Below are 72,089 nucleotides of genomic sequence, written 5' to 3'. Positions count from 1 at the left end.
TGTGTGAAAACCAGGAAACCAAGATCCCACAGAAACAAGGCACACAATCTTCATAACCGCAATCTGGCCATTTTCAGTCCAGTCCAGGAAGAGCAACTGAAGAATGGACTGCTTAGCTCCTTGCTACGAAATCAGTGATGGGGTTCAAGAGGCCCCAATATTCCTGAGAAATAGCATGATGCCTTGAACTTTGGGAGCATCTTTTCCTTAAGGGGCTGAGCATCCTTCTCATCTTTTAACAACTCTGTGCTCCTCGAGAGAAGGGACTATGTCTAACAAATGCTGAAAGACCCACCCTCCTGTCCTCAGCTTTTCCATGAAGGCATAAATTGGGCATTGAGATTATTCTCCCCATAATATAGATGGGGACACTAAGGCCACCTGAAAAGGTCAGGACTTCATTTGCCCACAACCCTATTTCCTCTCCCTCATGCAGCACAGTCCCATTGTCCCACAGGATCCAGCATCATAAAAGGTAGGGCAACCTAAACTTTATACTGTGACCTCATTGTGGGCAGGGAATGTGTCTGTTAATTGTTATATCGTATTCTCCCAAGCACTTAGTACAGTGCTTTGCATTCAGTAGATGCTCAGTAAATATGATTGACTGACCTAGAGATTTCTGCAGGTTGGAACTGTACGTACCACCCACAAGCTTTCAATCTTGAGGCCCACCAATAAATTGTTGGGGGTCCTGACTAGCATCAGACATAGGTGCAGAGGGAGCAGCATGGCATAGTGGCCAGAGCACAGGCCTGGGAGTCAGATGGTCATGGGTTCTAAACCCAGCTCCACCACCCATCTGCTGCGTGACCCTGGGCGAGTCATTTCACTTCTCTGTGACTCAGTTACCTCATTTGTAAAATACAGATTGAGACTGTGAGCCCCACATGGGACGGGGCAGTGTCCAACTTGATTTGTTTGAGAAGCAGTGTGGCTCAGTGGAAGGAGCACGGGCTTGGGAGTCAGAGGTCATGGGTTCGAATCCCAGCTCTGCCACTTGTCAGCTGTGTGACTGTGGGCAAGTCACTTAACTTCTCTGTGCCTCAGTTCCCTCATCTGTAAAATGGGGATTGAGAGTGTGAGCCTCACTTGGGACAACCTGATTACCCTGTATCTACCCCAGCTCTTAGAACAGTGCTCTGCACATAGTAAGCACTTAACAAATACCAGCATTATTATTATTAAGCGGTTGTTGGGGAAGCAGACCCCCACAAGCTCACCTCTCCTCAGAGAAGGAGAAAGAAGGCAGTCACTTTCGTGTGATAGGAATTGATTTCCCATCACGGTCCCCACTAAGTGATGTTCAGCACAGTCTCGCTCACGTGTTCCATGTCCCACCTGCAGCTGCCCGAGGAGGGACAGTTTTGACCCCAGGATCCGGACAGGCCCCAGTGCCAAGGCTGGAACAGCTGTTGGGCCCGGGGCCCTGTGGTTTGGCCGGGGAGCCTCCAACGCTCTGGACACTGACTGGGCCAGAGAACCGAAGGAAAAGCGTGCAGAACAGGGGCTGGATTGGGGTTCCCGTCTAATTTCTGAAGGCCAAATCCAGGGCAGACTGGACCATTTTCCTCTTTAGGTCAATCCGGTTGGACAGAACGGCCGCTAGATGGCGATGTCAGAGTCGGAACAAGACAAGGTCTGGGCGTCGGGGAAGGAGAGAAGCTCCAGAGCTCCAAGGAACAACAAACCTCAACCCCAGGGACATCCAGGCTTTTCGCCCTCCAAAGGTCTGAATGACATGGTGGGGTCATTGTGGGTGGGGGGGACTTTAGGAGGCGAGGAGGGTAAACCCATGGCTCAGTGGAAAGAGCCCGGGCTTGGGAGTCAGAGGTCATTAGTTCGAATCCCGGCTCTGCCACCTGTCAGCTGGGTGACTGCGGGCAAGTCACTTCACTTCTCTGGGCCTCAGTTACCTCATCTGGAAAATGGGGATTAACTGTGAGCCTCACGTGGGACAACCTGATGACCCTGTATCTACCCCAGCGCTTAGAACAGTGCTCTGCACATAGTAAGAGTTTAACAAATACCAACATTATTATTATTATCCCCGCTCTGCCACTTGGCAGCTGTGTGACTGTGGGCAAGTCGCTTCCCTTCTGTGTGCTGCAGTTACCTCATCTGTAAAATGGGGATTAAGACTGTGAGCCTCACGTGGGACAACCTGATGACCCTGTATCTACCCCAATGCTTAGAACAGTGCTCTGCATCTAGTAAGCGCTTAACAAATACCAACATTATTATTATTATTCCCTTCTGTGTGCCTCAGTTACCTCATCTGTAAAATGGGGATTAAGACTGTGATCCTCATGAGGGACAACCTGATTACCCCGTGTCTACCCCAGCGCTTAGAACAGTACTCTGCACATAGTAAGCGCTTAACAAATGCCAACATTATTATTATTAAACCCACTTTGGGAGAGGAAGAAGGGGAGAGAACAGTCTAGGAATGCACCCTCAAGTGGCACGGTAAAAACTGGGGAGGGGGTGAGGTTCCAGGCCCTTGTTTTTGACTCTGAAAAGGTTCATATTCTTTTTCCAAGTGGGAGGACACCAAATAGAGAGTAATAATAATAATGATGATGGCATTTGTTAAGTGCTTATTATGTGTCCAGCACTGTTGTAAGCGCTGGGGGGGATGCAAGGTCATCACGTTGTCCGCCGTGGGGCTCACAGTCTTCATCCCCATTTTACAGATGAGGTAACTGGGGCACAGAGAAGTGAAGTGACTTGGCACATAGTAAGCGCTTAACAAATACAATTCTCAGCACTTAGAACAGTGCTTGGCATATAGTAAATGTCATACAGCTGACAAGTGGCAGAGCCTGAATTAGAACCCATGACCTCCGACTCCCAAGCCCAGGCTGTTTCCACTGAGCCTCTCTGCTTCTCTAAGAATAAGAACTGGAGGGACTCATTAAGAACCCAGTAGTTCATTATGGAATTTGTTAAGCACTTACTCTTTGCCAATCTATCAATCGTATTTATTAAGCACTTACTGTATGCAGACCACTGTACTTAGCACTTGAAACAGGACGACACCACAGTATAATAATGATGATGATGATGGTATTTGTTAAGCATTTACTATGTGCCAAGCATGGTGCTAAATGATAGTGGGAGGGTGTAAAAGGCAAGCTGATCAGACCCAGTCCCTGTCCTATGTAGGGCTACAGTCCAGGAGGGAGGGAAAACAGGTACTCTATCTCTATTTTACAAATTAGGAAACTGAGACAGAAAGAAATTAAGTGGCTTGCCCAAAGTCATACAGCAGGACACTAAATAGAGAGTTAGAACTGGAGGGACTCATTACGATGCCAGTAGTTCATGCTTATCATTATGGAATTTAAGCGCTTACTCCATGCCAGTCGATCAGTCGTATTTATTGAGCACTTACTGTATGCAGACCACTGTACTTAGCACTTGAAAGAGTACGACGCAAAAATATAATAATAATAATGCTGGGCATTTACTATTTGCCAAGCACTGTTCTAAGTGCCGATAACTGTATTTGTTAAGCGCTTACTATGTGCCAAGCATTGTTCAAAGCACTGGGGTAGATACAAGCAATCAGGTTGTCTCACTGGGAGCTCACAGACTTAATCCCCATTTTACAGATGAGGGAATTGATGCATAGAGGAGTGAAGTGACTTACCCAAAGTCACACAGCTGACAGGTGGCAGAGCCAGGATTAGAACCCACAACCTCTGACTCCCAAGCCCAGGCCACTAGGCCATGCTGATAACCAGCACATTCCCTGCCCATAACAAGATTACGGTCTGGAGGATGAGTTTCCAGTCTAGAGGAACTGCTGTTCTAAGCACTAGACACTAAGTACTGAGCACTGTTCTAAGCACTGAGCACTGTTCCAATGTCTTTCTGCTGAAACAGATGCCTGATGGCCATAGAAATCAGAGGGGTTTAAGAGGAGGAACAGCTCAGGCAGCCCAGCATGCCAACAAGTTTAAACCTGGGACCTCTATGGGTTGCTCCATCAGCAGGAGTGGGGCAGAAACCTGGCTTCCTTGGGTCTCTGCGTTCCTTTGCGGGCAGCGTGGGGTCTCTTGGGGAGGCTGTGCTTTCAATCTCATCCACTCCCTCCCTCATACCCTAAACAATTTCCAGATCTCTAACCCCGAATGACTAAGGGGCGCCAACCTCCTCACTCCCATACAGGGCTGCGTGCTCTGTAGCCTGAGCCTAGTCAAAAGGTTTACAGCCTGGCTCCGTATTACCACCTCAGGCTGTGGGGTCTGGAGGGGGTGTGGAGAGGGTAGTCCCCACTTACTATCTAGGAATGGAGGGGAGGGAAACATTTGAAGAGTAAATGAATTTGCTTGGTCCCCAAATGGACCTGTCTGCCATTTTTCCCATGGGGAAAAATGCCCACAGCCCCTATAGTGATATTTAAACAGTCATTCATAGAAACTCTGAATCTCTGGGGATGTGAAGATCGGGTTCTCAGCAGAGGCCCAGCTGTAGTGTCCACCACCCTCCTACCGGCAAACAGCATCCCACCAACACTGATTTCCTGGGTGGCTGTGTAAATCCGAAGGATAGCTTAAGGGAAAACTGGGAAGGGAGATCATATGCTTGCTATGGGCAAAGGATCCAAACATTTGGATGACTTATTTGAGGAAGAAAACTCACCAGAGTGCTCAAAGGTTACCATTTTAGAAACTGTTGAAGAATTGATCGTCATGGGGAACTACAATTATTATTGTTATTTTAACACTGGTACTTAATAAGTGCTTGCTTTGTGCCAAGCATGGTGCTAAATGGTAGGGGGAGGTGAAAGGCAAGGTGATCGGATCCAGTTCCTGTCCTAGGTAGGGCTACAGTCCAGGAGGAAGGGAAACAGGTACTCTATCTCCATTTTACAAATGAGGAAACTAAGACACAAAGAAGTTAATGACTTGCCCAAGGTCATACAGCAGGCAAGTGACAGAGCCAGGGCTATAATCAAGGTCACCTGCCTCCCAGGCCTGTGCTCTTTCTGCTAGACCACACTGCCTCCTTCTCTCCCTCCTTTCAACCATCTTATGCTTCTATTTAAACCTTTGAGAAATGAGAATGCTGGGCCTGCAGAACGCCATGGTCAGGATATTTCTGTGACTGTTGATAACCTGCACATCTGGAGGTGCAAGAATCGTTGTACTATCCCAACTGGCTAAATGTCCATCCTTTCAAACCCTACTGTCCCATTTTAACTGCCCTTCCCACACCATGACCCCAGAAGCTCTCTCAAAGGCAGACAGGGGGATGGCCATTCACTCTTGAGCCACCCATCTCTTCCTGTTGGAACCGAAGTGCTCTAGCAACAACCGGAATATACTGGGAGGAGAATCTTATGGCAAGTGGCCAAGCTGATGGCTTTCCCCTACTAATGCCAGCAACCTAACAGGGAGACTCAGGCTCCAAGTTAGAGAGCTAGCTAAAAAGGCTATGTGCTTCAGGTATTTATTGCTATTGTTCTTGTCTGTCCGTCTCCCCCGATTAGACTGTAAGCCCGTCAAAGGGCAGGGACCGTCTCTGTTACCGATTTGTACATTCCAAGCGCTTAGTATAGTGCTCTGCACATAGTAAGCGCTCAATAAATACTATTAAATGAATGAATGAGAAAGAATTACATCCAAAGCAGATATCTGAGTGCAGGATTGAAGCAAAGCCGGGGGTCCAAGGGGTTTATGGGAGAGTCGTGTTCATGCTAGAAGAGCCTTTGAATGAAATACTTCCCAAACAAGTGGGAATAGGCAGGACCATTGGGGATGTGCCCCTGGTCATGAACAAAATGGCAATATCAGATCAAGTTTTTTTTTCCTTCTTAAGGGATGTGGAGACCCTCCCGGGTTTTCGTACAGTAGTACAATTTGTCACTCCTAATCAGCTTCAGCCGGGAAACTTGGGAAGCTCCAGCAAGCCAGAGCAGTGTGAAAAAGCTGTACAGAAAACTTTCCTTTATGGGTCCTCTGGTCAGGACCTGGCATGATGCCCTGGGTCTGGGAGGTCTCTCTGACTGATGATGTGGGGAGGCAGGGAAGAGTCATCTCTCCGCAGGGCAGACAGGCTGGATTCTATACAGTCATGATCTTGGGCTTCATGGGAAATGTCCTACTGAAAGGGCAATGAAGATGAAACTATTTTCTTCTTTTAATGTTGGGAGAAAGATTTTATGTTTTAGAATTTCAGATTTCCTGTAGTCACTGGCAAACTCTGTAGCCTGTAAAACGAAAACTCCTTGGAGGAACCTTTGTCTCCAAAGTCGGCTAAGCTTGGTACCCTTTTGTTATCCTACAATAAAATCAGACCAGAAGCAGTACCAGTATTTGGTTGGACCAACTGTCAACTCAGCCTGAAGCTTGATCACCTATCGTGGCAATCAGATGCTTGGAAGAATAAGATGGAAGCAGCATGGCCTAGTGGCAAGACCAAGGCTTGGGAGTCAGAGGACATGGATTCTAATACCAGCTCTGCCGTTTGATTGCTTTGTGAACTTGGGCAAGTCACATCACTTCTCTTGGTCCTCAGTCACCTCATCTGTAAAATGGGAATTAAGACTACGAGTCCCATGTGGGGACAGGTACTGTGTCCAACCTGATTAGCTTGTATTTATCCCAGCACTTTGTACAGTGGCTGACACATAATAAACTCTTAACAAATACCACAATTATTATTATTATTATTATAGATTCTTTGGCATCTGTCCTGAAGTTAATAACCCTAACATTCCCTCTGGCAGCCTATCACAGATTTCTCATCTAAGAATCTAACCAAGCCTCCCCTGAACCTCCTGATACTTTTAGCGGGCGTAACTTCCTGTGGTAACGAATTCCATATGTTACCACCCGCTGGGTGAAGAAGTGTTTCCTTTTCCTTGTTTTGAAACAACTACTTTCTAGCTTCGATGCCTTCTCCCGTCATGGTGGTACGGGATTAAGGAAACAACAATTCCACGCTTGCTGTGTCCCCACCCTGAGGAGACTGTAAGCGCTGATCACTTTCTTTCACAGCCTTCGTCTTTTCAGACTAGAATCCCGATCTTTTTACTCTCTTCTCATATAAAAGCTTCTCCTTCCCCCTTATCATCTTGGTTGTTTTTCTTTGCTCTTGCTCCAGGTAGCTCTACTCCATCCTCCCAAAGATGCAGTGGCCAGAATTGCACACAGGATAACAGGTATGGATTCTTTCAGTCATTCAAATAGTATTTACTGAGAGCCTACTGTGTGCAAAACACCAAGAAGCAGCAGCATGGCCTAGTGGAAAGAGCACAGGCCTGGGAGTTGAAGGACCTGGGTTCTAATCCTGGCTCTGCCAATTGCGTGCTATGTGACCTTGGGCAAGTCACTTAACTTCTCTGTGCCCCAGTTTCCTCATCTGTAAAATGTGGATTAAATATCTGTTCTCCCTCCTACTTAGACTGTGAGCCCCAAGTGGGATAGGGACTGTGTTCAATATGATTAACTTGAATCTACCTCAGTATATAGAATAGTTCTTGATGCATAATAATAATATTAATAGTATTTAAGCGCTTACTATAAGCTAAGCACTGTTGTAAGCACTGGGGTAGATACAAGGTAATCAGGTTGTCCCCCGTGGGGCTTACAGTCTTAATCCCCATTTTACAGATGAGGTAACTGAGGCACAGAGAAGTTAAGTTGGCTTGCCCACAGTCACACAGCAGACAAGTAGCAGAGCTGGGATTAGAACTCACTTCCTCTGACTTCCAAGCCCATGCTCTTTCCACTAAACCGTGCTGCACTGCTTAATGAACAAATATTATAATAATAGTTACTATTGTAAAACTAGACTAAGTTCTGGGGAAGAAGACAATAAAAGAAAAACAAGATTTGGTCTCTGGCCCTTAGTAGGACTCAAAATCTAAAGTTGAGGGGCACGTAAGGAAAGATTGACTACACAAAGGCACACACACAAAAAAAAAGAACAGAAGGACAAGGATGAACACAATAAGAGCACTGGGGCACTGCAGTTGAAGGAGCTGTTTTCAGGCTTCTCAAACTCAGACAAGATCCTGCAGAGTCTGAGAGCCAGAACGGCCCCAGGTCCAGACCTTCTCCTCCTCTCCCCCATCCCCCCAGCTCAGGCCAAGCCATTCAGGAGCAGAGCTCTGGGACCGTGCAGGGGGAGGAAGCCCCACACAGGTCACAAGCACCACAGCTCATTGGTCTAGTGCGGTGGGAAGGGCAAGGCCAAATGCTCCCACCGCCTGACAGTGTTCAAAACTAAGATTTTATAAGGACAAAATTCTATCTTTTGTCTTATCAGGGTCCACCTGATTCTCAGTCATCTGCTGAGAACCATTTTTATGAACAGTATGAATAAAAGTTACCAACTTTTAGACTTTTCTACAAATCATTGAAAGCTGCAGAGGACGGGGAGGCAGTGGTTGTTCCCATGGACGCAGCCGGACAGATGCACGGCAAGCTGTTTGGTGACCTCCAAATGCAATGGTGATGGCAGAGGCATGGAACACAGGAGTTGGGGTGACGGAGGTAATTTATTCTCTATTATTTCCTGAGTGCTTGCTTTGTGCAGAGCACTGTACTAAGCACTAGGAAGAGTATAATGTAACAATAGACAGACACATTCCCTGCCCACGACAAGCTTACAGCCTAGAGAGACGAGCTTACATGACCCCCAGGCGGCTCCTGTCCTGGGAAATCACTCAGCATCATTTAGGAGCAAGAGCCTGGGCTTAAGAGTCAAAGGACGTGGGTTCTAATCCCGCCTCCAATACTTGTATGCTGGGTGACCTTAGACCTTCACTTCTCTGGGCTTCAGTGACCTTATCTGTCAAATGGGGATGAAGACTGTGAGCCCCACATTGGACAACTCAATGACTTTGTATCCACCCCAGCGCTTAGAACAGGGCTTGGCACATAGTAAGCACCATAGTAAGTAACAAATACCTTCATTATTATTATTACACCTGGGCGGAAGGCACCTGCACTTACTAACACCCAAATATTTCTTATAGACTTTTCAGACACGGCCAATTTTAGCACATTTTTACAGACGGCGAATGAATTTACCACCATTGTCAGCCCTATCCCTAATGTCCCCACATTTCTTGTTCTCTGGGCAGAAGATGGATGTGGCATTCCCCTCCAGGAGACCTGAGGCACTCTGTTCCTCAGATATGATTGTTTGATACTGACCCAATATGTCCAAGGCATGCAATGTCCTAGGCAGAGCTCAGATGGGACACTGTCCCTCTTCTCCTGAAGCCAAGTGCCTTGTCCCCTAACTTCTCCTCCTCCTTCCCTTTGCCTACGGGCTTTTCTGGCAGGATGCAGAGAACTGAACTGGGTTCTAGGAAAGTCTGGTTGTTCCCCAGGAAATCACCCTAGAGCCCTTCACCTACCAAGAGACTCTCACTCTAAATAATTGTGGTATTTATTAAGCACTTACTATGTGTCCAGGCATTGTACTAAGCACTGGGGTAGATATAAACAAATTGGGCCAGGCACAGTCCCTGTCCAGCATGGGGCTCAGTCTTAATCCCCATTTTACAGATGAGGTAACTGAAGCACAGAGAAGTTAATTGACTTGCCCAAAGCCACCCAAAAGACAGATGGCAGAGCTAGGATTGAAACCCATGACCTTCTGACTCCCAGGCCTGTGCTATATCCACTATGCTATGAAATCTACTGAATGCTGGTTTCTGCAGTCAGCTGGGACTCCCAGAGGAGGGAGAAAGGGCCGAGGAGCATTCATTACTCCTATTCTGGCTAAGAAATGGGCAGATTGGAAAATGCCCGCTGACTCAAGACATTTATGACAGGGTCCAGGGGATGGATAAAGATTGATTTTTCAGCTACCCACCTCAGGAAGATATGGAGAGGACTATCTGTCCAGGAGAGAAGGCTTGCTGAGGACAGGCCTGACACTCTGAGCCCCCAAACCTATCCAAGAGAGTGCTGGGAAGCGGTAGGGGCAGGGAGGTACAGGAAGTGAATCACGTGTGCTGGTAGAAACATTTGAATCAACGGGAGGCCGGTGCTGGCTCTCCCTTGGGAATGGCATTCTATAAACACCCATGATGGACAGACAAACAGGGCTACTGACTGCGGACCTGAGGATGATGAAGGTTTCTGGTGAAGCTGACGAAACTGCTGGAGGCGTGGGCTCTCTAGCTTTGGAGAAGGGCTGAGGGCCCTGCTCTTTATTAGATAAGCCTGGGAGCCAGGCATCACAATGGACCTATCTCTTCCCCCTTCCTGTGTTCCCTGAGGAACCTGAGCTCAACAGCTTCAGCTCCATCCAGGTCCATCCTGGAGGCCTGCCTGAAAGGGATGGAAGGGTTCAGATCTGGTCTGCCCTAACCCTGAGATTTGTAAAGATTTTTGTACAGCAGCATCAGTGAAAAAGAGCCATGACCCTTTAAGGAGTGGACAGACCCCAGCTACATTTGGTCCAGGCCCGGGATCCAGCAGCAGCAGCAGCAGCAGCAGCAAGAAGGTAAGTCTCTTCAATTTATTTCTTCTTTGAGGGATAAAATTCAAGCAAAGAATTTAACTGTAAATTCTCCAGTCCCAGTTTGGCAAGGGTTAAGTAGCAGAGGTTAGGGTTTGGGGAGAGCTTTCTTCAGTATTGTAGTCTTTCCCTCTGCCCCCAGAAAAACATACCGGTTACAACCCAATATGGAGAACTAAATCAGAAACTCCAAGAAGTAGAAAGCTTTAATGGTAAAACACCCCTCTGCATTTGTGTCCTCCTTCTCCTTCTTAGGAAAGTTAAACTCTGCATCCAACAAGTGATTGGCATTATTATCATAATCATTACCATACTTAAGTACTTATTTTATACCAAACACTGCACTAGGTAAAATGCAAGATAATCAGACTGTGTCCACTCTCTGTCCTACAAAGGGCTCATAATCTAGCAGGAGAATAAGCAATGAGTCTTCATTTTATAGATGAGGGAACTAAGGCACAGAGAAGTTAAGTGACTTGCCCAAGGTCACATAGCAGTCAAGTGGCAGATGGAGGATTAGAATCCAGGTCCTCTGACTCCTAGGCCTGTGCTCTTTCCACAAGTTCATCCTGCTAAAAAAAGTGATTGGTTGAGTACCACCACTCATGGTCCTAGTAGTCCCTTGGTCCAATAACCCTTCATCAGACCCTCCAGAGTTGAAAGAAATGGGATTAAATCAGCAGCATTTGCTAATTTCTTCCTCTCCCCAGCCCACTGTCTCTCCAGGTCCTTCTAAAAGAATGCCATTTTAATGCAGGTGAACAGAGCCTCCAGGTTTATATCTCTCACCCATATTTGGCTAAATTGGGAGGTGGAAAGGTCCTCAATTACCTTGAACCCCTGCTTCCCATCCAGCCTGATAGATAGCCTGGTAGTAAAAAGACCACAGACCTGGGAGCCAGAAGATCTGACCTCCAACTCTTACCTACTGTGTGACTTTGGGCAAGTCATTTAACTGCTCTGTGCCTCGGTTTTTTTATTTTTAAAATAGGGATAAGGTTCTTGTTCTGCCTCCTCCTTAGACTGTAAATCCTGTGGGATGGTGTCTGATCTGGAACATGCAAAATAATAATTATAATAATTACAGAATTCATTAAGCATCTATTTGCCAACCGCTGTACTAAGCGCTGGGATAGATACAAGATAATTAGGATGGACACATGGGGCTTAGATTCTAAGTAAGAGAGAGAACAGGTATTAAGTTGCCATTTTATATAAGAGGAAATAGAGGCACAGAGAAGTTAAGTGACATGCCCAAGATCATACAGTAAACAAGCAGCAGGGTCAGGATTAGAATCCAGGTCCTCTGACTTCCAGATCTGTGATCTTTCCATGAGGCCATGCTGCTTCTCTAGTAAAGGGTGTGATCTCTGACTTTCAGGAGTTTACAATCTAGAGAGGAAAATTTTGCCACAGCTGGTGACAGAGCTTGTCCCAGTGTTGCCTGATTTTTCTCCTGTCTGCCTGCCCTCCCCCATTTTAGTCTGTGAATTCTTGAGGGTCAGGGACAGTGTCTGAATCAATGTCCATGAATTCCTCCTTGCATTTAATACTGTGCTTCGCATGTTGTAAGTGCTTAGTAAGACTATTAATTGGAAGGCAGGCAAATAAAAGGGACAGAAGAAGGAAATGCAACCCCTTTTCTGAGAGGAACATTTCTGAATTGTTCTATTTCCTCCGTTCAAAGCTGCCACCGTGGGCAGCACTTCCCAGCTGGGGACTTGGCTGGGGGCAGGGGGGAAGAAGGGAAAGGAAGGCCAAAGGATGTTTGGAATACATTCCCCAGTTTTAGTTTACTTTCTCACACCTCCCACTTTGTAATAGGCCGATCACTCAACTGAAACAAAAAATCAATCTCTTTAAACTCTAGTGTAATTGAAGTCTGGGCCAGGAGAACCCCTTGGGACCCAACTCATGTGCTGGAGAAATGTAGTTTTGAATGGGCATGAAGAACAGGAGGCAAATGCCACTTGAGTCAAAAATGTGGTTCCTCCTCTTTCCCCCCACCGTCTTTCTGCTTCCAGGCCAGATTCCTTAGCATCTCAGCCCCACAAGCCCCTTGGTCTCTGGTTTACTATCAGTCATTCGATCAGTGGTGAGCACTTCCTGTGTGCAGAGCAACATATTAAGCGCTCGGGAGAGAATACAGTATAAAAGATTTTCCAGACATGTTCCCTGCCCACAACTGACTTACAGTCTGGAGGGAGACAGATATTAATACAAATAAATAATTTATATTATACAATATAAAAATATGCACATAAGTGCTGTGAGGATGAAGTTGGGGCCAATATCAAATGCCCAAAGGTCACAGATCCAAGTACATAGATGACACAGGAGAGAGAGGGAGCCGGGAGAAAGAGGGCTTAATTGGGGAAGGTCTCTTGGAGGAGATGTGGCCTAAAGAGTGCTTTGAAGGTTGGGAGAGTGGTGGTCTGGTGTATACACTCCACTGCTTTTGCCCTTCTGGAGTTTCTGGGTCTTGTTGGGGTTCCTTGTGCCAGAAACTGCCAGAAACGGCTTTCCTCCAGCAGTTCCCTAGCTCTGAGATGTCTTTCCCTGAAGACACCACCTGGGGTTCAGGCGGGAGTCAATTCCTAGCCTAGACCCCAAGTCTCAGACTTAGATACTTGCTCATTTGTTGGCACTTGGTAAGTTTCACAACTTGTTTTTAGGTGTATAAGGAAAGTATATTTGAAAAGAAAGTGAGTTGTGATACTCCAGGTTGTACATCAGACAGTTTCCAAGGGATTTCAGGAGGATTTTTTCATGTATCTTATTCTTTTTAATTACAGCTAAGGGCCTAGAAAGTCAGAAGTGGTGTTGGCCTGCCTGAGCCTCCGAGAGGCTGGAAATGCCTCTCGCCAACAGGGGTTCTGGGGAGAGGGAGGATGAGGCCATCTTAGGCAGTTATGAAGAGTTGGATTGGTTCATATCTAACTCTCCCTAAATCCTACAGGAGCTTCTTTCTCAAATGTGCCCTCAGACCCAGGACAGCATAGGGAACAAGGTGAGTTGTCCAGAGACGATGGGGTGGGAGTGGGAAGAAGAGCATCATCTCTATCCCCTGCTGAGGGCAATTCTCCACCTTCAGAGAACATGTTGGCTGGGAAGAGAAAGGTTCTTGGGCCCTTCTGGGTCAGCATTAGCACCAAGAGAGCCAGGGCTTGGGGAAGACAGGACAAGGATGCAGACTGCATCCCAACCCCATGACTGCTATTTCCCTTCTACAGCAGATCTCAGAGAGGAAAACCCAGAGAATCCTGGTCAATCAGTCATATTCACTGAGCACTTACTATGTGCAGAGCACTGTACCAAACATTTGGTAAACATCATGATCTGTTATGCGTGGGTAAGACCAAGGCCATACCTGGGGAAGCCGGGTGTTGGAAGCGAGTGCTGGTGGTTGTCATCTCTTACCAACTTCCAGAGAAGGACAAGAGAGCAGAAGTCAAAGGTTAGAGCAGAAGTCAAAGGTTACAGGACTGGGACTGTGCAGCCAGAGCAGGTCCTGGCAACTCAAAATCCCAGGTTCATTGGCTGCTGCAGCAGCAGTGAGGAATTAGTCACCAGATAGATATGGGCAGAGAGTTGTCAGAGACAGAAAGACACAGAAACAGGGAAAGACAGAAAGACGGAGCCGGAGAAGAACAGAGTCAGAGAGTCAGACCGACAAAGGTATTACCTTTTCCTAGAATAGTTATTTTTGCTCACTGACTAAAGCTTCTGCTAATGAAAAAAGTTCAAAATCTAAATCCAAGGGACAGCTTTTGCTAATGTTGATGTGGTTTCTGAAAGCTCTTCTTCCACTGAAACATTTAGAAGGGCTTTCTCCTAGTTAGCTGGGGCACATCAGTCGCTTGGAACAATGGTGCTCTCTCGGAGATGGAAATTTTAATCCCTGGAATTCTCCTTCCGTCCACTTTTCCCCCACTGACTAATGGATGCACTAGGCTTCATTCTGTTCCATGAGTGTATATTTCCCCACCCAGCAAGCATTACTGGAGCCTGAGAGCTGACCTCTGTGTCCCCATCTCTCAGCGAGCCACTAGGATGGGACCCTGGATTGCAACCAATTCTTGTGGAGAGCAAAGGAAACCACTAAGTGTTGAAATGGTGATGCTGGGTAATGGGAAACAGCTGATCAGCTACCAAGAGGAGGACAGGGAAAATTGTGTGTGTGTGATTGCATATGTGTGAGAAAGAGAGTTGGGAGTAGGGTGGGTAGCTTGTGTGCACCTGGCGATTTGATTTTCTCTTGGCTGACAACTCCCAAGAGAAGAAGAGTGGCCTAGTGGATACAGCATGGGTCCGGGAGTCAGAAGATCATGGGTTCTAATCCTGGCTCTGCCACTTGACCTTGGACAAGTCTCTTCACTTCTCTGGGCCTCAGTTCCCTCATCTGTACAATGGGGATTAAGACTGTGAGCCATAGGAGGGATAGGGACTTTGTCCAACCCAATTATCTTGTACCTACCCCAGCACTTAGAACAGAGCCTGACACATAGTAAGCACTTAAATACCATAATTATTATTCTTGAAGCAGGAGCAAGGGTCAGTCAAGGAGGTCATGCCAGGTACTGTAGGATCCAAAGGAAAATCCAATCAAGGAGAAATGCTGGAGGAGTGAAACTTCCATCTCCAGCTCTGTGAGTGCCTGACCAGGAGCGATTGTAACTCTAGCCCCAGGAACTACACCCTCAAGCAACCATAGCATCTCCCCATCAGTGGCTTGTGGTGGTCCATCAGTGGTTTCTAAAAAAAAGGGAGGGTTAGTTGTCTGGAAGCTTAGGGATGATGTTCATGGGAAACACTATTTCACCAATATTTCTGTTTTGCCAGGAAAGGGAAAACAGGATCAGGGGGATGAGCTAGAGACCTGTGTGGACTCTCTTCTACCTTAACATTCTGGATTTTCAAATGTCAAACCAGTTGTTGTTGTGGGTTCTGGAACCGGATGCTGAAAGAAAAGGCTCCCAGAGATATGGCCATTCTGACTCCTACTCCTTCTAGAGAGTTTTTCTACTATTTCCCCTATCCCTAATTCATTTTAATGTCTATAAGCCTATAAATTTATAGATTACAGCTCCTTGTAGGCAGTGGTTTCATCTACCAATTCTGTTGTATTGTATTTCCCCAAGCGCTTAGCTAAATAATCTACACACAATAAGCACTCAATATATACCATCAATTGATTGTTCCTCCCAGCTCTTACTTCATTCTCCTCAAGGTTTATCCCATTCCCAACCTCATCACTCAATTCGAGGAGTTCAGCTCTATTTTCTGTCCCTTCTCCAAGCCCCACAGAGAGCAATCCCTAGGAGTGGAGAGACAACCACTAGCCTGCCCTGCCAAACGACCAGACAGACCCCAACCCAAGGACCAAAGGGAAGAACTGGAATCCACAGTCCAACTAAGGGTGGCTGAGACCTATTTCCCATGGGCTCTGAGCCCTAGAATGAAATACACAGAACCCAACTCACAGGCATATTTATCACAATACAGCATCTGCATAATTTAAAGCTAGTGTTAAAAAAATATTCCAATGTGTTATGTGATTTTACATATTTTACATTCCAGTGTGAAGAAAAATTGCTGTGAGAAGGTGGTTAATTATTTCAAAAAACAAATTTCATAAAATAAAATAAAAATAGCCTTCATCCCAAAAAGGGGAGGAAGGTAGTAGCTGGGAGGACAGAGGAAAGAGTTGCGGAGAGACACTCAGAGAGCCACAAAGAGACAAATAAATGAGATCTGGGACCTCTAGACTGTAAGCTCATTGTGGTCAGAGAAGCTGTCTACCAACTCTGTTATACTCTCCCAAGCACTTTGTACAGTGTTCTGCAGACTGTGAGCCTGTCATTGGGCCAGGATTGTCTCTATCTGTTGCCGAATTGCATATTCCAAGTGCTTAGTACATTGCTCTGCACATAGTAAGCGCTCAATAAATACTATTGAATGAATGAAGCGCTCAATAAATACGACTGATGGATCGAGTGACTTGAGGCAAGCATTACTTCCAAAACTCCATTGGATAAGTTGAGCATCAAACATGGTGAAGAGAGCGAGTGATGGAGAGAGCCCTGCATGGTGGGGTTAAAAGTGATCGAAACCACAATTCATCCCCTTAATTGTCATTCCTGTCAGTCCCATTGCCTGCATTGCCAATGAGGAGCCAAGGGTAGAAAGTAGAGAATCATCCACCTTGGATTTTCTTATTTGAGCTTTCTTCCCTGCAAAGTCTAGAAGTAATGACTCTGCCCAGTTGACCTCTAGATAGTCCATGCAGTAGTTGGGGCCCATTGGCTCTGAGGTCCAGATGTACCTCTCCATCCATTTCAGGCAAGAAAGAGGCCATGATTTCTGACCAGGAACATTTAGGGTCTCAGCCAATCTAGAAAGACAATTTGTTAAGTCCAGGACACCTGCTATACTAAACCACTTTCAAGATGTAACTTCTGCATATCAAACTTCCCAAGAGAGACAAGTCTAGGGCTTTTCTTTCCTAACTAGGGGAGCAGGGCAGGACTGAGGAATGCCCAGGCCCCATACATAGATGAGATAGTGTACCCTCTCTCAGGTCCTGCTGTTCCCTCATAAGAAGCAGCATGGCATAGTGCATAGACCATGGGCCTGGGAGCCAGAACGACCTGAGTTCTAATCCCAACTCTGCCACTTGTGTGTGTGTGTCCTTCAGCAAGTCAATTCACTTACCAAGGCCTCAGTTACCTTATCTGTAATATGGGGATTAGGACCATGAACCCACTAGGGACAGTGTCCAACCTGCTAAGATTGTGAGACCCAGGTGGGAAATGGAATGTGGGTCCAACCAGATAAGCTTATATTCACCCCAGCACTTTGAACAGTTCTTGGCACAAAATGAGCGCTTAACAAATCCATTATCATAATAATCTGGTTTCTGCTTTTGGAGTGATGCAGAAGACTCAAGGAGCTTCCAGGGGGAGATTGGTGAGCAGTTGAGATCAGTGCACAATTTCGTCCGTGATGGGTCCGTTTTTTCCAGTTCAGGATTGAGGCCCAGAGAGGTGAAGTGACTTTTCAGAGGCAGTGCCACTCCCATGAGGTGAGTTGTACCCTTGCGAGTTGATTTGACAGTTTGTGGAGCGAGCCAAGATCATCTCTTACACTGGCATCCTGGGACCTTCCCTGCTGGGCAATGGTTGGCAACCCAGCTCCCTTTCAATCCCAACGAAACTCTCAGGGGATTTCACAGCATCTGTGAATCCTTGGCCTGGGAAAGATGGCAAGCCGCCATCACCTCCGGCCAAAAAGCCCCCTAACCCAACTTGAACAGATGTGAGCTTCTCTCCTGCATACTAGGCTGTGGCCAAACTTTATAAAAAGATGATTCCCAGCAGCCCATTTCTTGGGCCTCATTTACATGTAATGGCATGCCGGGGTTTTCAGCCATAGCAGCGCCATCTGTTGGCCAGATCCAGCTCTTCATGTCTCATCCTTCATTCCTGCAAGAAGCATAATAATAATAACAATAATAATGTTGGTATTTATTAAGCGCTTACTAGGTGCAGAGCACTGTTCTAAGCACTGGGGTAGATATAGGGTAATCGGGTTGTCCCACGTGGGGCTCACAGTCTTCATCCCCATTTTACAGATGAGGTAACTGAGGCCCAGAGAAGTTGACTTGCCCACAGTCACCCAGCTGCCAAGTGGCAGAGCTGGGATTCGAACCCATGACCTCTGACTCCCAAGCCCGTGCTCCTTCCACTGAGCCACACTGCTTCTCTAATAACAATAATGTTGGTATTTGTTAAGCACTTACTATGTGCAGAGCACTGTTCTAAGCACTGGGGTAGATACAGGGTAATCAGGTTGTCCCACGTGAGGCTCACAGTCAATCCCCATTTTACAGATGAGGTAAAAGAGAAGTGAAGTGACTTGCCCATAGTCACCCAGCTGCCAAGTGGCAGAGTGGGGATTCAAACACATGACCTCTGACTCCCAAGCCCGTGCTCTTTCCACTGCACTACGCTGTTTCTCTAATCCCAACTCCATATCGGTAGGTGTCACCCTCATCAGTTTTCTTTAATAAGTGATGTTCCAATCCCTCCCCTCATCCATCAAGAGATCCCTCCAATAGCCCAAGGAGTCCCCAGATCCTATGTTACCCAGATAACTCTGCCACTTGTCGGCTGTGTGACTGTGGGCAAGTCACTTAACTTCTCTGTGCCTCAGTTCCCTCATCTGTAAAATGGGGATTAAGACTGTGAGCCCCACGTGGGACAACCTAATTCCCCTGTGTCTACCCCAGCGCTTAGAACAGTGCTCGGCACATAGTAAGCGCTTAACAAATACCAACATTATTATTAAATAGAGCCAAATCTCAATCAATTGAATTCATCGATCACCTACTAGGTGCAGGCACACAGTAGAGTATGATATTGTGGCTCAGGGGAAAGAGCCCAGGCTTGGGAGTCAGAAGTCATGGGTTCGAATCCCAGCTCTGCCACTTGTCAACTATGTGACTGTGGGCAAGTCACTTAATTTCTCTGTGCCTCAGTTACCTCATTTGTAAAATGGGGATTGACTGTGAGCCTCTCATGGGACAACCCAATTACCCTGCATCTACCCCAGCGCTTAGAACAGTGCTCTGCACATAGTAAGTGCTTAACAAATACCAACATTATTATTTTTATTATTAATATTAGCATATTAGCATGGCTTAGTGGGAAGAGTACAGGCCTATGGAGTCAGAGTGTGGGCTATAATTCCAGCTCTGCTTTCTTCCTGCTGTGTGACCTTGGACAAGTCATTTAACTTCTCAGTGCTTCCATTTCTTCATCTGTAAAATGGGAATTCAATACCTGTTCTCCCTCCCACTTAGACTGGCAGCCCCATGTGGGACAGGGATTGTGTCTGACCTATTTATCTTGTATTTACTTCACCACTTAGTACAAGTGCTTTCCACACAGTAAGTTAATAATCACAATAGTACTTGCTAAGTGCATACTATGTGTCATGCACTGTTCTAAGTGCTGGTGTAGATACAAGCTAATCAGATTGGACACAGCCCTGTCTCACATGGGATTCACATTCTTATCTCCCTTTTACAGATGAGGCAACTGAGGCACAGAAAAGATAAGTGGCATGTCCAAGGTCACACAACAGACATATGGCAGAACCAGGATTAGAACCCAGGACCTAATTCCCAGGGCTGTCCTCTATACACTAAGTCTTGCTGCTTTTCAGATGCTTTGTTAAGTTCTTAACAAAGACCGTAATTATTATTATTAGGCATAGTCCCTGTCTTTGAGGAGCTTAAAATGTAGAAAGGGAAACATGAAAATATAATGTAGATGGGAGGAAGGAAAATGGGTATTTAGATGAGCGCTTAAGCAATAGCACATGTTCAAAAGTGAGAACATAAGGACACAGTTGGCACAAAGTGCCAGGGAGGTAATTGGCAGGGATAAAACCTGTGAAGAGGAAAAATTAATCAGGAAAGATCTCAGGAAGAGATGTGATCTTAAAATAATAATGGTATTTGTTAAGCACTACTATGTGCCGAGCACTGTTTGAAGCACTGATGAGAGCTTTGAAGATGGGGGGAGCTGTGGTCCAGCAGATATGAAGAGGAGGGAATGCAAGGCTGGAGAAGGGTGTGATCAAGGGGTTAGAAGTGGAAGAGATGAGAGCAAGGTACAGTGAGTAGGTTAGTCAAAAGTTTAGAGTAACAAAGAGAACAAACAGGGGCACAGTGGGATTAGAGTGAGACAAGTGGGTTAAGATTGAGAAGCAGCATAGTCTAATGAGAAGCAGTGTGGCCTATTAAGAAGATCACAGGCCTGGGAGTCAGAGGACCTGGGTTCTAATCCCAGCTCTGCCACTTGTCTACTGTGTGATTTGGGGCAAGCCAGATAACTTCTCTGTGCCTCAGTTACCTCTTCTGTAAAATGGGGATTAAGTCTGTGAGCCCTGTGTATCAGTCAGTTGTATTTATTGAGCACTTACTGGGTGCAAAACACTGTACTAAGTGCTTGGGAGAATACAATAAAACAATAAACAGACATACCCAGCCCACAGTGGATTTACAATCTAGAGGAGGAGACAGACATTAACATAAATAAAGAAGTTACAGATAAGAACATGAGTTCTGTGGGGCTGGGAGGGGGGATGAATAAAGGGGACAAGGACCATGTGGGACAAGGACTGTGTCCAACCCAATTAACTTCTATGTACCCAGGTGCTTAGTATAGTGCCTGGCAATATTAAGCACTTAAATACCATAAGAAAGGAGTGTGAAAGAAAAGAAAAAGTGGGAAAGAACGGAGTGAGTGCCTTAAAGCCAATGGTCAGGAGTTTTTGCTTGTTGCAGAGAAGAATAAGTAACCACTGAAGGCCTTCAGGAATGCGAAGACATGCAGAAAAAGATTTTGGGAAAATTATCCAGCAGCAGAGAAGAATAGTCTGGAGAGGGGAAAGACTGGAGTCAGGATGACCCGTGAGGAAGCTAATGCAGTAGTCAATCCAGGCTAGGCAAAGTATCTGAACCAGGATGGTGGCCTTTTGGGCAGAAAGAAAAGGACAGAGCCAGAAAACGTTGTCTTTCCCACTGCTAAAGCTTTGTCCCTCAGGCTCCCTAAGACTGGAACTCCCTCCCGCTTCATTCTGATAGAGCACCACTCTATCCCTCTTCAAAGTCCTTCTAAAATCACAAATCCTTCAAGAATCTTCTCTGATTAAGTCCTAGTTTCTCCCCTATTCACCCTCTCTTCTGCATCACCTATGCACTTGGCTCTGCACTCTTTTAAGTGCCTGATATTCACCCCACAAAAGCACTTTTGTACGTATCCTTAGACTGTGCCATCTCTCTTTCTGCAATTTATTTAATGTCTTTCTCTCCTGCTAGACACTAAGTTCCCTGAGGACAAAGATCATGTCTACCAGCTGAATTGCAATGCACTCTCCCAAGGGCTCAGTACAGTGCTCTGCACAGAGTAGGTTTCAATCAATATCAGGGACTGATTGGCTGCAGAGGAAAAAATGTCAAAATTTTGCAGCAGACTGAATAAGGTGATTGAAAAAAAATACCAAGTTTGCAGAGTTCAAAGATGGGAAGGATGGTGTTGTTTTCAACTGTGATGGGAAAGTTAGGTAGAGAACTGGATTTGGGAGAGAAGATGAGGAGTTCGATTTTAGACATATTGAGTTTGAGGTGCTAGTGGGACAATTCCTGTAAAGATGTCCTGGAGGCATGAGGAAATGTGAGGTTGCAGAGAAGAGAGGTCAGGGCTAGTGAGGAAGATTTGGGAATCATCTGCCTAGAGGTGATAATTAAAGCTGTGGGAGTGGATGAGTTCTCTAGGGAGTAGGTGTAAAGCGAGAAGACACAGGGACCCAAAAGAGAGCCTGGAGGGGATACCCACAGTTAGGAGTTGAGAAGTGGAGGAAGACCAGGCAAGTAGCATGAGTTAGTGAAAAGAACAGGGGCCTGGGAGTCAGAGGACCTAGGTTCTAATCCTGACTCCACCATTTGTCTGCTGTGTGATCTCGGGCAAATCACATAACTTTCCTGTACCTCAGTTACCTCATCTGGAAAATGGGGATTAAGACACCCCACACATCCAATCCGTCACCAAAACCTGCCAGTCTCACCTTCACAACATCGCCAAAATCTGCCCTTTCCTCTCCATCCAAACTGCTACCTTGCCGGTACAAGCTCTCATCCGGTACAAGCTCTCATAATAGCCTAACTTAATTATTGCATCATACTCCTGTCTAATCTCCCATCCTCCTGTCTCTCCTCGCTCTAGTCTATTCTTCATTCCGCTGCCCGGATTATCTTTCTACAGAAATGCTCTGGGCATGTCACTCCCCTCCTCAAAAACCTTCAGTGGTTGCCTATAGACCTTCACATGAAACAAAAACTCCTCACTTTTGGGTTCAAAACTCTCCATTACCTGGCCCCCTCCTACCTCACCTCCCTTCTCTCCTTCTACAGCCACCCCCTACACTCTGCTCCTCTGCTGCTAACTTCCTCTGCTGCTAATTTCCGCTGTCAACCCCTAGCCCACATCCTACCATTGACCCGGAATGCCCTCTCTCCTCACCTCTACCAAACTAACTCTTTTTCCCTCTTCAAAGCCCTACTGAGAGCTCACTTCTTCCAGGAGGCCTTCCCAGACTGAGTCCTTTTCCCTCTGCTCCTCCTCCCCTCCCCATTCCCCCTACTCTTTCCCTCTGTTCTTCCCCCTTCTCCTCTCCACAGCAATTGTGCATAATAATATATATTACTTATTACTCCATTTTATTAATGATGTGCATATATCTGATTCTATGGTATTGATTCCTGACCCCTTGCTTTGTTTTGTTGTCTGTCTCCCCCATTTAGACTGTGAGCCCGTTGTTGGGCAGGGATTGTCTCTATCTGTTGCTGAATTGTACATTCCAAGCGCTTAGTACAGTGCTCTGCACATAGTAAGAGCTCAATAAATACAATTGAATGAATGAATGAACATAGACTGTGTCTGACCTCATATATACACCCCAGGGCTCAATACAGTGCTTGGCATATAAGTTCTTAAAAAAGACTATTAGGAAAAGACAACTGAGCATGTTTGAAGGCAGAGGAGAAAGAGCCATCCAGAAAGTGTCCAATTAAAGATGGCAGTCAGGGAAGATAGAAGGGTAGGAGCAAATGATTTTAGAAAGTGAGAAGGGATGAAATCAGAGGCACCAGTAGGGGCTACGTTTTGAAAGCAGGCAGAAGTTCTCCTCTTGAGATATGGCTAAGAAAGATGAGAGAGTTTGAGAGGGTGACTTTGCAGAGTCCTATCTAAGCTTCAACTTAGGCAGTTTCCCCGCCATTGAAATTTCTAGCACCCTCAAGTCCCTGAAACCCAAAGGCACTTGGGTTTGAATCTTGTATAGGTTCCTTTGGTATCTCTATTATCGGTCTTGGGGATTGGGGTTGGACAGTGTGCTGTTGGAGCTGGTCAACTTGTAGATTGGTCCCAGAAGAGCTCAGGACCTTAGGGCTTTTCTGAAGCGGGGAGACCCTTCCAGTGCTGTTACCAGTGACTGCCTGAAAGCAGTTCCTCAAACATCTGGAGAGGATGCTGCTGAGCCAAGAGAACCATGTGTCGCTTCATGCTGGGCCCCTGAGCAGTTATTCCCCCCACTCATCCTCCACTTTTCCTGGCAACTGGGAAGGGATTACCATATGAAGAGTGAAAGATTCAGAGTCTTCTTGCTGGGAGCTGAAACCAAGTCACCCGCTCAGCTTTCCTGCATGGTGTCTCCATGGGAACTCCAAACCATTTCCCCTGTACACCTTTACTTAAAAAGTCCATGAGAGACTCTCATCCAGAAACAGTGAATTGGCTACAGATGTGCACCGCCTCCACTCATTCTCCCTCCCATTTCCCTAGCCCACAAGTGAGTTCCAGCCTCCTTTCAACTAGCCTCACTTGACCAGGCCTGGCCCTTCTTGTCCACCCTCCTCAGCTACTAAAATAATAATAATCTGTGGTATTTATTAAGCACTTATGTGCCAATCACTGTTCTAAGCACTGGGGTAGATACAAAGTAATCTATAGTCCCTGTCCCACACATCTCTCACAGTTTTAATCTACATTTTACAGATAAGGTAACTGAAGCACAGAGAAGTTAAGTGACTAGCCCAAGGCCACACAGCAGACATGTGGCAGAGTTGAGATTAGAACTCTCAACCTCTGACTTCCAGGCCCATGCTCTTTCCACGATTAGACTGTGAGCCCATCAAAGGGCAGGGACTGTCTCTATCTGTTACCGATTTGTACATTCCAAGCGCTTAGTACAGTGCTCTGCACATAGTAAGCACTCAATAAATACTATTGAATGAACTAGGTCATGCTGCATCTCCCTCCCTCCCCTCATTTGTTTCCTTCTTCTCCCCCTACTGCCTCTCCACTCACACTCAGACTTGGGCAGAGAAACCTGAAAAAGGTAGGTGGAGCAGGATGGACAGGGAAATCTTTCTCAGTCTGGAGTCCCCCTTAGCTATATTCCCTTAGGGAAGCAGTGTAGCCTGGTGAAAAGAGCACAGACCTGGTAGTTAAAGAACCTGGGTTCTAACCCCAGCTCTTTTTACCTTGTTGTGTGACTTCTCTATACTCTCTGTAGAAGCAGCTTCTCTATAGAAGCAGCGTGGTTCAGTGGAAAGAGCCTGAGCTTTGGAGTCAGAGCTCATGGGTTCGACTCCCCGGCTCTGCCACTTGTCAGCTGTGTTACTGTGGGCAAGTCACTTAATTTCTCTGTGCCTCAGTTACCTCACCTGTAAAATGGGGATTAACTATGAGCCTCACATGGGACAACCTGATTACCCTGTATCTACCCCGGTGCTTAGAACAGTGCTCTGCACATAGTAAGCGCTTAACAAATACCAACATTATTATTATACTCAGTTCCCCCACCAGCAAAATGGATATTCAATGGCTGTTCTCTCTCCTAAGCCTGATTATCTTGCATTATTATATAACATAAAATAATAATTGTGGTACTTGTTAAGCACTTACTATGTGCCTAGCACCATTCTAAGACCTGGGGAAGATACAAGTTAAGCAGGTTGGAAACAGTCCCTGCCCGACATGGGGCTCACACTCAATCCCCCTTTTACAGATAACTGAGGCCCAGAGAAATAAAGTGACTTACCTAAGGTCACACAGCATACATGTAGTGGTGTCAGAATTAGAACCCAGCTCCTTCTGACTCCCAGGCCCATGCTCTATCCACTAAGCCATGCTGTTTCATCCCCCCATTTCCTCCCCCACCTTTCTTAGGCCTCCCCAACTCTAATTTGACCCTGGACTAAGGAACTCACCTCGCCTTCAGCTGATGTCGAAATGTCCACCAGGGCGAAGAGAAGTGATGCTTCTCTGGAGCAGACCACCTACGTCTTCTGAAAATTCCTCAAACCACCATACTGGCATTATCCAACTGGCTGTCCTAGCAGGGGGTCAGTCCCTTCCCCGTGTCCATCCCAGGGGGATGGGCTGGGCTTGGTCTGAGAATCAGACTGCAAATTTCCACCCCCAACTCAGGTCAGCAGGGGTCAGTTCCCTCCTCCTCCTCCCTGGGACCTCAGCCCTTCACATGATCCCATATGTTAAAAAAGGGACCAAGATGTTCCTGAAACTCCTTAAAGGGTAGGATATGACAATGAGAGACCAAAGAGAGACAGCCAATCAAAGCAATAAATCCCCTCTCACTCCCCAACAGCTGTAGCCCAATTAAACTCAACAGTTCACAGGTGTTCACGGTAATGACGTTCACACAAAAAGCGCAGTTCCTTTAGGGCTCTTTAAAAAAAAATTTAGAGCTCTTTAAATTTTATACACCAACAACATCAAACCCAGCGAGGAAATAATAAAGAACGGAAAGGAGATGTGGTAGGCGAAAGGCACGTGCGTGGGCGTACTCCCACACTCACACAACAAACATCCTCCCCTCCTGGCCCCCACTGGGGGAGACCACCATCATCCTCCCAAAGGATCTCCTGTCCACATATTTGGGACCCCCCCGGTTCAGCCATCCAGACCTGATGACAACCCTGGATGTGAGTCTGGGCGTTTCCTGATCGTCCCCTTGCCAGGCCCCTTTGGTGTTTCCTGGATGAGCTCTGAGACCAGCATTCAGTAAAGTTATTCCATAGCATAGATACCGGGTGGAGGCGATCCCTGCCCAAACCCACTGATCTGAAATTTAGAGAGAACTGTAAATGAATTTATTGAGCACCTACTAAGCACTTGGGAAAATACAACAGAAGCCTAAGATACATTCCTTGTTGACAAGATGCTTATCACTTAATGGATTGATGAGCAGGGTTTGAAAGCAAGTCTGTGGGGATTAATTCCTCCCTACCCCCATCCCCCAACACCCTTATCAAGCCATGTGTATATATTTTTATATATTTAAACACATATACACACATATTTACACATATATAATATATACATATTTACAGAGTTGTACTTTCTATTTGAAGACACTACTGATGGTGAAGTTCACTTTTGAGAGCATCTGTGGCCAAAGAAGCCAAATGCGGATCCACACTCCCAGCCACAGAGCTGCTCAGAGAACTCTAAGGAGGAAGTGATGATAAATCTCTCACAAGGAACAATAGATGATCCTCGGTCCTGAGACTTCAGGACCAAGAATCTGGACAAAGGGATTGATCTTAGTGAATTCTGCAGCACATTCCTTCACTGACAAATGCAACGAGCAAGCAGAAAGGCAGGGGTGCAGGAAAGTGCACTGGTAGTTTCCACCCAGCTACAGGAAAGCCTAGAACTGGTATCCTGGTCTCCTTTTCTCAGAGCAGGACACGTTCCACTGAACTAACAGCAGGGCATGGGAGGAAAGGTATCCTTGGGGACAATGCTCTGAGCTAGGAATCCAGGCACTACAACTGACTTTCCGTGTGATCATAAGCAAATCACTAATCACTCTGATTCTAGGTTTGCTCAGTATTATTATTATATTTGTTAAGCACTTGTGATGTGTTGTGCACTGTTCTAAGCACTGGGATAGATACAACTTAATCAAGTCCGATACAGTCCCTCTCCCATGTGGGGCTCACAGTTTAGGTACATTGGTTATAAAAGTCTGGTCCCTTCTCTGTCCCACAGATCTGTTGTCAAACCTGGATTATTCAAAGCTTGATTATCCAGCGTATAGATATCAAGCCTCTTCCTGTTGAACTCTTTAAGCAGGTAAAGGAAGAGAAAGTGAAACTCAAACCAGGCATTTTGATCCTTGTTAGCAGTTCTGATGAGGGAAGAGATTGAAACTACCAACTAAACTGAGGATTTTAAAATTATCAGAGAATGACCCCCACCACCCCAGAAAATTGAGAATTGGCTTTAATACCTGGAAGCTCTCTAGAATAAAGGCATCACCTTCAGATTCTGTTTACTAAAGTTTACTGCTTTAGCTGGAGCTCCAGGTTGGGACTGCACTGAAGCTAGAGTGGTGCCCGGTAAGGATGGGGGAAAGGACTCAGCCTGCCCAGCAGAGAGAGATGGACTGGAATCCCCTCTCCCAGCCCCACAGCACTTATGTACATATCTGTAACTTATTTATTTATATTAATGTCTGTCTCCCACTCTAGACTGTAAGCTTTTTGGGGGCAGGGAATGTGCATGTTATACTGTACTCTCCCATGTACTTAGTTCAGCGCTCTGCACAAGGTAAGTGCTCAGTAAATGCCATTGACTAACTCTGCACACAGTAAGAGCCCAATCTGTCTCCCTCTCCCATCCTTCTAGACTGTCAGCTATTAGCAAGGCACATATCTACCAACTCTGATATGTTGTACTCTGTCAAGCACTCAATACAGTGCTCTGCATCCATCCAAACTGCTATCCCATTAATCCAATCACTTATCCTATCCTGCCTTATCATAGTCTCTTGCTGACCTCCCATCCTTTTGTCTTTCCTAACTCCAGTCCACATTTCACTCTGCTGCCTTGATCATCTTTCTACAAAAATGTTCAGGACATATCACCCCCCTCCTCAAAAATCTCCAGTGGTTGCCTATCCACCTCTGTATCCAACAAAAACTCCTCACCATCAGCTTTAAAGCACTCAATCACCTCGACCCATTCTGCCTCACCTTCCTACTCTCCTACTACAACCCAGCCCAAACACTTCACTCCTCTAATGCTAACCTTTTTGCTGCACCTCAATCTAATCTATCTCACCACCAACCTCTTGAAAACATCCTGCCTGTGGTCTGGAATGCTCTCCCTCCTCATATCAGACAGACAATTACTTTTCCCCCACCCGCACTTCATGTACTTATTGAAAGCACATCTCCTCCAAGAGGCCTTCCCTAAACCCTCTTTTCCTTTTCTTCAACTCCCTTCTGTGTCTCCCTAACTTGCTTCCTTTATTCTTGCCCTCTCCAATCCCCACAGCACTTATGTGTGTATGTGTAACATTTATTTATATTAATGTCTGTCTCCCACTCTAGCCTGTAAGCTTGTCATGGGCAGGGAATGTGTATTTATATTGTACTCTTCCACATACTCAGTACAGTGCTTAGCACACAGTAAGTGCTCAATAAGTACAATTGACTGACTGACTCTGGACACAATAAGAGCTCAATAAATATGACTGTTTGAATCCCCACAGCAGGGGAAGAAATCAAGCATGAGCTCCTGGTGAGAGACGGTAGCCTACTGCCAGGATCTTGGAGATTTAGTAGGAAAAAAAAAAAGCAGGAGCAATTCAAAAGTCCCAAGCCTCAGTTTCTGCAGAGGGCCGAAGATGGGGAGGGAAGGAGCAGTTAAAACCACTGATTCACCTCAAAGTGCAAGATGTTGGTTGGAGGGGAGGTTGAGGAGGAGAGAAGGTACCAGGGCTCTCATAGGGTTCTGTCCTTATCTATATACTCAAGACAGATTGCTAAATGACCTTAGCATCCCACAAATCAAAGAGACTTCAAGAGACCATCTAATTCAGCCCACTGTCTCCAAGAAGATGCATGCATGTCCTTTTCTCCCACTCCCTTCTGTGTCGCCCTGACTTGATCCCTTTGTTCATCACCCCTCCCAGCCCCACTTATATACATAGCTGTAATTTATTTATTTATATTAATGTATGTCTTCCCCTCTAGACTGTAAGCTTGTTGTGGGCAGGGAATGTCTCCATTTATTGTTATACTGTACTCTCCCAAGAGCTTAGTACAGTGCTCTGCATAGAGTAAGTGCTCAATAAATTTGATTGAATGAATGAATTTCCCCCAAGAAAAATCCTAAAGATTCAGGTCCTCAGATTGACCAGATTCCTCAGCTCAGGGTTCCCTTATTAACCATTTAAGGGATTTTGCTCTGGCATAAAGATTCTCCATATCAGACTCTGGGGCCCAGGAAGCTGAGCCACCGCATAAATCTCTCACAGATCCTAGATGACCGACTACAGAGAGCAGAATGCCCAGTGCCCAGCAGGCAATTCCTGATGTCTGAGATTGACTGAGTAGAGTGACTGGCTATGAGCATGTCTATGACCTGCAAAGCTATGAAAGGGGCCTATACAATATCAGAGCAAAAAAAGATCCCCTTTTACTCCAGGCTATCTCCGGTACCTCCAGTCAGCAACCCATTTCCATTGCTTCACACTTGTCCCTGGCTTCTGAACATCCTGTCATCACCACATTTATTAAATACGAACTATGTGTTAAGGACTGGACTAAGTCCTGGGGTGGATCCGTGGCGACCAGACACAGTCACTGATCCACCCAGGGCCCACAATCTAAAAAGCATAAAATTAAATACATGCCTAAAACCCCTGGTTCTCTATGTTTCTCTGAGCCGGAATCAATAATGTTAAACCATTCTCGGTTACTTAGTCATCCAGGGAGACCTTAGCTGGGCTTCTGTTTCCTCTCCTGCTGCATAATAACAATAATAACGTTTAAGTGCTCACTGCACTAAGTGCTCGGGTCCACACGGGCAAATCAGATTGGACACAATCTCTGTCTCACATGGGGTTTACAGTCTTAATCCACATTTTACAACTGAAGTAACTGAGGCAAAGAGAAATGAAGTGACTTGCTAAGGTCAAAGAGCAGACAAGTGGCAGAGATTACAGTCCAGATCCTTCTGACTCCCAAGCCCATGCTCTATCTACTAGACCACACTGCTTCACTCTGAAAAATGAATCTTAAAGGATTGGGTCCGTGGGCTGGGCCAGATTCATGCGGAGGCTTCAGCGACTGCAGCCCAGAGCCTTAGGCTAAGGAGTGGAGACTCTCCAAAACTGGATTACAGTACTCGTTGGGGGTTTCTCAGCACTGAAAACCCAAAGGAAATTCATCCAGCAACTGTTCTGAGGTAAGCAGGCTATTCTGAATTAAAGCTATATTATATCTGTTGAAGAATGAAAATAACTACAGAATGGCTTTATATTAATTAAAAGGTAAGTTTAATATAGGGATAATAGCCCCGATGCCAGAATTGTGATCATTTTGTCTTAAATTAGGAAAAATATTGTGTATACTGGGGCTCCACAAAATCTAATAGCTTCAGGCTTATGGGGGAGTTAATCTAGCCTTGGGACTGGGGAGGGAGCACCCTGCTTTCCCGTTTTTCAGTAGATTCTTGCTTGCCTTTAGCCTGATCTATTTTAACCACCATTTACTATCTCTCAAGGCCCTGCTCATTTACATGCCTGCTTTGGGTTGAGACAAACTGCTTATGCAGGCAGAGTAGGTCTGTGAAGTCAGCCTCTCTCTAGCCCTGTGAACTCGTCGGCCTATTCCGGCTCATTACCGAACCCCGCAGAGCCGAGCTCCCAAAGCAGCTACGACTTTGTCACCCCCTCCCCCTCCAAACCTGGGAGAGCTTTCCGCGAAGTGAGCCTGGCTTGGAGCACGAGGCCTGTTGGCTCCCAAAAATCCCAGGCGGAACTCCAGCAAAACCACCGGGCTTTGTTCCCCAACCCCAGCATTGGGCAACAGAGTCTGGCCCCCCATCCCCCTCCCCACCATCCACGTCCCCGAGGGGGTTGGAGGGAGAGGATGAGAGCAGTTTGGTAGCTGCCTCTGCTGTTCTTCCTGCAATCCAGAACAAGCTCTGGAGGTTCAGCAGAAATACAGAGACTCACAAGCCAACACCCAGTTTTTCCCTCGCTAACTGTGCCCACCCCATCTCCCAGGGAAGCACAGAGAAGGGCCAGGTGTCTTATGAGGGATGAAGAGATGATGTGAAGGTTGCCCAAGAGACTTCAAAGAGCCGCTCAAACCAGAAATGTCCTCCACTAACATCATCTGAACACCATAGTTGGTGTGGGAGAAGGCAGAGCAAGGATGGAGGGGGAGGAAGAGGAAAGATTGCAGTAGGAGATGGGGATGGTGAGCCTAGAATGGGAGAACACTCAGGAATCCTTGAGGCTGTAGCATTGCCCAGGAGCAGGAGCCTGGAACAGATGATTCCCTTGGGATTCATTCCAGCTCTCTGATATTGGTAACTAGACCAAATAGCTTGGGTTAAAGCCCCTTTTTGCCTGGCAACCTATATTACGCATGCTGTGAAATGACAGTCTGTGGAAAAAAGTGTTTTTTCAGCCAAATTTTTCAGGTAGCACATAAAAGAAGAAATGCCCACATCTGAACCACAAAGCAGCTTCATCTCGAAGGTAGTGAAACCGCTCATTCTTAGTATCTTAAATATAGGTCATTACGCATAAATGGGTTTTAAGCACAACTCTTACCTTGAAGGAGTTTGCAATCATCATTAGTAGTATTTATGAGGAGGAGAAATAATAATTAAAATTATGGTATTTTTTCAGCACTTACTATGGGTCAAGCACTGTTCTAAGTACTGGGGTAGATACAGGTTAATCAGGTCAGATACAGTTCCTGTCCCACACGGGGGTCACCATTTTTGTAGGAGGGAGAACAGGTATTGAATCCACATTTTACGAGATGTTCTTCCCCTTGACTCTATTTATTGCCATTGTTCTTGTCTGTCCGTCTCCCCCGATTAGACTGTAAGCCCGTCAAACGGCAGGGACTGTCTCTATCTGTTGCCGACTTGTTCATCCCAAGCGCTTAGTACAGTGCTCTGCACAGAGTAAGTGCTCAATAAATACTATTGAATAAATAAATAAATACTATTGAATTTTACAGTTGAGGAAACTGAAACACAGAGAAGTTAAGTGACTTGCCCAAAGTCATACAACAAGCACAGGGCAGAGCTGGGATTAGATCCTAAATCCTCTGACTCCCAGGCCCGTGCTCTTTCCCCTAAACCACACTCCTTCCCATAGTAGACATATGCATTGAATAGGACAGTACTTGACCATCAAGAAATCAACCAATAAAGCACCTATTAACATATGGATCCAGAAATGAGGGACCTTTGGGTCTCAGAGGAGCACAGTTATGCTAGGAAGGGGCTGGCTTCGTCGGGGAAATCTTCCTGGTAGAGGTGGATTTTTGAGGTAAGTTCTAAAAGTGGGACTGACCTCAGGCAAGGCACCAGAGGACTGCAAAAGCAGCAGACGCACTGGTAAGGAATTGGGATTTAAGTGGCAACTCTCGATGTTAGTCCCTGCTTAGCAGTCAGGGTTGAGTCCCTGCAAAAACACCACTCCCTACAGGGGTTAGGAACTCAAGGTGATGCATGTGCTAAACTAGAGACATTTGGAAGAGGCCAACCAGTGGCTCCCTTAAAAATCTTCCCCTGCCTTCTTCAGAAGCATTTCCAGGAAAGCAACAGGACAGAACACTTGAAATGGAAAGTCACTGTAAACAAGGCCTGAAACTCAGCACCATCTAAAAGAATTATTAATTTTTTTTTAAATCACACACTCTCCTTTTCTTAGTTTCGTTTATAGTTAACACAAATAGCTTAAACACGTAGATTTGAGATCAAAACAGAATTGCGGGCTAAAGAGCATCTGTTCTATAGGAGTGTGCAGTACGCACAGAGATAATTTTAGATGAATGTGTTATAAACAAGATCTGTAGAACCTCACAATGTGTTGAGTTTTGAAAACTTACAATTTAAAATGTATAAATTGTTTAGAATATTTAACATCTAGTTGTGAAGCAATCACCCAAGTAACCTTAGTTTTCAGGGAGAAGGTGGTTTGCATTCAAATCAACTGCATGGAGACATTCTTCCCCCTTGAATTTATTAAATATAAATATAATCCTGTGAAACACACACCAGCTGCTCTTGACCATTTATTGTGATGAAGGAACGGCATCTAGGAAAAACATTTGGTAACCACTGTGCAACAAATAACATTTTTCAGCTACTATGGGTTTTTAATTTTTCCCCCTCTAGTTCCAAGGAGCAGAATGATTAGTGGAGCCCATTCCAGCCATGGAAATTAGCATGGGACCAGGGCCTAAAGAAACTAGACTAAGCCTAAAAGAAAACCAGGCTAACAGTAAATTAGGCTGCTAATAAAAATTAGAACTAAAGGATAAAAGATGTCCTTTTTTAGACTCCTGGGACTTGCATCTCTCTGTCCATCAGCCCAAAGTATATTTAGGAGTGGAAAGGGCTGGGTGAACCCTGAAAGCTGTCTATTTTCACATGTAGACAATCCCTCCTTGAACATCCTCCCATTTTGTGCCACTTCACACAGATGCTTATGCTGCCCTGGTGCACCGGGGAGAAGCACATGGCGGTGGAGAGAAGATACAATCCCTACCCTTCGGAGGGCTGATAGTAGGAGTGGAAAGACAGACTAGCACACACTAAGTACAAGGGACAAAGAAAGCAGAGAATAAAACAGACCTTGTTCACACAAGTACAAACAGCAGAGACCCACACTCACAATTTCATAAACAGGCAGGTTTAAGAAACAGGAAAGTTGGAGTGATCAGAGGGCGAGAAAGGGTATAATCTGGGAAAATTTCCTGGAGGAGAGGACTGTGGAAGGGAGATTGGAGCCTCCCACCTCCACTCTACCCCAGCTTCTTTTCCTCTGTTTGGCTCATGGATGGCAGGCCATCTGCCCAACACTTTTTCCCACATGGTATTTTTTTCCCATCATCATCCTCAGGGGTATTTATTGAGTGCTTACTGTGTGCAGAGAACTATTCTAAGTGCTTGGGAAAGTACAGTGGCATTCTCTGCCCCCATCCAGGAGACAGTTATCTTGAAAGTTTTCCCCCATTGGGATATGCCTAAACTTTGGCTTCATAGGACATCTGTATTCTCCAGCTGCATGCATATTTAAACGCACCTACATAAACACAGACACCACACCCCCCATCAGTAAAAAGAGAAGCAGCATGGCCTAGTAGATAGAACACAGGCCTGGGAATCAGAAGGTTCTAATCGTGGCTCTGCCACTTGACTGCTGGTGACCTTGGTCAACTCACTTAACTTCTCTGGGCCTCAGTTACCTCAGCTGTTAAAATGGGGATTAAGACTGAGAGCTGCAAGTGAGACATGGATTGTGTCCAACATAATTAGCTTGTATCTAACGCCAGCACTTAGAACAGTGCCTGGAACATAGTAAGTGTTTAACAAATACCTTTCTTTAAAAAAAAAACTTATGCTCTCGGTGATGCAGAGGTCTCACGTTTATTCCACAAGAATAGGTGGTAGTTGGAAAGTGACCTATTTACTCTGCCTGCCCCAAGGGGCTTCTCCCACATTAGCTATAGGTAGGTTACACATAGCCCATTGATTGTACTCACCACATTTCTTTTTCAAACAGCCCTATGTCAAACCTTAATGAAATACAAATGCCACAGAGCTAATCCTGAGAGGGACAGGAGGATGAGAGGGTGAAAGCAAGAGAGAACAGTGAATACCGGGATTTAAGTTCTGAGACTCTAATAAGACTCTTCTATTGGAGCATTTCAACTCCACTGCTAGATTAGTACACAAAGCCCCAACCCTAGGGAGGATGAGATGGTTGAGAAGTCAAATCTCTTTCCCAAGGGGATTGTTCTCTCTCTAGTTTTCTTCCTTGAACTTCTTGCCAGTTTTTTGAGAAAAGATTAAAACTTCCCCAAATCAAACATCGTAATAATACTATTTCCCCTATCTGTATGAATTCTATGTCTGTCTCCACCTCTAGACTGTGAGTTTGCTCTGGGCAGAGATTGGGTCTATGAACTCTGTTGCTTTTTATGCTTCCAAGTGCTTATTACAATGCTCTGCACACAATACACAAATAGATTAACTGATTTAAAGCATAGATACCCACTCATCAATTAATGGTATTTTCTGAATGCCTATTGTGTACAGAGCACTGTGTGAGCACTTAGAAGAGAACAATACTGTTGCCAGGTATGTTCTCTGCCCACAGTCATGCCACTGTCATCTATCTACCACTACTGACAGAGGGAGAAACCGAGGCCCAGAGAAGTACAGTAATTTGGCCAAAGTGACCCAGTGGAGCAGGTCCTTGCCACAAAAGAGACTCCTTCCTCCCACTCCCAGTCCAGCCCCATTACTGACAATCTTGGAAGGCACAAGAAGAGAGGGGGAAGGTCAGGGTGGCTGCAATGAAGCAAAGTTGAGAAAAAAGTTACTTGGGTTTGGAGTTGAGGGAAGTCGGGGTTGTGGAGGTTTGAGAGGGAGTCACAGGGAGGGTGGAGGAGGTTCACGTGGTCAACTGTCAGGGCAACAGAAAAAGGGAATCCAACATCCTTTGGTAAGTGTGAAGCCCCCTCTATCAGGGAACCTAAGAGACTTTGGCACCACAAACGCACAAGTAGTTGGTAGGCTGCCATTTTAGAGGACCTTGTGGCAGTTGCTTCCTGTACAGCAAGATGGGAGAGACCTCATTCTGGCCCTGGCTCAGCATAAAGGTAATAGCCACCTAGAGCAAGAGCATGAGCAGGGCTTTCCTGGTTAAGCGATTCCAGACTGGGGTCTTCCTGATGAAGCCTCCTTTCCCCATATTTGTCACTCCACTCAATCCATTAGGCCCTTGAAAGTAAGCTAAACTAAACTGATAGTAAGCTAAGGCTGGTCTTGGAATAAAGTGAGACTTCAGGCATGTAAAGGCACAATTAACAGCTCTTGAACTAAAGGTGCAAAGGCCTGAAGCAGAAGTTGATTGGGATCAGACTATAAGCTAGACTGTAAACTACTTTAAGGGAAGGATCATGTCTTTTTTCTGTTGTACTCTTCCCAAGTGCTTAGTGGTGCTCTGCATACAAGTGCTCCATAAATATGATGGATTGTTTGGGGGAGCCATTCATTCAGTAGTATTTATTGAGCACTTACTATGTGCAGAGCACTGTACTAAGCGCTTGGAATGCACAATTTGGCAACAGATAGAGACAATCCCTGCCCAATGACGGGCTGACAGTCTAATCAGGGGAGACAGACGGACAAAAACAAGACAACATAATCACGATAAATAGAATCAAGGGGATGTACACCTCATTAACAAAATATTCATTCAATTCATTCAATAGTATTTATTGAGCGCTTACTATGTGCAGAGCACTGTACTAAGCGCTTGGGATGAACAAGTCGGCAACAGATAGAGACAGTCCCTGCCATTTGACGGGCTTACAGTCTAATCGGGGGAAACGGACAGACAAGAAAAATGGCAATAAATAGAGTCAAGGGGAAGAACATCTCATAAAAACAATGGCAACTAAATAGAATCAAGGCGATGTACAATTCATTAACAAAATAAATAGGGTAACGAAAATATATACAGTTGAGCGGACGAGTACAGTGCTGTGGGGATGGGAAGGGAGAGGTGGAGGAGCAGAGGGAAAAGGGGAAAAAGAGGGTTAAGCTGCGGAGAGGTAAAGGGGGGATGGCAGAGGGAGTAGAGGGAGAAGAGGAGCTCAGTCTGGGAAGGCCTCTTGGAGGAGGTGAGTTTTAAGTAGGGTTTTGAAGAGGGAAAGAGAATCAGTTTGGCGGAGGTGAGGAGGGAGGGCGTTCCAGGACCGCGGGAGGACGTGACCCAGGGGTCGACGGCGGGATAGGCGAGACCGAGGGACGGTGAGGAGGTGGGCGGCAGAGGAGCGGAGCGTGCGGGGTGGGCGGTAGAAAGAGAGAAGGGAGGAGAGGTAGGAAGGGGCAAGGTGATGGAGAGCCTTGAAGCCTAGAGTGAGGAGTTTTTGTTTGGAGCAGAGGTTGATAGGCAACCACTGGAGTTGTTTAAGAAGGGGAGTGACATGCCCAGATCGTTTCTGCAGGAAGATGAGCCGGGCAGCGGAGTGAAGAATAGACTGGAGCGGGGCGAGAGAGGAGGAAGGGAGGTCAGAGAGAAGGCTGACACAGTAGTCTAGCCGGGATATAACAAGAGCCCGTAACAGTAAGGTAGCCGTTTGGGTGGAGAGGAAAGGGCGGATCTTGGCGATATTGTAGAGGTGAAACCGGCAGGTCTTGGTAACGGATAGGATGTGTGGGGTGAACGAGAGGGACGAGTCAAGGATGACACCGAGATTGCGGGCCCGAGAGACGGGAAGGATGGTCGTGCCATCCACGGTGATAGAGAAGTCTGGGAGAGGACCGGGTTTGGGAGGGAAGTTGAGGAGCTCAGTCTTGTTCATGTTGAGTTTTAGGTGGCGGGCCGACATCCAGGTGGAGACGTCCTGGAGGCAGGAGGAGATGCGAGCCTGAAGGGAGGGGGAGAGGACGGGGCGGAGATGTAGATCTGCGTGTCATCTGCGTAGAGATGGTAGTCAAAGCCGTGAGAGCGAATGAGTTCACCGAGGGAGTGAGTGTAAATGGAGAACAGAAGAGGGCCAAGAACTGACCCTTGAGGAACTCCAACAGTTAAACGATGGGAGGGGGAGGAGGCTCCAGCGAAGGAGACCGAGAATGACCGGCCAGAGAGGTAAGAGGAGAACCAGGAGAGGACAGAGTCCGTGAAGCCAAGGTGAGATAAGGTATGGAGGGGGAGGGGATGGTCGACAGTGTCAAAGGCAGCAGAGAGGTCAAGGAGGATTAGAATGGAGTAGGAGCCATTGGATTTGGCAAGAAGGAGGTCATGGGTGACCTTAGAGAGAGCAGTCTCCATAGAGTGGAGGAGACGGAAGCCAGATTGGAGGGGGTCTAGGAGAGAATGGGAGTTAAGGAATTCTAGGCATCGATTGTAGACGACTCGTTCTAGGATTTTGGAAAGGAAGGGTAGTAGGGAGATAGGGCGATAACTGGAGGGGGAAGTGGGGTCAAGAGCGGGTTTTTTTAGGATGGGGGAGACGTGGGCATGTTTGAAGGCAGAGGGGAAGGAGCCCTTGGAGATTGAGTGGTTAAAAATAGAAGTTAAGGAAGGTAGGAGGGCAGGGGCGATGGTTTTAATAAGGTGAGAGGGAATGGGGTCCGAGGCGCAGGTGGAGGGGGTGGCACTTGCGAGGAGGGAGGAGATCTCCTCTGAGGATACTGCAGGGAAGGATGGGAAAGTAGGGGAGGGGGTTGGTGGGGGGGAGGGGAGAGGCGGAGGGGTGACTTTGGGGAGCTCAGACCTGATCGTGTTGATTTTTGTGAGGAAATAGGTGGCCAGATCATTGGGGGTGAGAGATGGGGGAGGGGGAGGAACAGGGGGCCTAAGGAGAGAGTTAAAGGTCCAGAACAGTCGGCGGGGGTGACGGGCATGGGTGTCGATGAGGGAGGAGAAGCAGCTTTGCCTGGCGGAGGAGAGGGCAGAGTTAAGATAAATAGGGTAATAAAAATATATACAAATGAGCACAGTGCTGAGGGGAGAACTCCATCTCTTAGCTCCAGATGCACAGGCTACAACCAAAATCTGGGCTCTGAGGTCCCAGGCAATAAATATCTGAGGCCAGGCAGGCAGGAACAAGGTTGCCCCAAGGTTACTGGGTCTGGAAGAAGGAGGAAGATGGTGAGGTTAAGCCCTTTGCTAAGAAACGAAGGCAGGGCCCTAGTGGTCCCTCACTGCCCAGGGCTGGCAGTTGGGCTATCACTCAACCAGCACTAACCATCAGTCCCAAGGCCTCACCTCTGCTGCTTTCATCCAGGACAGACACAGTACCCTTTCCAGTCCAGATTTCCTGCCCACTCAGTGGCTTTGGAATACCCATTTTCTGTTTGACCATTTCTCTCTGACTGCTACACAACCCGTTTCCACTCAACTAAGTGCTTCCTGGATATTTCCCACCCCAAGGGATGGAGGTTGAGATAGGGCTGGGGCTGCCTCACCTACATTCCAGCAATAAATTTGCCAATCAATGGCATTTTTTGAACTCTTACTCTATGCAGAGCACTGTACTAAGAGCTTTGAAGAATAAAACCAGGGTTGGAAGACTCAATCCCTGCCCACAAGGAGTTTACGGTCTACAGGGAAAGAAAAACATTAAATTATGGATAAGGGAAATAAGGATATTTACACAAGTGCTGTGGGGCTGGGGTGAATAGCAAAGTGCTTTAAGGAGTTCACTGCCAATTGCATACATAGACAACACAGAAAGGAGAGTGGATAGGGGAAATAAGGGCTTAAACAAATAAGGCCTCTTGAAGGAGATGTGATTTTAGGAGGATTTTGAAGATGTGGAGAGGAGTGGACTGTAGATGTGAAGGGAAAGGGGATATAGGACAGAGGCAAGGAGCTGGTGGTGGGAAAGATGAGATCAAAGCAGAGGGAATAGAGGAACAGAGTGTGTGGGTTGGGTGGGAGGTCAGCAAAGTATAGTATGAGGGAGAGAGTTGATTGATTGCCTTGAAACCCAGAGGAAGGAGTTTCTGTTTAATGCAGAGGTGGAAGAACAACCATTGGGGGTTTTTGAGGAGTGAAGTGGAGAGTTACAGACTGAACAATTTTTCAGAAAAGTGAGGTATGGACTGGAGAGGGAAGAAACAGGAGGCAGGGAGGTCAGCAAGGAATCTGATGCAATAGTCCAGGACTTAGAACAGTGTCTGGCTCATAGCAGTGAACAAATAACTATTTAAATTAAAAAGAGAGATGGCAGGTAGCAAAGCCAGCTGATGGGGTTTTCCTTCCAATTGTCTACATCTCTCCAGCCTAACTGAGGAGTGGAGGGGGGGAGCGGATGTGGAAAGAAATCACTTGCTCATTGCTGACCCCCAGCAATTTTCAACTCCATGTGGCCTGTCAGGGGAGATGGGATGAGGTAGGGAGCTCATTGAGGACAAGGAATGTGTCTTTTTACTGTTATATTGTACTCTTCCAAGTATTTAATACACTGATTTGCACTTAGTAAGTGCTCAATAAATACATTTGAATGAATGAATGAGGGTAAAATAGCTTGGGTGGGAATGGGGGTGGAGGGTTTCCTTCAGGGAGAGGCCGAGCTTATTTTGCTGTCTCCAGAACATGAGGTATTGCAGGGGGCGGGGGGCTGAGGGCGGAGGGGAGAGAAGGATGCAGGGAGTCAGCCTTGTCCCACTCCCATTGTTGCTTTTCCCCTTCAATTATTTTTTGTGTTGTGTACTCCGCCAAAAGGATAAATCAGGGGACATTTCAGGAAGTGTTTTCCCCTTCTCAAACCTATCAGAATATTGCTGACACTGATCCAGAGCTGGGAATGTCATTCCTGAATAAACATGATGTCATTTTCATTCCGTTCATACCCCTCCTGGACAGCTGCTGTCAGCATCAGTGAAGAAAAATGCCACCTCACCGGTGACAGCTGCCACTTGACGTACTTTGTATATCAGCTCCTCTAGAAAAAAGCAGCCAGTCATGCAGATGCTATTTAAAGTATGTTGCATCTTGATGAGAAATGCAGAAACTAATAGGCTAGGGAAGGCCCCTTTCCCCAGATCCGGAATCTGGAGGACTCAGGGAAAGTTTCTGGGATCTTCTTTTGGGTTGTTTTGGGGTTTGGGGCCTTGTTTGAAGTGGGAGGAAGAGTGTTTCATGTGGTGTCATCATGTACCAAGAAAGACAACTTGCTCCTTCTGCACTGTCGGCCTGCACCCCCCAGAGGGAGAAGCTGTTTCCTATTTGCTTGGGAAACATCCTCAGCGAGTCAGCAGTGAGCCCAGAAGGCCATCCCTGACTGAGTTTTCTAGACTGACCAAGGCCAGAACTAACTGGGAGCCCAAAGAGCTCTTTTTTTTAAAAAAAAAGGTATTTGTTAAGCTCTTACTACGTGCCAGGCTCTGAACTAAGCACTGGGGTAGTTACAAGCTAATCAGGTTGGACACAGTCCATGTTCCACTATTAACCCCATTTTACAAATGAGGTTAACTGAGGCAAAAAGAAGTTAAGTGACTTGCCCAAGGTCACACAACAGATACAAGGCGGAGCTGGGATTAGAACCCAGGTCCTCCTAACTCCCAGGCCCGTGGTCTATTCATTAGGCCAAGCTGCTTCGGATCTACAAGAGCCACCCAGCAATCCCCTGAGATGGCTCACTGCTTCAGTAGCCCATGTAGAACTCAGCTGACAACCCTTTCAGACCAGTAAGACCAATGTCCTGGGCAGGGCATCATACCTGGATTGCATTCCAAAGGAAGACACTCCAAAGCTAAAATTGCTAAACAATTCCAGGAAGGAACACTCTTCCCCTATAGGGCCTGGAGATGAGTCCAAGGATGGGGAAGGCTGGCAGGAAGGGGTATAATGGGGTATTGAAGGAGGAAGTGGGAGAAGCCCCTGGGATCTTTAGGGTCCCTCTGCCAGCCCCCAGGGCGAAGGATCGGAGAGTGCTTGTTTCTGGGGCTCTAAATTTCTTGACATAATTATTTTCCTTTATCCAGAATGCAGTGTGATTATAGCACTCCAGTCCATTAAACTGCTTTGTTGGAGTGTGCTATTTCTACAGACATATCTCCATCACAACCTTGGGTGGGGTAAATTGTCAGAGAAAATGAGTAGTTAGAATTGTGGAAAGGGCCAGGGAGTCAGAGAACCTGGGTTCTAATCCCAGCACTGCCATTTGTCTGCTAGATGATTTTAGAGAAGTCACTCAACTTCTCTGCTTCAATTACCTCATCTGCAAATTGGGGATTAAGACTGTGAGCCCCACACAGGACAGGGACTGTGTCCAACCCCATTAGCTTGCATTTATCCCAGCATATAGTACAGTGCCTGGCACATAGTAAACACTTAAATACCATTTTAGTGGAGAAAGTCTTTCTCTCTCTCTTCCTCCCTCCCTCTACTGTCTGCTTTGTGGACCTTTCCATTCTCCTGATTACTGCCCCCAGGGAATTAATTTTTTTATTTGTTAAGTGTTAAGCTACTTTGTCAGACACAGTCCAACGTGGGGCTTACAGCCTTGATCCCCATTTTACAGATGAAATAACTGAGGAATAAAGAAGTTAAGAAACTTGCCCAAGGTCTTACAGCAGACAAATGGTAGAGTCAGAATTAGAACCCAGGTCCTCTGATTCCCAGGTCCAGACTCCTTCCACGAGAAGCAGCGTGGCTTACTGGAAAGAGCCTGGGTTTGGGAGTCAGAGGGCATGGGTTCTAATCCCAGCTCCGCCACTTGTCTGCTGTGTGACCTTGGGCAAGTCACTTCACTTCTCTGTGCCTCAGTTCCCTCATCTGCAAAAATCGGGGTTAAAAAATGTGAGCCCAAATGGGACAACCTGATTAGCCTGTATCTACCCCAGCGCTTAGAACAGTGCTCTGCACATAGTAAGTGCTTAACAAATACCATAATTAATTAATTATTAGTCCACACTGCATCTCAACCCCAAAACCCAAAGCCCACCCCAAGATCTCCCTGTCCTTCCATGGAACATTCCCTTCCCACCAGTTCTCACAGGTTCACAGTCTCACAGCCTAAGAACCTTCTCAGCAGATGACTAGGGCACAGGAATGAATTTTTCCCCAGGAAAGCCCACATTCACACTCTGCACATAGAATCCAGCTTAATCACTCAGTCAATCAATGGCATCTAGAGGGTCACTGATGATACTGTGCTTCCCTAGTGTCTTCCACCTGAAGAGCTCAGGGTATTCCATTTATGATTCAGTTTTCCCTTCCTCCTCATAACATTCCTCAGAGAATAGGGAACATGCATGGCTCTCCAAACCCACTCTGCAAAAAAAAAAAGAAAAAAAAAAGGCCCAGAGAGGTTAAGTGTCTCACCAGCACCAAGTCACATCATGGCTAGATCTGAGCTTCCTGTTCCTCAACCCACACTACCTCTCACAGACTCCACTTTTTGCCAAGGTAGACTGGGTGACTTGAATCTATTATTCCAAAGTAATAGATTAATAATCAATTATCCCAAAGTGCTTCTGGATAGAAACAGAAGCAGCATAACCTAGTGGAAAGATCACAGGCCTGGGAGTCGGATAACCTGGGATTTGAACCAGAAGCTCTGCCACTTCTCTGCTGTGTGACCCTGGGCAAGTCACTTAACTTCTCTGTCCCTCAGTTACCCCATTTGTAAAATGGGGATTAAGACTGTGAGCCCCATGTGGGACAGGGACTGTGCCCAACCCGATTATCTCGTGTCTACCTCAGTGTTTAGTACAGTCCCTGGCACAAAGTAAGCACGTAATAATAATAATAATGTTGGTATTTGTTAAGCGCTTACTATGTGCAGAGCACTGTTCTAAGCGCTGGGGTAGACACAGGGGAATCAGGTTGTCCCACGTGGGGCTCACAGTCTTAATCCCCATTTTACAGATGAGGGAACTGAGGCACAGAGAAGTTAAGTGACTTGCCCACAGTCACACAGCTGACAAGTGGCAGAGCTGGGATTCGAACTCATGAGCCCTGACTCCATTAAAAAGCCATCCACTCCCCCCTTATGCTGTTCTAGGCATTTACCAAGGGACATCAGAACATCAGATCTCTAAAAGGAGCCAAGAACCAGGGTTCTGTTTCCCGGGCAGAACTTGAGCAGCCAAGAGACAAGTGATGGATGCATCTTTGGGCTATCCTGAACACACTGCAGTGATGGGAAGGTTGGGGCAAAAAAGAGTCTTCCATGCCAGCAGTGGATGAGATGACAAACAATGATGAACAGGTGTGCCTCTTTAGAAAATGTAGGAAAACCAAAAGCTGAAGATACTGTCTTGACCTCCAAGGGTGTCCAGTGTACTGAAACATTATTACTTGCTGCCTGGTGCTGGTCTCTTCTCTTGCCCTATGCAAGAACCGGTCATCGCACGTTCTGTAAACTGCATCTTTTTTCTTCTGTTCAGAGAATACATATCGCATCAAGCTATTTGGGGCACAAGTCAATTCAACATAAAACTAATTAACTAATTGTGAGTCTCTCTGGCACTGGTGCCAATAGTGGGAGTCAGTGAATACACCATTAGGCAATTTACAACACTAGAGTTGTTATTAGAGGCAAGCTGTGTTTGAAATGTTCTCTGTCCATGAGCCTGATATGAAACGGTCCCCTTTCAGGGTGCTCCAGGAGACTACAGGCCTGGGGATTGGGTCTTTTCTTGAGAAAGGAGTAAGAGATTGGTCCATTGGAAATACCGATCCTGGGACTTGAGAGCCAGAACTATTTTTTGAAAATAAGCTCTTTCAGAGTTAGGATTGAAAGAGTAAGGGTGCGGTCTTGAATAATACTGATATCTGGGCATGTTTACATCACCTCCACTTCTAAGACCCAAAGCACTTTAACTTCTATCCTAAATGAAGCCCGGTTAGAAAGGGGAAAGGTATAGGATCCCCATGTTACAAATAGAAAACAGAGACCCAGAGAGGTTTGGTGATTTACCTGAGGTCTTACAGTGAATCAGTAGTAAAGTCAGGTTTAAAACCTAGGTGTCTTGGGTCTCAGCCCCATTCCCCTTCCCTCTAGACCAGGCTTTACAGTGGCCAGGACCCTGGTGAGAGTGGGGAGATTCAGAGTAAAGTAATGATAATTATCCATATGATTATTGTTATTATTATTACCAAGAATAGCTTAAATTCCCTAAACACTCTCAAATGATTTTATTTTATCCTCATTAAATCCTTAAGAGATGGGGGGGAGTCAGGAATTATTATCCCTGTTGTACATTTGAGAACATTAAGGCCCAAAGCAGTTCTTCTGTGACTTCTCCAAGGTCACAGCCCGCCAAGTGACCAGACTGAGACTAGAATCCAAGTCTCTTACTTCTCACACACAACGCAGTGCTCTTTCTACTAGACTGTGCTGCCTGTCACAAATTACGCTGATGTTGGCTCCAGGCCCAATCTGCTCCTACCTCCTCTCCCCTGAAAGGGACCTGTAATAATAATGACGGCATTTGTTAAGTGCTTACTATATGCCAGGCACTGTACTAAGCAAGCTCCCTGCAGGTTACTACTGTTTGGGCTGTTGCCTGCCAGGCTGATAGACCTTCCTGCCCCCATCCCTCCGGGAAAGATCCCCACCCCACCCCTACCTCCACCTTGCTGACTGCATCAAGAGTTTGCTTTTTCCCCTTAGCCGATGTCAAAGGGGCAGATGTCTCATCTGGGAAGCTTTCCAGCGACAGCCCGGTGAGCAGAACAAGGAAGCCCTTTGCGTCGTCAGGAAGAAGCCAGGCGCTCCAATCTGCCAGGGTGTCCCTGAAGATTGCCAACCCTACGGGCATGGGGCACCCAGGTCGGCTGGTCCGAGAGCAGAGAAAGACTGGAGCACTGGACACCAACCAGACTTTCAAGCCAAAGAAGGTTTCAGCCGGAGGGACCCAACGGGGAGCTCTGCTTCGAAATGCCTCTCCGCTCCAGGTGACAGTGCCAACGTCTGCTCTGCTGGGCCACACTGGTGGGCACAGAAACATCTCTGGGCTGCTCGGCCCGCCACTGTCCCACAGCCATCTCCGCTCCCGCTGCTCCCCAGTGGCTATCAAGAGCTGTGCTCCTGAGCGCTGGTGCAGACACCAATTCGGGTGATGAAGAGGAGCAGAGGAGTGGTGGCGGCGGCATGGCCTCGGGCTCTGCTTCTCTGACAACAGCTTCCCTGTCATCTCTCCCCACACCCCCTGGAACTGCTCTAGTGTCTCTCCCACTCTGAAAGTGCAGCTCAGGCAATGTTGCCAACACAGATTCTCTCCTGTCAAACGGTTTCCCTGATCCTAGAGGGTGAGCCACCTGACAGCTCTCTCCTGTGCCAGGAAATCCTGCTGCCCACCTCCTCACCCCCATGGGCTCCAACCCCAAGCTTCTCTGGGGCTCTGGATGGGGCTCTGATAAACAGCAGAGCCTCATACTGTTAAAACTTTACTGCACCACCCCTAATGCCCCCTGACCACCCACCCTCCTCTCCCATACTGTATTGCTCAGCTTGGCCTGGGGAAAGAACATGGGCCTTGAAGTCAGAGGACCTGAATTCTAATCCTGGCTCTGCCACTTGCTCACGATGTGCTCTGGGGCAAGACACAACTTCTCTGGACCTCTCTGACCTCATCTGTAAAATAGGGATTAAGATTGTGAGCTCCATGTGGACTGTGTCCAACCTGATTAGCTTGTATCTCCCTCAGCGTTTACTGCAGTGCCTGGCACATAATAATAATAATGATAAGAGTGGTATTTTTAAAGCACTTTCTATGTGCCAATCACTGTACTAAGCATTGAAGTGCATATAAACAAATTGTATTGGACACACTCCCTATCCCACATGGGGCTCACAGTCTTAATCCCCAATTTACAGATGAGATAACTGAGGCACAGAGAAATGAAGCAAGTTGCCCAAGACCACACAGCAGCCAGATAGAGCCCAAATTCTTCTGACTCCCAGATCCATACTCTATCCACTAAGCCACACTGCTTCAGCACTCAACAAATGCCATAAGCACTCTGAGAGGGAGTCCCAAATGGGACAGGAACTGCATCTGACCAGATTATCTTATACCTATCCCCGCACTTGGCACATAGTAAGAACTCAATAAATACCATTTTTTTCCTAAATAGACAAAGCATAATGATCAAGAGGGCTTGAACTCTAGATCCTTTCCATGTGCTTTCCAACCTCCACAAACTCCATTTCCCCCAGCCTTAATCTTTGTGCTGAATGGAGCTGCAGGCATATTGGATAATGATAATAATAGTTCTTATTATGGCACTGAGGTAGAAACAACCCTGAGATCAAATATGGTTTCTGTCTTTCATGGGATTGACCTATTCCCATTTTGCAGACAAGGAAACCAAGGACTTGAGGAGTGACCTGCCAAATGTCCCCAGGTATTAGAACCCAGGTCATCTAACCCCGTCCTGTTCCATGTTTTCCTTCCTCTGGTCAATCAATCATATTTACTGAGTGCTCACTGTGTGCAGAGCACTGTACTAAGCACTTGGGAGAGTACAATATAACAATAAACAGACACATTCCCTGCCCACAATGAGCTTACTGTCAGGATCCTCCAGTTGTTGGGTTTCGTTAGAACTTGAAACCTCTGCAAGCCATTACTTCCTGCTAGTCAATAGTCTGAAGACTTTGCTGCTGAGGCATAGCAATCAGTCTCACTCCCCACGCTTTTCCATACCCAAGAGGAGAGGGCCATGTAGTAGCACAAAAAACTGTCTTCTCCAGAAGCACCCTGGGTTGGCAATGGCTTTCAGTCGATCTAGCAAGTGATTTCCAGGTCCCTGTTCTGAGGTTGGCCAGAGACAGACAATCCTAAGGGTTCTCTTCACCCAATAGGGCTGGGGCTCAGTAGAGCTTTTTGCCCCTACTCTCAGTCAGCTTTGCAGGGGAGATTTTCCTCCATCCAGTTTCCATTGGGGCCCCTGCATAGGAGCTCCTCATACAAGAGGAAGCAGGCACCCTAAAACCTTCATCTGATCTGGGGTGTCTGATGGGGGTGGAAGGCCTGAATTTGGACATAAATAGCATTTTGGATATGGACAGAGAATTTTTTTTAAATGTTAAGTGCTTTCTAAGTGCCAAGCACTATACTAAGTGCTGGGGTAGATACAATAATGATATTGGGCACAGTCCCTGTCCTACATGAGGCTCACAGTTTTAATTCCCATTTTACAGATGAGGTAACCGAAGCATAGTGAAGTAACTTGCCCAAAGTCATACGAAAACAAATGGTGGAACCGAGATTAGAACGCAGGTCCATTGACTCCCAGGTCCACCTACACCACTTGACTGATGGGTGAGTTTGGTCAAGTCACTTAACTTCTCTGTGCCTCAGTTTCCTCACCTGTTCTCCCTCTCCCTTAGGCTGTGAGCCCCACAAGGGACAGGGATTCTGTCCAACCTGATTACCTTCTATCTATCCCAGGGCTAAATAGAGTACCTTGGCACTTTGTAAGTGCCTAGAAATAGAAAAATAATAATAACTAATAATAATAATAATGGACTCTTCCCAGGAAAGGTTATATCTATGTAAAGCTGCACCTCAGCTCCTTCCTAGACCATCAAGGCTCACAGCAATTTTCTTCTAACAACTGCATTAAAATTCTGGTTTGGACGTACATGTCTACACCAGGGCCAGCCTTCTGCTAGAATGGAAATGCGCCACATTCCAACTTGGTCTCCGCAGGGATTGGTCCTAGTCACTCTCTGAAATAAGCTCACCCATATAGCCTCCCTGTAAAGTCAGCAAGAGGGATTGGTCTCCACAGAGACCCAGCCCATAATACCTTCTTCATTAGGGTCAAGGGATACTGGGCCACTCTCAACTCCATCTTGTCAGTATTAGGCATCTATTAACCATTGAGTTGCAGCACTGACAGAGGAGGAGATTGTGTGATCTCTCCTAAGAACAAATCCTGGCCCCTCCACATACTCATGATCCAGGAATTATCTCCAAGACTGTACTGAATCTTGCCTTCAGCCAAGTAACTCTGTTTCCCTTCCTCTTGATTCTTGATGAAAACCAAGAAAAATGATGCCTTATCTTTGGAGGAAAATTCCCCAGACTTGACTATTCTCAGCCTCATTTAAGACACTCAGGGATCAACTGCCGAAGGTTCCTTGTGGCTGAGAAGGACAAGATGAAGTACAGGGCCACTCTATTGCAGTGAGGATAGTGGACACCTGCACCCAGCAGCTCTGAGGTCATGGATAACCAGGGGAAGACTTGCTGTCACTTCAAATAAAAGAGCCTCCCATTGACAGTCTGAAACCAGAAATTGCTGGGCTCTAGCATAATAAATAATAATAATGCTATTGGTTAAGCATTTACTGTGTACCAAGCACTATAACCAAGTGCTGTGGTAGATAGAAGATAAACATGTTAACCACAGTCCCTGTCTCACATGGGGCAAACAATCTAAGAAGGAGGAAGCAAAAATATCTAATCCCCAGTTTACCGATGAGGCACCTCAGACACAGAGAAGTTAAGTGATTAGCCCAAAATCACAAAAAGGCAAGGGACAGAGCCAGGATTAGAATGCAGGTCCTCTGACCCCTGGGCCTAAGTGCTTTCCACAGGGTAATGCTGCTTTCCTGCAAGTGTCTGATATAAATATCTGTGTTTCTATGTTCAATTTCATCCTTCTGAACCCTTTGCTTAAGGAAGGTAGCTCCTCTCATGCCTGCCTACTACCAGGTTGGTCTGCCCGCTGCCAAGTCTCCTAGCAATGCACTGCTTTCCCATATTGTTTGAGACGGCACTTCACTGTGTCTTAAAAACATTGGTCTTGCCTTCCCCGCTTGCCTGTGTTCCTTTCAGTTTTCTGTACAGCCCTTGCTGGGGGATCCTGTGATTTACTGTCTATTCTCCTCAAGTGTGCCATCCAGTGAAGCTGCACTGTGATGAACACTGCCTCAGTGCTGGCGAGCTGACCACATTCCAGTTCTCCATTATTAGAAATACTGTCTTGAATGTGATGATGAGAATGGCTTGTGGGTGCCACTAATGATACTGCGTGGGAAGCCAGTGTGTCCTCTGTGAAAGTCCAGGTAGCTGAACACCATGAGAGTCCTCCTCCAGACTTTCCCCTCACTGTAGACAACATTACCAACCTCCCTGTTTCACAAGCCCATAATAATAATGTTGGTATTTGTTAAGCGCTTACTATCTGCAGAGTACTGTTCTAAGCGCTGAGGCAAATACAGGGTAATCAGGTTGTCCCACTTGGGGCTCACAGTCTTAATCCCCATTTTACAGATGAGGTAACTGAAGCACAGAGAAGTTAAGTGACTTGCCCACAGTCACACAGCTGACAAGTGGCAGAGCTGGGATAGCCTTGACATCATCCTCAACTCATCTCTCTTTCAACTCATATATTCAGACTGTCACCAAAATCTATTATTTTTATGTTCTCAGCTTCTCCACCCCTTCCTCTCCAAACAGCTACCACACTAATACATCTCGATTACTACATCATCCTCGTCGCTTACCTTCCTGCCTCTTGTCTCTCTCCAATCCAGGCCATCCATTACCCTGCTGCCCAGATCATTTTCCTAAAGAAACATTTAGCCCGTGTCTCCCCGATCCTCAAAAACCTTTAGCGGTTGCCCATCCACGGCCACATTAAACAGTAATTCCTTACCATCGGCTTTCGGGCACTCAATCAGCTCTCTCCCTCCTACCTTACCTCACTGATCTCTTACTACTACTACTACTAACTGATATTTGTTAAGCGCTTAATATGTGCCAGGCACTGTTCTAAGCACTGAAGTGGATACAAGCAAATCAGGTTGGACACAGTCTCAATCCACATTTTACAGATGAAACTAAAGCACAGAGAAGTGAAGTGATTTGCCCAAGGTCACACAGCAGAAAAGTGGTGGAGGCAGGATTAAAACCCATGACCCTCTGACACCCAGGCCTGTGCTGTATTCATTAAACTACCACCACTCTGTGCTACACTAACACCACCTACTCCCTATACTTCGATTTCATCTATCCCAATCAATCATATTTATTGAGAGCTTACTCTGTGCAGAGCACCGTAGTAAGCACTTGGGAGAGTACAATATAAACTACCCCACCAGAAACCTCTTGTCCTTGTCCTCCTCCGTCTGGCCTGGAACTCCCATCCCCTTCATATATGACATACCTCCACTCTCCAAAGCCATACCAAAATTATAACATAGTGTTTTGCACAAAGTAATCACTCAATAAATACCATTGATTGGTACCAAAAAACAAATTTTACATTATTAGCAACCTCCAAGCTCTCTCATCCCATGTCAGCCTCAGACAAATCCTGCCCCAAAATTGTAATAATGCAGGTGCAGGCCATAGTCCTCCCTCTCCTCCTTTTCCCCCTCCCCAACCCCCCTTCCCTCCTTTCCCCAGTCAGACCCTGCAGGTCAATGCCTCTCCCACCCTCAACTCTGTTCTCGGGCCTGAGCCTCTGGCCCTCAGCAGTGGAACAGGAAACTGAGCCTGCAAACCCTCTGCACATCTGCCTCACCCATTTTCTTTTTAATGATATTTAAGTCTTACTGTGTGGCAGGCACCATACTAGGCTCTAGAGCAGATAAAAGTTAATCAGGTTGGACACAGCCCGTGTCCCACATGGGCCTCAAAATGTTAATCCCCATTTTACAGATGAGAAAACTGAGGCACAGAGAAGTGAAATGACTTTGCTCAAGACCACACAGCACACAAATGGAGGATCCAGGATTACAACCCATGCTCTTCTGACTCTCAGGTCTGTGCTCTGCTCACTAGTCTATGCTGCTTCTCATTTTCTGAGAAAGTACATTCTGAACAGAATCTCTGTGGGAGATCAGCGCTAAAGCACCGTGATAGCTAATCGCCGAACGTGCGTCCAGAGAGTCAGCGTCGGCTTCTTTAGGCACATCCTTCCACTGCAGCCTCAAATTCTGCATGTGGATGCCACACAAACCACTTCCCCTCTCCCTCCCCTAGATTGCCTGTTGGCAAATATGAATAATTCTGCACTTGTTCTGGCAGAGCAAAGCTAGCGGCAGTTTGGCTGCCCAGGGCGAGCCGGTGCTCAGTAGGGGAAGGGGCTCAGGGATGAGAGAAAGAGAGAGAGGAGGGGTTTGCAGGGAGCAGTTTTATTTGCTACTGTAGCAGCTCCACTCCTTGAATCTCCCCAGCCCAGGCAAAGCTGGCCAATCGTGATCTCAGAGTGAAATGCCACCCCGAGCTGGGCCAGGGGCACCGGTAGAAGGAGCGGCAGGTATGTGCCGTGTTAAATGCCGGCTGGCCTGAGGCCACCGAATTCCCACACCATCTGGGCCAGGAAGAGAGGTGGGCGGTGGGAGGGAGACTCTTGGAGGGTTCGCTCTCGGCAGCTCCGCTTGCAGACCAGGCATGGGAATTGGCAGCCTTGGGTGACCTCCGGAGTCGTCTGCCCCTAAAGCCAACTCTGTGATTGCACTCTCCAAAATGCCACCTCTTGGGAGAAAATGGCTTCAGTTCAGCATTTTAGAACATTTTGGGGTTAGTGGCACTTATCCAGCAGACCCAGAGAAATCACCCCTGCTGCCAGCAGCAGAGACAGGCACAGGCAAACCTCTGGACACCAATGGGGGACGGTGGAGAGAAGTCAGTGGGAAGAATATTTCCCTGGCTGGAAAACTCTTGTGCCGCAGCCCCGTTTAGCGAGAAAAGTTTAGAATCGTTCATCCCCGGTGGCTCCCCACTGTGAGCGACTGTCTCCCATTTCTTGTCCTGTCTGAACAACGGAGAGAGAAACAGCCTTTTGCACAGCAGGATGGCACTTCCACCCTCCTTAGCACCCCCCAGCAATAACAATACCCAAATACCAGGCGAGCCCACGGCATCGGACAGATGGATGAACCTCCAGGAGGTGTGAGAGTGTACTGCCTCTCGCGATGAAATGATGGGAAAATTAAAGATGAAGGCGCCTAATTTTGCTTTCATGAGGTTTCTGGGCCCAAGGAATCACGTAACGCTGCCCTATTTAACTGCAGGTTGGGGTTCTCACAGTGTTTGTAAATGGTTAACAGATCCACCAATTTGGGTGAGAGAGTATGCTTCTGAAGCAGCACCGTACTCATAACGGATCTCAGCTTCTGGAGAAATTTCCGGCCTCTTATAGGCAGGCTTCGGGGACCTGTTTTATGTCATAGCAGTTTAATGTTGGTTTTGGTGGTGGGAGAGGGACAGTGCTACAACTCCATTAGCAAACGTGCCTTGAGACAAAAGATAGAGGTGCTGGTTTTCACTTATTACTGCTACTCATTCCAATTATTTTAATATCACCTTAAGTGATATTTTCTCCAAAACACTGCAAATGAAATAAGTAATTTTGTCCTCACAGGATCCCTGTGAGGTAGTAAAAGGTAGATATATTATCCCCTCTTCACAGGTGAGGAAACTGAGGCCCAGAAAGGTTAAGTGTCTTGCTTGAGGTCATCCAGCAGATCAGTGGAGGGGCTGCACACTGGGCTCTCTCCTACAGACTTTCTGCTTCCAGGGGCCAATGCATAAAAACGTTTCCCATCCTTGCTCTATTCTCCCTTCAAAGTCTTCCAGCCCCTGCTTCTTCTTTTTCCAAAGTCTCCCAAACTTCTCCCAGGATAGGTTGGACTGGCCTTGAATGTGAAAGGGAAAGGCTAGTTTGTGCCTAGATGCTCCCATCGTAAGTGCAATCAGGCTGGGCAGTAGGGAAAACATGCAATCGGTGGTATTTACTGAACTCTTACTATGTACAGAATACTGTACTAAGCCCTTGGGAGAGTACAAAACAACAGAATTAGCAGGACCATTCTTTGCCCATAATAAGCTTACTGTCTAGAGGGGGAGGCAGATGTTAAAATACAAATTTTTAATGTATAATTTTAAGATATGTATATAAATGTTATGGGGTTGGGGCAAATAGTCATATTTATGGAGCACTTCCTGTGTATAGAGCACTGTGCTATGTTCTTGAGAAGGTACAACATAACAGAGTTGGTAAACATGTTCCCTGTCCAGATCAACTTTACAAATGCCCAAAAATCACAGATCCAAGTGCATAGATGACACAGAAGAGAGAGCAAGCTGGGAAAAAGAGGGTTGATTAGCTCAAAGTCTCAGCAAGTGAAGGAGCAGTGCCATTGCTGGACCAGGTCCTTGGTCTACCCGGCCCTCAATTCTGTCTCTGACTGGCAACAGGATGTCCCAAGGAACAGTGGGATGTTTGCCTATCTAACTTTCCCACTAGTAATCCATCACAGGTCTCTCATCTATAAATATACAAACCCTAATTTAGCCTGAGGCTAAGACTAGAAGAATGTCATTCCTGGGATCAGGAGTGCCTCAACATCTCACAGTGGGCTAAGGAATATACTCACTGACAGGGAAGGTGAGCAGAAATCCCATGCCAGGGAAAGCAAAACTGGATTTTCTAGTCCAGCACCCCTCAGTTCCAACCCAAAAAGCCACTTTGGTTCAAGGAAACAAAAGAGTTTTTGGAGAGAAGGATGGTAAGGTTAAGGGGTGAGCCATCTAGCACTTAACAAAAACCAGAATTATTATTATTATTGTAGAAATGCCCAGTAGAGCCCATTGGAGGGAAAGGACCTTGGAAGCCCCTTGAAACTGTGAACCTCCTCCACAGTCACACACTTTGGTGAGACCCAGGACCCAACCAGTGACGTTTCCCTCTCTGAGTCTTTTGTCATCGTCTTTGTGCTCTGACTAATTTCAGACCCTGAAATATCATCAGGTGTCATGGTCAGGAGAAGCAAAACCACAATCCCTAGGGCCAGGGCCAATGGAGAACTAGTTGGGAACCTCTAGATCCAGGGCAGGGACAAGCCGAAGAGGAAAGGCTGGTGCTGTCATGACACAAGGGTCAGTGGGTGGGGAAGGCAGGAAGGAAAGGAGGGGCTGGCAAATCTGGGGTCAATTTCAGGCTTAGATGGGGCAAACCCACACACACATCATCAGTATATAGTCAAAAGTAAGGTTTGGATTTGAAAATCTGGGTCTCCATGGAAGTTATGTAAAATAGTCTATGTTTTAAGTGTGCGTCTTGATCCCGTGGTGATTGACAAGGACCCAGATTCCTGCTGATGGCACTAACAGCAACAACAACAATGAACTATTTGGGCAGACCCATCTCAGCTTGGATGCATCAATCCAGTTAGAACAGCAGAGCTAAATATATCCTACAGTAAAAAGTAAAGCCTCAGCAGCATTAACAACTGTGCACAGACAAAGCCGACGCATTAGTATTCCAGACACATAGCCCAGGAATGCGCTCCTCCCTCCTTCTCTCCCCTCTGACACAGATATTTAATACTAATGAGAAAAATGGGCTACCTGAGCATGAAGGGTGGCTGGCTGCACTATTTGCCTGTCACAAAGCCGGCATCTGGAGCTGCCAGTAAAGGAGAGAGTTGGGAAGCCAAGGGAACCTGGGCAGAGGTGGAATCGCCGAGAATTTGATTGAACCAGTCCTCCCTGGACCATTGGACCTTGCCTATTTGGTCAGTTTAGAACTCCAGGGTCTTCACCAGGCTAGGACTGGGGGCAGAGGAGAGAGATCAAACTAGCCACTGGAGATTAGAGAATTACGGCCCTCGGGGGCTGTTCCCTACCTGCTCCATAAGGAAAGACTTGAGCTTTCTCAACACACACTGAGTCACTCGTTCACTCTATTCCTCCCCAGCCCAGGCCGTTCAGACAGTTAACCAGATGGGAGTCATAAGAACAGAAGCATTGTCATTGCTGTGTCTAGCCGCTGGCCTCTCCAGCTCAGTTTTATGTATCCATCAGAGACAATGGTATGCTGAGAAAGGCCGTGACTCCCAGCGGATCTCCACGAAGCAGAGTTGTCCATGTACTCTTTATTGAAGCTCCTCAAATTCATTGGACGCCTCCCATTCTTCCTGCCTTTGCGGCTCGCAGAGAGAGAATGGGAAAAGGCTTTCCCAGACTAAGCCCTCCTTTTCCTCTGCTCCTCCTCCCCTCCCCATCGCCCCAACTCCCTCCCTGCCCCACAGCACTTGTGCATATATGTACATATTTATTTATTTTATTAATGATGTGTTTATATCTGTAATTCTATTTATTTATATTGATACTATTGATGCCTGTTTATTTGTTTCGATGTCTGTCTCCCCCTTCTAGACTGTGAGCCCATTGTTGGGTAGGGAATGTCTCTCTTTGTTGCTGAATTGTACTTTCCAAGCACTTAGTACAGTGCTCTGCGCACAGTAAGTGCTCAATAAATACAATTGAAAGAAGAGCTAGATGTCTCCAAAAGGAGATCAGAATGTGCTTGCTCCCCACCCTAAGTTGGATGTCATAATAATAATAATAATGGTAATAATAATGATAATTGTAGTATTTAAGTGCTTGCTATGTGCCAGGCACTGTACTAAGCCCTGGGGTGGTTACAAGCAAAGTAGGTTGAACATAGTACCTGTCCTGCATGGCATTCACAGTCTTAATCCTCATTTAACAGATGAGGTAACTGAGTCACAGAGAAGTGTAGTGATTTGCCCATGGCCACCCAGCAAAGTGGCAGAACTAGGATTCGAAACAGTGACCTTATAACTCCCTGGCCTGTGCTCTATCCTCTATGCCAACCTCAGACAACAGCCTGGGCTTCGGAGTCAGAGGTCACGGGTTTGACTCCCGGCTCTGCCACTTGTCAGCTGTGTGACTGTGGGCAAGTCACTTAACTTCTCTGTGCCTCAGTTACCTCATCTGGAAAATGGGGATTAAATGTGAGCCTCATGTGGGACAACCTGATTACCCTGTATCTACCCCAGCACTTAGAACAGTGCTCTGCACATAGTAAGCGCTTAACAAATACCAACATTATTATTATTATAATCTTCAGTAAACTGGGGGAAAATCACCTGGCACCTCAGGCCAGGACCCCAGCAAGGGGCAGGAGACAGAGCCCTGATCAACCCCACAGGACTCAGATGGATGACAGAACACTGTGGTGGGGAGGGAGGGCCCCAGAAAGCTGAAACACAAATAAACAAAAAAAAAACCCAGCTACTCTGAAAGGTACCAGGGGAGTTTCATTTCCAAGCAACAACTGTAAAGTCTCCCTCCAAATTGTTTGTGCCTGTATAGGAAATATCGTGACAAGCAGCATGGCCTAGTGGAAAGAGCATGGGTCTGGGAGTCAGAGGACCTGGGTTCTAATCCTGGTGCCACCACTTTGCTGTGTAATCTTGGGCAAATCACTTCATTTCTCTGTGCCTCAGTTTCCTCATCTGGAAAATGGGGATTATTGTGTGTCCCCAGATGTGAACAGTGTCCAACCTGATTCGCTTGCATCTGTCCCAGAACTTAGTAAAGTGCCTGGCACATAGGAAGTGCTTAACAAATATCATTAAGAGAAAAAGAAAAACTTAGGACAGCAAATGAAAAAGCAGAAAAGGAGTGAGGTACAGAAGACACCTCAAATACTGTCAACCCCAAGCTGCCCAGGGAACCTGTTCTGATCCCTTCAGTTAGTTTTCCAGGCTGAAGACAACCTCCATCTATAAATGGTTTAGCAATCTTCTCCCCAGATTGTCTCATTCCAGGTACTCTGTCCAGGAGACCGCTTCATCCTCCCTCTTTTTGTACCCTTCCATCCCGCAACCCCTCAACCCGGGATAAATGAGATGGCATTTTCCAGCACCTCAGTTTAGTCTTCCTTCAGGGAAGACGGAAGAGGAAATTGAGCCTGACCCCTTTCTAAAAGGCAAATGTTCAATTAAGCCATGTCTCTATCTCATCCGCATACTTTTTTCCCCCAACCCTCAGTGTAGTGCTTCATCCCCTATAGGTGCACAATAAATATGATTCTAGCCCAGGCTGGGGTTCACTAAAAGCTGAAACCAACCAACACTCAAAAGGCCATTGCTAACTTGGTTGAAAATACCACTCCCCATTCTCACTGCTGATTTCACTCTGTTAAAATGATGTCTGAGTTTAAAAGAGTCTCTACTAATGAAACAGGAATTTGTTCATCTGCTTTTCCCCGCTTCTTTCTCCAGAGGACCCAAACAACAGCAGCTTCCAGGTCCCTGGACTGAATACAGGAGCCCCTCTGAGCAGCCAAGGCTTTGAGCATTCACACAGATTTAGTAGCCAGTCTGTTTTTTTCCACCAAGCTCACAGTGAAAAAGGGAAATAGAAGCAGCATTCTTCAAAGCTAGACGAATCCTCAAGCCCCCATGGACAGTCCTACCGGTCTCTGCAAGCCTGGTTTATAGGCTGTTTCCCAAATAACCACACATGCGTTGCTCCACTTCCCCTGCACTTGCTCAACAAAACAAACAGACTGGATTTCAGAGTCCCCCCTTAGAGCTTATGCATATACCCATTATGCTGTCTGTCTACCAGTTGCATCTATGCTCTGCCTTCTGCTCCCACTGTATGTTTAGCATTTGGGTCAGCCTGTCTAGCTCCAACAAAGTCTTGTGAACAACTTGAATGCAGGGACTTTGTTCTTCTATTTTCATTGTACTCTCCCAAGCTCCTAGTACAGTGCTCTACACACAATAAGCATTCAAGTCTTGAAGCAGTGTGGCCTAGTAGAAAGAGCATGAGCCTGAGAATCAAAAGACCTGGGTTCTAATAATAATAATGGTATTTGGTAAGCCCTTACTATGTCATGTGCCAAGCACTGTTCTAAGCACTGGGTAGATACAAGGTAATCAGGTTGTCCCATGTGGGGCTTGTCTTAATCCCCATTTTGCAAATGAGGTAACTGAGGCACAGAGAAGTTAAGTGACTTGCCCAAAGTCACACAGCTGATAAGTTGGAGGGCCAGGATTAGAACCCAGGACCTCTGACTCCCAAGCCATGCTCTTTCCACTAAGTCATGCTGCTCTGCCACTTGTCTGCTGTGACCTTGGGCAAAGTCACTTCACTTCTCTAGGCCTCAGTTACCTCTTCTGTAAAATGGGGATTAAGACTGCAAGCCCCATATGAACTGTGTCCAACCTGATTAGCTCATAGTTACTCCAGGACTTCGTACAGTGTTTGGCATGTAGTAAAGCGCTTTACAAATGCCTTAAAAAAAAATACTATTGAATGAATTAGCCCTTGCTGTCTGAGTCTGACAACTATGTAACTCTGGAGGGAGAGGAGTCCTTTGAGATAATAATAATAATGTTGGTAATTGTTAAGCGCTTACTATGTGCAGAGCACTGTTCTAAGCACTGGGGTAGATACAGGGTAATCGGGTTGTCCCACGTGTGGTTCACGGTTAATCCCCATTTTACAGATGAGGTAACTGAGGCACCGAGAAGTTAAATGACTTGCCCACAGTCACAGCAATGCCCACAGTGGATCTTGAGCTTCCACCCATGGCAAACCAAGCAAGGGAAACTGGAGCCCTCCTAAGCGTCCAATCCTGTTCCTGCTCCTGTCACTCCCAGGTCTGCCCAAACCAACTCTATGTGACACTCAATGTCACAAGAGAGGATGTTCAGCCTACCTAACCAGTCAAAAACTGAGACGGGGCCAGAAAACAGGAGTCGAGAAGCCCCAGCCCACCCTGAACCTCAGTACAGAGAAATGAAATCCATCACTCACCCGTACTGCAAGAGAGAGGATCCATTCCAAGGAATCCAGGTGAGATAGCATGAGGTGTTGAATCTCTTCAGACCTCAAAAATACTTTCAAACTCCTGACCCTGAGCCCTCATCTTCCCTCCGATCAAGGCTCCTGGTTATCCAGCTGGCCACTCTGAGGACGCTGCCACTGGATAACGGGGTGCAGATTGGGGAGGTGGGGGAAGGTGCGGGGAGGAACTCCAGAGCAGAGATCCCAGACAAAACCCCCTCCATCTGTGATCTCATCTGCAGAAGAGGGTCAGGAGAGGCCCTGCCCCTCTACAGCTGCTGCTCACAGCTGGTAAACGAGCTGCTCATCATCAGGCCCATGGACAGAGAAGCCCAACTCCATTTTGTTTGACTGGAAAGGTTTTTCTCATTTCTTTTTTCATTTATCTGCCCTTATCGCCCCTCCCACCCCCCAGTACACACACACCCACATCCCTGCTCAAAAAAGAAAGTCCTCTAGTCAAGCCCTGTGTTTCCATTTTAAGAGCTTCAATTTCACCCATTCATTCGTATTTATTGAGCACTTACTGTGTGCTAAGCGGTTAGGAGAGTACACTACCCAGACCAGGATCTCCTCAGTCAGGGCAGAAACGAATGTTAGTAAAAAGCCGAGGACTATAGAAGAGCCCCAGAGAGCTAAGCCTGTAATTTGAATCACAGTTTTAGAACAAGGTGGGGACAAGAAATGACAAAATGTGCATTTTTCGATGGCTGTTAATGCCTGGCCACTCACCCCCTATTTGCCGTATCCCCAGAGGGCAGAGCTCATCCCCATCAAAGATAAAACAAAACAAACCCAACTCTCAAATGAGGGAAAATCTGTCTTGTAGCTGAGTGTCCCCAAAGACTTGGGGGAAAATCATTGTTCGTGTGCCAGCAGCAGAGGGGATTTGTATCCATTCTCCTATTGTTGCTTTTTCCACTTCCCTCCTCTTTGTCCCCTCTCCCCTGGCACAGACGTGAACTCCACTTCCACCAGCAGCCTGCGTAACAGCCAGAGAGCCCCAATTTACAACCCGGCCTGAGAGGCACCTTGGGTTCAAGACATCTGCAATCAATCAGTGGCATTTATTGAGCGCTTCCTGAGTGCTAGGTACTACACTAAGTGTTTGGAGGAGTGCAACATTAACAAGACATAGGTTCCCTGCCCTCTAGCTTACCATCTAATTGGGAAAGAGTCAAAAATTATTTGCACATCATGAAAACCACAGGAACAAGTGTGAACAGGAAGCAAGACAAACCCATCAGGATGAAACCAGTGGAAATGAATGGATAGTGCTAATGAATATTATATATGTTATTATATTGTGAATGTTATTTATATAATATAAATAAGGAGAATAAACATATGCATATGAGTGCTGAGGATACAATTAAAGTTAATAAGTGCCTGGGATGAGTCTTAGGCCTGCTGCAACTTGGGTGTTGTGAATTAGTTGGGGGAGACTCCCTGGAGTAGGTGGGATTTCTGGAGAGGTTTTAAGATTCGGAGAGCTCTGGGCTGATGGATTCGGGGTGGGAGGTGCAGGCTGGGGGAACAGCACAAGAGAGGGATGGAGGCTGGAAAGATAAGAGTGAGGTACGAATAGGCAGGAGGAAAGTTGGGAGGAGCAAAGAGTGTGTGCAAGGAACAAATGGGTGAAGAAAGTAGGTACCTAAGATAGAGACAGCTGGTGGAGAGCCTTGAAGCCAATTGCAAAGAGTTTTCTTGTTGCGCTGGGAGATGGTTATATATGGTAGATAGATGTGCACCAAGACACACAGCAAGAAGAGCCTTTGTGCAGTAGCATGGAGTACAGATTGAATGAAGGTGAAAGAAGCCGGAGGTATGAAGACCAGTGAGAAGGGTTTTTTTAATGGTATTTGTTAAGTGCTTACTCTATTCCAGAAACAGTATGCAGATAATCAGGATGAACACAGTCCCTGTCCCACATAGGGATCTCAGTCTTAATTCCTATTTTACACATGAGGTAAGTGAGGCAAAGAAGTTAAATGACTCACACAAGGTCACAGAGCCGACAAGTGGCCGAGCCAGGATTAGAACCCAGGTCCTGTGACTCCCAAGTCGTGACTCTTTTCCACTAGGTCACCCTGCTATTGCAATAATCTAACCTTGTTATGACCAGAACCTGGACCAGAATGGAAGCTATTTAAAATAATAATAATTAATTGTGATATTTGTTAGGTCCTTACTATGAGCCAAACACTGTACTAAGCACTGGAGTACATACAAGACAAGCAGGTCAGAAACAATCCCTATCTTAGTTGGATCTATCAGGCAAAGGGAGAAGGAGAGCAGGTGTTTGATCCCCATTTTACAAATGAGGTAACTGAGGAACAGAGAAGTTAAGGGACTTGCCCATGGTCTCATAGCAGACATGTAGCAAGGCTATTTGAGTGGAGAGGAAAGGGTGAATTTGGGAGATGTCATGAAGAATAAACAAGATTTAACAAGTGACTGGATGTGAGGGCTGAAAGAGTGTGAAGAACCAAAGATGATGCCAAGATTAAGGCTTCTGGGATAGATAAGATGAGGGTGCTTTTGACAGAGTTAGGAAAGTTAGGAAGAGGGTTGGCTTCAATTGTCCTTGCCTCTTTGCCCGCCCAGAATTGTCTGCAGCTAGAGAGGCTTCACCCTGCTCGCATAAACCCCAGCTCTTTCTAAGAAATTCCAGGACTTCCTCTCATTTGAGCAAGACCATACACCCCTCTATGGTCACCCCACCTCCTCTCAAATGGGTCACATGGAAGGTGATTGCAGCATGTTTATCAACTGGGAGAACAGCCGAGATCACAGACTCTTATGACATTATGTCATCCTGATTACTCTCAGACAATCAATGGCATTTATTGAGCACTTACTTTGTGCACAGCATTGTATAAGCGCTTGGAAAGTACAATACAGTAGACTGAGCAGACCCCATCACTGCCCACAAGGAATTTACAGATTAGAGAGGATGAGAGACATTCAATTAAATCACAGATGGATATGTACATAAGTGCTGTGGTGCTGGGGGTGGGATGAATATCAAGTGCTTAAGTGGTACAGATCTAAGTGCATAGGAAACACAGAAGGGAGGGCAGATAAGGGAAATGAAGGCTCAGTTGGGGAAGGCCTATTGGAGGAGATGTGATTTAAGTAAAGCTTTGAAAAAGGAGAGAGTAGTGGCCTGTTGGATATGAAGGAGGAGGAAATTTCAGGCCAGAGAAACGACATAGGCATCACGATATCCCTCGATAATGCCGTCCCTCAATAAGCCCAGTAGCACTCATCTGCCAGTTTATTTAATTAGCTATTTTTTTAAATAAAATTGCAATCCATGCAGTTTACCAAGGGTATATTTGCAATTTGTGTCCACTTGTCTCCCACAGGGATTTCCCCTGTATGTTCTCTAAGTGCCTGGTATGGTACCTGACACACAGAAAGTACTCATTAATACACTTACTGCTGCTAAGGCTGATGATCATCATTAAAAGTATTTATTGAGAACCTCTTATATGCAGAGCATTGTACTAAGTGCTTGGAAGAGCTTTCATTCAACCCGCATGTTTAATCTGTCCCCAAATCCTGTGGGTTCTTTTTTCACAACACTGCTAAAATCCTCCTTTTCCTCTCTATCCAAACCTGCTATCATACTGATCCAAGCACTTATCCTGTCCCGCCTTGATTACTGCATCTGTCTTCTCACTGTTCTCCCTGCCTCCTGTCTCTCCCCACTCCAGTCCGTACATCACTCCGCTGCACAGATCATCTTTCTAAAAAAAAATTCAGTTCACATTTTCCCCAGTTTCCAAGAACCATCAGTGGTTGCCCACCCACTTCCACATCAAACAGAAACTCCTTACCATTGTTTTAAAAGAACTCAATCAGCTCACCTCTTCCTACCTTATCTCAATGATCTCCTATTACAGCCCAGAAGGCACACTTCACTCCTCTAGAGCCCACTTGCTCACTATTCCCCGATCTTATCTATCTCACTGTCATCTCCTTTCCCACATCCTCCCCATATCCTGGAACTCCCTCCTCCTCCATATGCGCCAAACCACCACTCACCCCTCCTTCAAAGAGGCACAACTTGTCAGCTGTGTGACTGTGGGCAAGTCACTTCACTTATCTGTGCCTCAGTTACCTCATCTGTAAAATGGGGATGAAGACTGTGAGCCTCATGTGGGACAACCTGATTACCCTGTATCTACCCCAGCCCTTAGAACAGTGCTCTGCACATAGTAAGCGCTTAACAAATACCAACGTTATTATTATTATTATTTTCTCCAATGGGCTTTTACCTACTAAGCCCTCTTTTCCCCTGCTCCTTCTCCCTTCTGTGTCATCTATGTACTTGGATCTGTGACCTTAGGGCAATTGATGTGCACCCCAAACTCAACCCCACAGCACTTATGTGTATATCTTTAAATTATATATTAAAAATGATTTATTTATATTAATATCTGTCTCCCCCTCTAGACTGTAAGCCCACTGTGGGCAGAGAACGTGTCTCCACACTCTGTTCCATTGGAGAAGCAGCGTGGTTTAGTGGAAAGAGCATGGACTTAGGAGTCAGAGGTCATGGGTTCTAATCCCCGATCCACCACTTGTCAGCTGTGTGACTTTGGGCAAGTGACTTAACTTCTCGGCACCTCAGTTACCTCATCTGTAAAATGGAGATTAAGACTGCAAGCCCCACGTGGGACAACCGTATATATACCCCAGCGCTTAGAACAGTGCTCGGCACATAGCGCTTAAAAAAAACAACATTATTAGTATTATTACTCTCCCAAGTGCTTAATACAGTGCTCTGCACATAGTAAATACGCAATAAATACCACTGATTATGATGATTTCTTAGTGGTATTTGTTAAATGCTTACTATGTGCCAGAGACTCTTCTAAGCTCTGGGAGAGATACAAGCTAATCAGTTTGAACACCATCCATGTCCGACATGAAGCTCAAAATCTTAATCCCCATTTAACAGATGAAGTAACTGAGGCACAGAGAAGTTAAGTGACTAAGGCCCAAGGTGACAGAGCAGACAAATGGAAGATCTGGATTAGAACTCAGGTCCTCCGACTCCCAAGCCTGTGCTCTATCCGCTAGGCACCACTGCTTCTCATGATACTTCTCATTATCATCATCATCATCTCTGTCCTCATCCTGAACATGGATACAGCATTTTGGTGGAGACACTTGGAGTCTTATAAAAGAGACAAATAATGTGATCCCTGGCCTCGAAAAATTTGCAATCTATTTGGGGAAGACAAGCAAACATACATTAGCAAAATACACAGTTGGTAAGGGTGAGATTATATCTAAACAATAAAAGTGGGTGGATAAACTAATAACTAATTGTGCCTAAGAGTATTATAGCAACCACAAAGGTGGGAGAATGAATCCGGGAGTGCTTCTGGAAGGGAGCCACGTGCTCTGGGTTGGGCTGTAGTGTTGGAGAACATTCTGATAGGTCTGGGAGACCCCAGAGTAGTATCGTAATAGTGTCTCCAAGCCATCCCCTTGAGAAAGACTCAACTGATACCTAATGAGGCTATTCAGAATTTCTTTTTTATGGTATTTGTTAAGCTCTTCCTATGTGCCAAACAGGGCTCTAAATGCTGGGATAGATACAAGTTAATCAGTTGGACACAGTCCCTCTCCCACATGGGGGCCATGGTCTAAGTAGGAGGGAGAACAGGCATTGAATCCCCATTTTACAGATGAGGAAACTGAGGCCCAAAGAAAAATGACTTAATTTCAGAGTTACAAGGAGAGTAGAGGGGGTCTCTATGCAGGTGTGAGGAGGGAAGAAGCAAAGGGAAAGGGAGTGACAATTGTACTCTGTCAAAGACACTAATTCCATTGTCATTTATGCATGGATCAGAGCACCCACAGGCACTGAGGGTCCTGAAGGTGATACAACATTCCTCTTCACTTTGAGTAACATCCTTGCACCCTTAGCACTGGGAAGGTTCAGGCATTCTGCATCCCTTAGGGATACAACTCCTAGCACCCTAGTCTAGCATTCATCCTAGCATCTGTGTGTTTATCACCTTTTCTAGGGAACCCCTGGGCTCCTGTGATCCTAGCCCCAGGCAAGACCAGAGCCCAACCAGAGAAGCAGAGTGGCCTAGAGGGGAAAGAGCACAGGACTGGGAGTCAAAGGACCTGGGCTCTAATCCTGGCTCTGCCACCTGCCTGCTGGGGAACCATGGGCAACTTCTCTGGGCCTTAGTTTCCTCATGCAAAAATGGAGATTAAATTTCTCTTCCTTCTATCTCCTTAGACTGGGAGCGCCTGTATGGGACAGGGCGTATGTCCAACCGCAGTGTCTTGTATCTACTCCAACACTTAGTATAGTGCTTAACACATAGAAAATACTAAACAAACTCCACAATTGTTATTATTACTGAGAGACCTGAGGTGCAACAACATTTCCTCTGCCATACTGGAGCCTGCAGTAGCCTCCTCTTTCTGAGGCTAAGGCAGTGGACTGAACTGTTTCCTTTTCATTTTTTCTTTTTTTTTTTCCATTAGACATAAAAACACTCCAGTAAAATTGGTCACCACTTTTCATACCTTAGAGCTTTTTTTCTATTCCCTTTCCCACCTATTAGTTGGCCTTTCGTGGGTTGGTTTACAGGGTGTCCCCTCACAATCTTCCTCCTCTTACGTATCTGTCTCCTTTTACAGAGAAATGTGTGGGACAGGAAGAAAGCTGAGAGCTGGATATTTCCGTCTTCCTCGGACTTAGCAGAAAATCTCCAGAGCTTCTGCCTGTCCTCATAAACATTAACAGTGAAATAAAATTAAAATATTGTAGAGTCAAAGAGGTTGTTCACCTTACCATGTGGTGTTTCTTGCCACCCTTAACTTTAGAATGACTTTAAAGTATGAAAACAGTGGAGGTGGCAGAGGAGAGTTTGAGATATGGAGGAGTTGAAGGAGGTGGCATTTTCTCCCACGTCCCAAACTAACACTACTGGTGAAATCATGCTGGAGCCGCTGGGTCTGCTGATTTTCTCCCTTCAACCTCCTGGCTAATGTTTCACCCACAGAGAGATCGGAGGGTGATTTCAGTCCTGGACAAAACCTGGTCCCTGCTGAGCCTGCAGAGAGACAGCCAGAGAGACTCTCTCTTTTCATTTTCATTTTTGCCCCCATTGCTGTCATTCTCATTCATTATTTGCTGAGTGCAGAAGACAATTCAGCCTGGATCACAGCTGGGAGAGGGGAATGTTCTCTACCCTGAGGAATTGCACCTGCTGGCCAGGAGCTCCGTACCGGGTCTCTGACATGCCACAGTTAGTATTTTGTCATTTATATTTTCAAGTTGACACATCCTGCTGTCTGGCCCAGCTAATTTTTTTCAATCCATGGCCTTGGTGGCCTCAGTCTGGGGCAGCTACCCAAAGGGTTTCCAGGACCACTTAGTACAGTGCTTGACAAATACTAGTATTATTATCATTATCTTGTCTAACTTTCCTACCTCCATCAATAACCCCACAATCTTGATCTCCCCCTCAACTCTTGTCTTTCAGCTCCCACATTCAATTACGTATTTGGCTCCAAACCTTAGACTCCTAAATACATGAGTATATTTAATTGTTTATCCAACTATTTCACCCTGACAGATTTGTAATACTTCCTGTTTTGTCCTCATTGTTTCTCCTACTCCCGTAATATGTAAATAATTTTGGTCTGTCTTCTGTTAGACTGTAAGCTCCTTAAAGGCAGAGAAATTGTATTTTGCTTCTGTATACTCTCCCAGGCATTTAGTCTGGTGTTCTACACTGACAAAATACCACCGATGGACAGTGGCAGTGGAAGGATCTTCTCCGACTCTGGTCAGGATGAAAATGTTAGTATTAGCAGGATGCGGCCAAGCCTGGGTTTTCCCAGCTCTCCAAGAGTCCAGGGTGCAGCTGTGGCGGGGCGGAAGGGAGGGAGAAGTTGGTAGAGAACAGAAGAGAAAAGGACAGGCCTGGCTTTTGGGAACTGATTCAATGCTGCTTTTGGTCCATACAGTTTGGTGCCTTTATCCTCCCCTAGCTTTTAGTTGAGCTGAATTATTAAAGAAACCCTATTCTGGAAGACACTCCATAGCTTCAGGTCTGTGGCTAGTAAGAGCAATTTAAGCTTTCAGGTTTGGTTTCATCGATGGGTTTTCCCCTTCTTTGAGCAAAAATCCTGTGGAGCATTTTTCTTCCCCCTTCCAGCCCAAGCACCTACTGACTGCATAAGCCCTTATGGGAAAGTACAACAGAAGCAGAGCGCACATTCCCTGCCCATCCAACACATAAATCTACTGGTGAAGACAGAGCATCTCTCAGTCATTGCTTGTTTTTGATCTTGGGGCTTTTTGGTGTTGCGGCTTCTCCAAGAAGACCAAATAGCAAGACAGCAGCATCTCCCCAAGCCCTGCCACAACTCCAAATATCACAGTCACAGACCCCAGCTGGCTCCAGCCACTCACCCCAAGCCTGAACTGGGGAAGAAGGAGGGCACTGAAGGTCAGGCTGGCTCACTGGAAAGACAAGATTTGAGTCAGAAAAACTGCCCTAAATTTTGGGCCAGGGAATATGTAGGCAAATATAATTTTATTTATTCATTTCTGTCGTCCATAAAGAAGGGCTAGCAAGCACACTTTGAACTTAAATTGTAAGGGGGCATTGGATTCCAATTAGGGTTAATATAACTTAAACTAAATTGGATGTGGTTTCAGTCCCACCTCCATCACTTACTAGTCATTCAACCTCTCTGTGCCTCAGTTCCTTCATCTGTAAAATGGGGATAAAATCCTTCTTCTCCTTCCCTCACAGGGCAGGAACTGTGCCCGATCTGGTTATCTTTTATCCACCCCGTACTGAACACAGTGCTTTACACATAGTAAATGTTTAATAAATGCCTTGAGAATATTCCTGACATCATATAACCCGCTCATGTTCACCTACTGAGAGATTGCGGTCTAAAAACACACTCCTGGGAGGATGAAAATACAAATAACCATCCATCAAATAATCCTTCTTAGACAAATACCCTCCCTCTTCCCATCTTTATCAATATTTATTTCTTGAGCTTCCTGGAAGAATGGGAGAGCACCATCCTGCAAACCTGAAGTCCCTGTTGGAAAACAGTCACAGTGTTCACCCTCAGAAAGCTCCCAATCTAATGAGAGAGACAGGTCAGACATGGTCCTCGCCCGCAAGGAGCTGTGGGTCAAATAGAGGAGTTAGGAGAAATCCTCAGATCTTTGCACTGTGTTGAGTTAAGAAGAAAGAGTGAGCTTCACCTGTGGTTGGTTCATAGGACAGAAGAATTTAATAAGGACTCTTAACTTGTCTTAAGCTGTCGAGTCGTTTCTAACCCACAGCGATGCCATGGACACATCACTCTCAGAACGTCCCACCTCCATCTGCAATTGTTCTGGTAGCATATAACAACCCACTTACAGGTGAGCCCCAGATCCAACCTGCTGGGTAGCAAGCCCACAAAGAAATGCCTCCCCTTCTCTCATCTCCCTCATTCTCTGTCATCTCTTTGGCTTTGTCTCTTTCCTTCATCTCTCTGGTTCTGTCTCTTGCTCTCATCTCTCTCACTGTGCCCAACATCTCAGGGATTACATTGCTATTTCAGAAATGACAATTCACTGTTGCGGAGAGATCACTCTCAGGGAGGCAACTTTCCAGTGATGCTGCTAAAGAAGGTTGCTCCCTGCCAGGGCGGGGGTGGGGTAGTTTCCGGGCTGGCAGGCAGCAGCTGGAGGAAGGAGCTCTGGCTAAGATGACTTCTGGGGATTCTGTTCTGCCCTGTAATCCTTTTTACCCTTGCACTTGTATCTGCAACTTTTATTCACTCCTCCCTCATCCCAGTAACACTTATGTCCGTATCTGTAATTTATTTAGATTAATGTCTGTCTCCCCCTCTAGATTGTAAACTCGCTGTGGGCAGGGAATGTGTCTATCAACTCTGTTATATTGTACTCTCCCAATTGCTTAGTACAATGCTCTGCATGCAGTAAGCGCTCAATATATATGACTGATTTTCCTCCAGTCCCCATCCCTTGTGGCTCCAATGGAACCCTTTCCTTTCAGCTTCACAAACACCACCCTGTCAGGGCTGAGCAGCCCCTCTGGGAAGATGCCCTGTAGTGGACCCACCAGCTACAGCAGAGCATGGGGTCAGGCTGGCAATGGAGGGTAGACCAGTCACCCAAGACTTGGAACTCCTGGGGCTGGGGTACCAGAGCTAGAAAGGGAAGTGAAATGGGGCATGGAGCACATTCAGGAGGTTGAAAAATCAAATCACATTGCCAGCGCAGTACTCAGAAGCCGCCCCCTCCCCACCCCCAACCAAAGCCCAGCCTGGGAGAGAGGAACTGAGACCCAGACCCAGAGCCGGCTCGGCAGGGGAGTTTGTAAAGGCTTTGCAGAATACACAATGGTCAGCTGCCTGTCTGCAGGGGGAGGGGTGTGGAGGGGAAAGGGTCAAACAAAACAGCATTTCTGATCAAATAATGATAACCAAAGGAGCGGGAAGTAGAGCCCCTCCCTTTTGCCCAATCATCCCCACCCCATCCCCCAAAATACAAGTTTTTCCATGCACCTTCCTGCTCACATACATATGCCCACATGTGACCACACAAGCACACACATGCTCAGGCTCACCCACAGTCAGGGAGGTAAATTTCCCTCTAATTTCCATGCCTTAGTTTGGAACCCAATCCCCTCTGCTTCTTTCCATCCAATCCTAAGATCACAGCCAAAGAGGGAGGAAGGAGGAGGAGGAGGAAGAGGATTGGGGAGGGAGGCAGGTGCTGGGCATTTGCCCCTTGAAATGGCGCTGAGGGGCCCCTGCCCCAGAGGGCAGGGGTATCACTGCCATCCATCAGCTAGAATCATCCTTCCTCCCCTGACCAGGACCTGCCTCAAGGGATGCGTGGGACTCCCCAAACCAGAGTCCACTCATTAGGGAAGAGAAAAAGAGGCTAGAAACCTTTCTGAATTTCTCTCCCTGCCATCCCAGAGCCCTCTCCCTCAGTCTTAAGCTGTTTGACTCTTTCCTTTTGGGGCTACGTCCCTCGGAACCTGGTGAAAAGGAACAGAGCAACAATGGGGCTAGTTCGCGGGGAATGAGAGATAATTCCCGGCAGATCATCTTCATCTTAGGGTGACCGCGGTCAGAGTGGTTGGGAGGGCGCGGAGCTCGCTGTGGGCAGGAAAGGTCACTGTTTATTGTGGTATTGTATTTTCCCGAGCGCTTAGTACAGTGCTCTGCACACAGTAAGTGCTCAGTAAATACGATTGAGTGAATGAGTGAATGAATGAATGAGAGAGAGAGAGAGATACTGGGAAGTGGTTGACCCACCTAGTGGGAGGGAGGAGGGTTGGCTAGGGGTGGAGGAGCCCTCCACGTCTGGAATGGAAATCACAGAAGGAAAAAAGACGTCCTCCCTTCATTCTTCCCAATTTCAAAAGGAAATTTAATTTTTCCTTAATTAAAAAAAACCCTCCCTTTTTCTGTCCTTGGGTTAGGTTATTTTTCCCGGGAAAGTTTTTACAAGAAAGAGGCGGCCTGTAATGTGTCTCGTTAACCCAAATTACATGCACTCGATTTCCCGCTCTCTCCCCGGAGCAATCAGAGGAGAAACCAGGCGTGAAACGACACGTGGGTGGGGCACCAGAGCTGGCTTTGTACTAGTAATTGAATAAGTCTGGGAGGACCTAGCTCCTCACCAGCCCACCACCCCCCCACCCCCCGTTCCTGGGCTCCAGCCCCTCCTCCCTTGGGAAAATTCCATCTCCCCCCCACCTCCAACCGACCAATGGGGGAAGGAAAGTCCATCTCCCTGCTCCTTTACACCGCGTTACAAGCAGTGGAGGGGTTCCCACCTAGATAGCTCGCTAAACATTTGGGTTGGATTTGGGGATACAAATCCACACACACATCACATATTCGCCTCAGTTTGCGAGTCCCTAAAACAGGACTTCATTCTCATCTGCCTGGGTTGGTTTCAGGATGATATTTCTTAGAGGCGGGGACTGAACTAGTCGATCACTTCAAGATCCTACCAGCCAGAATCTCTAGCTGGATACAGGCAGGGACTGGTGTTTTCCTTCCTGTTTGGGCCAAGGTGGCTGGGGTGTTTGAGTTTGATCCTAGACTCTAATCAATACTCCTCTCCCCAGACGGTGAGACGGCTGCTTGCCTCCCCACCCATCCCCTGATCCCAGGGCCCCATAAGGTCCAGGGAATTACTTTGATCCTGTTCTGATTCCCCTTCAGTGTTCTGAGCCTGGGTTATATTGCAGGCATGAAATAGTGCCCGTTTTCCCGCCCATCATTCCACCTCCCTGATCTTTTGTAAGTGTCTACTGAAGGTTGCCTTCTCCAAGAAGCTTCCCCTGATTACCCTCATCTATTTTCAACTCACTCTTGTCAGTACTCTACCGAGATTATTATAACTATGGGAAAGGGTGGTCTTAGGGAGGGATCCATCACTTCTTTCCTTCCAAACTTTCATATCTCAGTTATAAGTGCAGGCGTAGGGGTGATAATGCGGACGTGCTTCAGGCTCAGGGAGGCCCCCTAGGGGACCCCTCGATGTGGCAATGATGTGGAAAATCCACATTACTTCAGCACCTTGCCAGGGCACAGGGATGTGGCTGAGCGTGGGGTGAGGATGGAGGTGAGGCTCTGCCTGGAAACCCCCAACCCCCTCCGAGGGAATCTCCTGGGTACAGATCTCTTTGCAATACTCTTCCCCCTCATTCCATATCCCAGGCTAATTTTCAGATGAGCAGAGAAGTGAGGGGTGAGGGATAGCCCAGACCAATCAATCAATCAGTCAAT

At 46.5% G+C, this 72,089-nt stretch overlaps 1 long non-coding RNA gene across 1 annotated transcript; it reads right to left on the bottom strand.

Annotated features, from left to right (window-relative positions):
- Window positions 1-17,829: 17,829 nt before the first annotated feature.
- LOC120638371 lies at window positions 17,830-25,643 on the bottom strand. Its single transcript, XR_005660001.1, has 2 exons — window positions 25,334-25,643; window positions 17,830-17,978 (listed from the first exon to the last, which is right to left on the bottom strand). It is a non-coding gene; the product is annotated as an uncharacterized LOC120638371 (long non-coding RNA).
- Window positions 25,644-72,089: the final 46,446 nt, after the last annotated feature.

Source organism: Ornithorhynchus anatinus, chromosome 4, assembly GCF_004115215.2.
Source record: "Ornithorhynchus anatinus isolate Pmale09 chromosome 4, mOrnAna1.pri.v4, whole genome shotgun sequence".
NCBI lineage: Eukaryota > Metazoa > Chordata > Mammalia > Monotremata > Ornithorhynchidae > Ornithorhynchus > Ornithorhynchus anatinus.
The sequence above is the reverse complement of the archived record's forward strand: the minus strand, read 5'-3'. Positions and strand labels throughout refer to the sequence as shown.